The sequence below is a fragment of the Haliotis rufescens genome, unplaced genomic scaffold (genome assembly GCF_023055435.1).
Source record: "Haliotis rufescens isolate VD_foot unplaced genomic scaffold, xgHalRufe1.0.p SCAF_2, whole genome shotgun sequence".
Taxonomy (NCBI): domain Eukaryota; kingdom Metazoa; phylum Mollusca; class Gastropoda; order Lepetellida; family Haliotidae; genus Haliotis; species Haliotis rufescens.
This window is the reverse complement of record NW_025963890.1, coordinates 62,598,180-62,670,268: the sequence shown is the minus strand read 5'-3', so window position 1 is coordinate 62,670,268 and position 72,089 is coordinate 62,598,180. Positions and strand designations below refer to the sequence as shown.

The following is a 72,089-nucleotide window of genomic DNA, read 5'->3' as shown; positions in this document are numbered from 1 at the left end:
TCAGTTGTGCACCGGCCACACAGGCAATAACAACCTTTAACGCTCAGCGTAACATATAGTTTAAAAACCTGTTTCACATCCACCGTCCAAATAAGCTGGGGCTTGAAAGGAATGGCATATTCTATCCAACAGAAGGATAAAGAAAAGTAAAAAAATGTGTTTGCAAGATATTTAAAGAAACGGTTGTTTTTCGTTGTATAGAACTATGCGTAACATACTTCTAAGAGATCCAGATGGTGCATGTACAGGCCCATTAGCATAACGTTGACATCAATAACATTGTGAAAAAATCTACATGTACATCAGACTTTCAAACAAAACATGCCTCTGTTCTCCAAGCAGTGAATGGGTAACCGGAAGGATGGGATGTTAATGTGACTGTAAAATCTGTAACTCTTGAAAGGGCGGCTTAAATTGCTTTGTATATTCCCCAGGAGACTGAGATTGAGTGCACCCTTATCGAAAGACCGGGGATGATTATTATTATGATGATGATGATGATGATGATGATTATGATGATGATGAGAATAATAATAATAATAATAATAATAATAATAATAATATGTAATTGTTGTTGTTGTTGTGTATTTGTTTGTTGGTTTTATTGTTATTGACATTGATATTGTTATTGTTGTTGTTGCTGCTGCTGCTATTATAATTGATACTAGCACATGAAGTCGATAATTATTCTGCCGGAACCATAACGTTTCATGATCTCACACTACATACATCGAACCCCCGAAAATCAGGACGGAGCTGATCCAGGTGAAATCATTTGGTGTCGAACCCTAGGTATAGGACAAGGTTTGGCTGTTTGCTCAGATCGCTGTGCTGGGTACATGTAGACACCACAACGGGTCACCAGATAGATATGTATACTACACACAAAAAGTTAAAGATCATCCAAAGTGTTCGTGACTATAGTTAAGCTGTCATGTCATGTCGTTTGAGCAGTACCTATACATGCTGTGGGAAGAGATCAACCCTGTTCCCTAAGTGACCACAGTTTCTCCTTGTGAGGATGCAGCAACACTCAATGTGAGACGGCTGGTAGCCTGGCGGTTGAAAGTTCGTCCATCCGTCTCAACACTCCCAGGCTCGAGTATTTGCAAGCCGTGGTTTTAATAGTGCTGACTGCGGCGTGAAACAACTTTTGCTTACCAATTGTATTACCCGGAATACCAGGTATTTGGTATAATGAGATCAAGACTAACGAGGTTTAACGAACTACTGACTTAAGTAGCGAATACCTGGAGTCTTACGCCATGGCTGTATCCTAGATCATACAAAACCGAGTCTAGTTTCTAGAAATGTTCTCATGGATTAAGAGTGTGTCTTCACAGATTTTCAGCGGTTCTCTGGCACTGACGTTCTATGTACTATGTATATAGATAGAACGTCAATACAAAGAGAGAGAACGTCAATGCCATAGAGTTGGTCATATGTATATATATATATAAATATATATATATATATATATATAACGTCAATGCCAGAGAGTTGGTCATATGTGTGTGTATATATATATATATATATATATATATATATATATATATATATATATATATATACACACACACACATATATATATATATATATATATATATATATAGAACGTCAATGCTTGAGAGTTGGTCATATGTATATATGTATATATAACGTCAATGCCAGAGAGTTGGTCATATGTATGTATGTATATATATATATATATATATATATATATATATAACGAACGTCAATGCCAGAGAGTTGGCCATATGTATATATGTATATATAACGTCAATGCCAGAGAGTTGGTCATATGTATGTATGTATATATATATATATATATATATATATATATATATAACGAACGTCAATGCCAGAGAGTTGGTCATATGTATATATGTATATATAACGTCAATGCCAGAGAGTTGGTCATATGTATGTATGTATATATATATATATATATATATATATATAACGAACGTCAATGCCAGAGAGTTGGCCATATGTATATATGTATATATAACGTCAATGCCAGAGAGTTGGTCATATGTGTGTATATATATATATATATATATATATATAGAGAGAGAGAGAGAGAGAGAGAGAGAGAGAGAGAGAGAGAGAGAGAGAGAGAGAGAGAGAGAGAGAGAGAGAGAACGTCAATGCCAGAGAGTTGGTCATATGTATATATATATATATAGAACGTCAATGCCAGAGAGTTGGTCATATGTATATATGTATCTATAACGTCAATGCCAGAGAGTTGGTCATATATATATATGTCTATAGAACGTCAATGCCAGAGAGTTGGTCATATGTATATATATATAGAACGTCAATGCCAGAGAGTTGGTCATATGTATGTATATATATATATATATATATATATATATATATATATAGAACGTCAATGCCAGAGAGTTGGTCATATATATATATATATATATATATATATATATATATATATATATATATATATATATATAGAACGTCAATGCCAGAGAGTTGGTCATATGTATATATGTATATAGAACGTCAATGCCAGAGAGTTGGTCATATGTATATATGTCTATAGAACGTCAATGCCAGAGAGTTGGTCATATGTATATATATATATATATATATATATATATATATATATATATATATATATATAGAACGTCAATGCCAGAGAGTTGGTCATATGTATATATGTATATAGAACGTCAATGCCAGAGAGTTGGTCATATGTATATATGTATATAGAACGTCAATGCCAGAGCGTTGGTCATATGTATATATATAGAGAGAGAGAACGTCAATGCCAGAGAGTTGGTCATATGTATATATATATAGAGAGAGATAGTCAATGCCAGATAGTTGGTCATATGTATATATATATAGAACGTCAATGCCAGAGAGTTGGTCATATGTATATATGTACATAGAACGTCAATGCCAAAGAGTTGGTCATATGTATATATGTATATAGAACTTCAATGCCAGAGCGTTGGTCATATGTATATATATATAGAGAGAGAACGTCAATGCCAGAGAGTTGGTCATATGTATATATATATAGAGAGAGAACGTCAATGCCAGAGAGTTGGTCATATGTATATATATATATATATATATTAACGTCAATGCCAGAGAGTTGGTCATATGTATATATGTCTATAGAACGTCAATGCCAGAGAGTTGGTCATATGTATATATATATATATATATATATATATATATATATATATATATAGAGAGAGAGAGAGAGAGAGAGAGAGAGAGAGAGAGAGAGAGAGAGAGAGAGAGAACGTCAATGCCAGAGAGTTGGTCATATGTATATGTGTATATAGAACGTCAATGCCAGAGAGTTGGTCATATATATATATATATATATATATATATATATATATATATATATATATATATATATATATAGAACGTCAATGCCAGAGATTTGGTCATATGTATATATATATATATATATATATAGAACGTCAATGCCAGAGAGTTGGTCATATGTATATATGTATATAGAACGTCAATGCCAGAGAGTTGGTCATATGTATATATGTACATAGAACGTCAATGCCAGAGAGTTGGTCATATGTATATATGTATATAGAACGTCAATGCCAGAGCGTTGGTCATATGTATATATATAGAGAGAGAGAGAACGTCAATGCCAGAGAGTTGGTCATATGTATATATATAGAGAGAGAGAACGTCAATGCCAGAGAGTTGGTCATATGTATATATATATATATAACGTCAATGCCAGAGAGTTGGTCATATGTATATATATATAGAACGTCAATGCCAGAGAGTTGGTCATATGTATATATATATAGAACGTCAATGCCAGAGAGTTGGTCATATGTATATATATATATAGAACGTCAATGCCAGAGAGTTGGTCATATGTATATATATATATATATATAGAACGTCAATGCCAGAGAGTTGGTCATATGTATATATGTATATAGAACGTCAATGCCAGAGCGTTGGTCATATGTATATATATATAGAGAGAGAACGTCAATGTCAGAGAGTTGGTCATATGTATATATATATAGAGAGAGAACGTCAATGCCAGAGAGTTGGTCGTATATATATATATATAACGTCAATGCCAGAGAGTTGGTCATATGTATATATATATAGAACGTCAATGCCAGAGAGTTGGTCATATGTATATATATATATAGAACGTCAATGCCAGAGAGTTGGTCATATATATATATGTATATAGAACGTCAATGCCAGAGCGTTGGTCATATGTATATATATAGAGAGAGAGAGATGGATGGATTAAGAGTGTGTCTTCACAGATTTTCAGCGGTTCTCTGGCACTGACGTTCTATGTACTATGTATATAGATAGAACGTCAATACAAAGAGAGAGAACGTCAATGTCATAGAGTTGGTCATATGTATATATATATATAAATATATATATATATATAACGTCAATGCCAGAGAGTTGGTCATATGTGTGTGTATATATATATATATATATATATATATATATATATATATAGAGAGAGAGAGAGAGAGAGAGAGAGAGAGAGAGAGAGAGAACGTCAATGCCAGAGAGTTGGTCATATGTATATATATATATATAGAACGTCAATGCCAGAGAGTTGGTCATATGTATATATGTATCTATAACGTCAATGCCAGAGAGTTGGTCATATATAAATATGTCTATAGAACGTCAATGCCAGAGAGTTGGTCATATGTATATATATATAGAACGTCAATGCCAGAGAGTTGGTCATATGTATATATATATATATATATATATATATATATATATATATATAGAACGTCAATGCCAGAGAGTTGGTCATATATATATATATATATATATATATATATATATATATATATATATATATATATATATATATATAGAACGTCAATGCCAGAGAGTTGGTCATATGTATATATGTATATAGAACGTCAATGCCAGAGAGTTGGTCATATGTATATATGTCTATAGAACGTCAATGCCAGAGAGTTGGTCATATGTATATATATAGAGAGAGAGAGAACGTCAATGCCAGAGAGTTGGTCATATGTATATATATATAGAACGTCAATGCCAGAGAGTTGGTCATATGTATATATATATAGAACGTCAATGCCAGAGAGTTGGTCATATGTATATATATATAGAACGTCAATGCCAGAGAGTTGGTCATATGTATATATATATATATATATATATATATATATAGAACGTCAATGCCAGAGAGTTGGTCATATGTATATATATATATAGAACGTCAATGCCAGAGAGTTGGTCATATGTATATATGTCTATAGAACGTCAATGCCAGAGAGTTGGTCATATGTATATATATATATATAGAACGTCAATGCCAGAGAGTTGGTCATATGTATATATGTATCTATAACGTCAATGCCAGAGAGTTGGTCATATATATATATATATATATATATATATATATATATATATATATATAGAACCTCAATGCCAGAGAGTTGGTCATATGTATATATGTCTATAGAACGTCAATGCAAGAGAGTTGTTCATATGTGTATATATATATATATATATATATATATATATATATATATATATATATATATATATATATAGAACGTCAATGCCAGAGAGTTGGTCATATGTATATATGTATATAGAACGTCAATGCCAGAGAGTTGGTCATATGTATATATGTATATAGAACGTCAATGCCAGAGCGTTGGTCATATGTATATATATATAGAGAAAGAACGTCAATGCCAGAGAGTTGGTCATATGTATATATATATAGAGAGAGAACGTCAATGCCAGAGAGTTGGTCATATGTATATATATATATATATAACGTCAATGCCAGAGAGATGGTCATATGTATATATATATGGAACGTCAATGCCAGAGAGTTGGTCTAATATATATATATATACACACACACACACATATGTGTATATTTATATAGAACGTCAATGCCAGAGATTTGGTCTAATATATATATATATATATATATATATATATACACACACACACACACACACACACACACACACATATGTGTATATGTATATAGAACGTCAATGCCAGAGAGTTGGTCTAATATATATATATATATATATATATATATATATATATATATATGTAGAACGTCAATGCCAGAGAGTTTGTCATATGTATATAGAACATCAATACCAGAGAGTTGGTCATATTTTTTATACACATCCTCTCTGGCATGGACGTACTATACATATATACAGTCCTTCATTGTCCATATGCGTGGGAGAGACATACAGCTTCGCCGTACACAACATAATAATCATAGTCATCTATGACCTTCAAATAAATAATCCATGGTTACACGATTGTAAATGTGAAAACATGGATATGTTGACAGTAGCTACAGAACTACAGAACCGGTTTATAAAAAAAACTGGCGTATATTTGCACAATTCTTGAAATATTCAAGGTTATAAATACAACACGTCAACTTGCCACACATGTCAAACCAGGAAAAATACTCAGAACAAGTTGCATTTAGTCCAATTACGAGTAATTAACACACGGAAATAGCAACTAAAGCCAGACAGTTGTCCGTGAAAACACCGCTGCCATGCAATATTGTTGATGATAACTTTAGCTGACGGCATCGTGGGACCCTAGAGACAGGATGTTGTTCACGGGGAACCGCATGTCATCTAGGGTGTCTGTAGTGCTCCTATTACGCATTAATCAGCTGACAGTATTTCCGTATGGAATAACGAGGGCCCCTAGGTTATGTAACTAAGGACAGGGCGAGGACAAGTGCACGAAACAACATAACGACGTGAAAAGACAACCTTGTCTCTGGAATTAACATGGAGTCAATGCCGTTGATTGTCTGGGAATGTCATTCCAGCTCCTATTAAGTTCCTTCAAATACGTCTGTTGTTACTGCCAGTCCTCCTCGTCTAAGACAGAGACTACTACACTTGTACCCGTGTTTTATGTTCAGCAGAGTAACTGCAAATTATTTTTGCAGAATTCTCTGGGGCAGATTTTGTTTAAATTTCATTTTCGACTTTCTTTTCTCTTTTAAGGTCGACCAATCCCGACCACGTCATACCAAAGACGTCAAAAGAATGTACTTGTTGTTACCGTGCTTGGCGCTCGGCATAAGGGAATAAAACAATTACTGATCGGCTTGGAGTCAGTACACTGTGACTAAATGGGGTATCCATGTTAAACTGCGGCATGGTATCTCCGTGGGCTAGATCTGCCACACTGCGGCTAGTACACACACACACACACACACACACACGCACGCACGCACACACGCACGCACGCACGCACGCACGCACGCACGCACGCACACACACTCACACTGAACCATTGCCATGCTGAGAAAGTTTTATATTGACATGTATATTTGGATAAGATATTTCTACCTTTAAACGGATAAACGTTTGTGACTATGATAGGTTTAGTATCAAGATGCCAGCCGAAGGGACGATAGCGGCAATTGCAATGGTTCAACAAGGTGATCTTAGTGCTAAGAGAAAAGAGCTTTTCAATTAAGGTTACGCCGTCAAAAACCTAATTAAGTCATTTCGGAAACTTACAGTAAACATTCAGAGGAATTTACAAAATGATTCCCGATGCTATCCCATACTGTGGCCTTAATATTGAATATTTCACACACCCTTACTCACTAGCACTTACCTTTCTTAATGTAAATTGTGTGAGAGACGGGTGCTACTGGCAGAGTTGGACTTGCTTATCCTTTGGCGAACACCTGTTGTCATCACTGATTTTCAGTGATCCATTCATATAATTTTCAACGCTATTTCGCCTGTGACGCCAAATGGAATCTGTTTCGCCGAATAACCGAGACTGGTTATTCTCTGGCGTTGACGTTTTAAATCAGATCTTTAACATGGCTTTTTGAAAGTCTTGCTGCTACGATAGTTTGTGGGCCTGGCTTCAAGACAATGGCATAATGATTTTTTCCGTTCAGTGAAAATCCCTACGTATACGAAGATTGGAGAATATAACGGGAAAATAACTACATATTATCAGATTCCGATACATTTCTCAGTGTTTACAGTCAAACCACAGTAGAGCAGCCACGTGTCCCTTCCGAACGACAGGTCGATCCACACTGTAACCTCAAAAGACAGTCACTCTACTCAATCTATGATGTCAACGCAATCCAAAGGTTTTTTTCGTCGAGACATGTAAACAAACATTTTCAGCATAAATGAACCTTGACCTTACGTGCCACGGAGTTGCATCAAACCTCAGCGTTGGGTATGTCCTCCGTGACCTTAGTCCTCACAAGGGGTCACCGTCTAATTCGTTTACCTTGTGGATTTATAGATTTACTTAATCAAAGCATGGTAATCCGTCTTGTTGAGCCGATTAGGCATTGTTTATAATTCCGTCTGGGTTTATTTGCATGTAACTTTATGTTTTTTATGAATTGGTTACTTGGCGGTAAAATGAAATTTGGTTATGTGTCTTTCCTGTTAGACTCACAACGAGTCAAGGCTATACAAGGTCATTTTAATTATATCAAGCTGAAATCCGCATAAAACACGTGGATACATCTTGATGGCACTTACCCAGAAGACAGTGGCATCTGTGTCTGGCATGGTTGCAGGTTGGGTCATGTATCCTGTAATTGTAACATTGGCATTAGATCAAGGAAATACAATAAACCATTGGAAATGAACTCAGACCTGTCTTGTATAGTAAAATTGAAATTGCACAATTTTAAAAATATTAACTTAATGCAAATAAAACAGATATTTACGTTATATGATGACTTAACCTTTCTCATTTGTTTTTTTATGATTTATTTTTTTGTAATCTCACTTGAATGAACTCGAAAACCATCCTGAAATCATGCGACGTTTTACTTTCAAATGAGAATAATCAACGATGTAAAATGTTTCCTTGTCTGACGCGCACTCTTAAGCATCTAGACATGTAGGCTGTGCCAAAACAACCCACCAGACCACGTGCTGAAAGACTACTCCTCAGTCTAACGTCACGTGGCTTCGGATCCCGCGTTCTTCACTATAAAAAAAGGTAATACTATTCGCAAAGAACAGTTTATTTGATGTGGTTGATCTGCGAATATAGAATCTCTGTAATTTCCGGCAGTGCAGACAGAGGCTGTTGTGAATTAATGAAGCGCAGGAGCTGAGTGAACTATGCCGAAATATTGACACGGCATTGACATCAAAGCCTTGCTTGTGCCACTCGTCAAATTTATTTCCAAATTTCTGTTCATTTTATTGCCAATTCACAAATATAGTGGGAAATCGGGGATTATGGAATTGCGAAAATTAAGACAATTCGTCAGGTTTGATTGATCTCCTGGCCTAGACTCGGACACAAGATTGATTGGTGCTGTACATCACCCTAACAGAAATGTTTCAAATATGAACAATACAGACAGAGTAATGTGTGGCTGATGTTGAAGCTATTAACATCTCTAGCGGTCTGAATTGTTCATTCCGAAGAATATTTATGGCAAAATAGCAACCGGCGCCATTGTATCAAGATGGCAACATTCTGAACTGTTCAACATCAATAGTTGTTTGATTGGATAATGTGTCCACAGTTACATCAAGTGTCTTGCTTTACTGGATGAAGAAGGCAAGTGTTAATGAACTATTTTAAAAGGGAAAACATTATTTTGACGTGACGGCTATTTTCCAATTGTTATTATCGCCGTCCTAGAACTCCGTTTTCACATTAAACTCTGGGCAATTACTATATACACACGCATATATAAATATGAAAAAAGGAACTTGAAATTCGAGTGTATACGTACCGTCGAACATATTAAAAATTTAAAACAAAATACGTTGCTGAAAACGTTCTAAATATATATGGGACATTGGTATGGTGAGATTCGTTACATCCGGAATATCTCACATCTCTACATAAATGATATGTTTATGTCATTGATAATTCTCTCAAACCAAAAACGTTCAGGAGTATGATAATGAAAATAATTATGGGATTATTTTTTACATGTTCTCTAATGTATAAATAGTAAAACATGGTTCTTACGATCTCCAAGGTCCTCTTGAAATGTGTTCGTTATAACCGTAGTTCGTTACAAGCGAAAAAATGTCCGACATTTTGAATTCCCAAATATTCACATAGTCCAGTGTCAGGTTTAAAAGTCAACGCCGTGATGTTTAAAATGGTCTACACACATATAACCACGACGTCACCAAGCAACATCAGTGATGCCGTCGCGCTATGTGCGGCCTAGCGGAAGAGAGACCGTCAGCTGTGAAGGTCAAGGTCAACTGTCTGACGTTGGCCGCATTCGGGTCAACTCGGTTTAATCCGTTACGGTCGGAATACATCTGGAAGCAATGTATGACTTACATTGCATGGTACAACTGTTATTCGTGTAACGACGGATTAACATTATGGTTAATGGTGGTTAGGTATACAATGTGATGTGGAAAATCAATTATAGATAAGGGTCACGTGTAAGGTGATAGTCACGTAAACATGCTCCAAAATGGCTTCCTGCCAGTGTTTCCCCGAGATAAACTGTGGTATTGGCGCTGACCGTAAATAAATCTCAAACAGCATCAACGTCAACAGATTATTTTCATTTTTTTAGTTGTTAATTCGTTTTATTGTAGCAAGACACGCCCCGCCAAGTAAATGTATTTCTTCAATAAATATGTTTATGCAGATATCCATTTATACTGGTATATATCCTTGACATACACCGTAATCGGATTACGGTAAACGATGCTTAAATGCATATAACGATATACACAGCCAACCTCACACTGAGGCTATGCTGATAAATATCCTCGGTACATGTCCCTATCTTTACACAGCAGCCCCAAACCAGCATTTTCATAACATTGAGTGTTTGTATCGATTAATGGGGTGGAAGTCAACAACAACAGATTAGCCTTCATGGCTCCAGTTAATCTTGCAATCCCCATCCCACGTGGCCTATCTCGATTCCCCCGTGACACAGTTGGCACTCTCGGGTCATGAGTGTTAGGTCACGAGATTTTATGAGACTGTGAAATTTCACATTGCTAAAAAAACGAAAAAAGGGAGGGATTGTTTCTTTATTTAGCCAATTTATATGTCAGAAAAACTAGGTCAGACTGGTATGATGCCAATTGCCCTGTTTAACGTCTTTGAATGCGAAGAACAAAAACAGCCCTTCATTGCAAAATTTGTCCTTTTAGAAGCTAGTACCATATTGTTAATAGCGTATTTTTAAAGAAATATAAATATAGAAACATGGCTCGAAGAGAATAGGTACAATTTTAGCCAACGATTATACGGTTTAAGGTAATTAGCTTTGAATTGATAAACTAAATATAAAGTTACGTGAAGAAACTTTCTATTCAAAGATAGGAACATTCGAATACATGTACTTCTAACCAAGGAAGCAGATTCCCAAATAGGAGTTAGGAAATCTCTTAGAATACGAATATAATAAACATCAAACATGTATCTAAAACAGTATATCTTTTACATAAATTCCATTTCAAATATTAAAATATGAACTGTAATATACATAAATTTAATACACATGTAAAATAAAATCGATTCCCTGGAACTGCTACGAAAATGTATTTCACAAACTTTAAACCTAAACATATATGCATAAGTAGTATATATAATTACACCATGACCGAGTTCGAATGTTGCCGAATCACCAAAATGTCCAGGTGTTTTCCAAATCAACATATCACTTCTAACAGGTGCTCGTCTTTCGTTGACCAGTGGTCAAGGCTATTCCTTGATTGATGTAGCAGTGGTCAAGTGAGCGCCAGCGATCAGTAAGTAGAGCGGGTGATAGATACAGGTAGCAAGTATTCGCTTACGCTCATACATTATAGTACACGCACTGTGTCACATGCATAAATCATCGAAGGGTTTAGATTTCACAAAACACGTGATAGGATTGATTGATATTCAGGCTGGTGTTTACATGTTCCTACATTCCAACCACGACCAAAGTTCATATACCGTGAAGCTGGAATGTCCAAGGTAAACTGCGCAAGAGTAAACATGCAGAAAGTAGTTCCCGCCCCAACGAACCTACCTCTTTCCAAGGTAATTTCGAATAACCTGACACGGTTTTGAACTATGTAAATGTAGTCTTATAAGAACACATACATCAAGTTATGCATCAAATATTAGTATATCAGTAATACACACCAAAATACGTTCAAAACAAGGTTATTTGGCCAAGAAGTTAACTTAAGCTTCAAGTATATCGATAGCTTCTTATATCGTTCAAAAACCATCAAAAAACCAATTCCCTTCCACTGATTTACCCAACTGAACTGGAAATAAAGGAGACCAGTGGCACCTCATCTGTTTCATATTAAGATCTATGCATACAGATTCAGGATGACAAAATACTCATCAACAGACCATATGACAAGAGGGATGACTTCAACTTTACAATAGTCAACTTTCCCTTCAAGTCGATATTCCTCAAGCTCCAGCCCTTGGTGTCTACATTTCACAAGGTACAATCGAGCATGGTCTTTCTACCAAGATATGAAAGCGCGCCATACAACTCTTGCTCAGAAGTTGTTTGATAAAGGTTACAACATCCAAGGCCTCAGTAAATCTTTCAACAAGTTTTATGGTAGACATGTACATGTGGGGGTCATTTCCAAATTTGACGCATCAGTGACAAAACTGATGTCCAATGCAATTCCCTGTTTTAACTTGTACCATACGTTCACGTGTTTTTTTTACAGGTGAACAACTGACTTTCCTTTGCATGTGTTTGTGACGGATGCCACCAGTGGGGCAGGATAAGCTCACCTTTTTTTTGCGAAATCCACTATTTGATAGTGATTCATAAACACATGCTCATGACATAGTCGGGATCGTACTTATATCAAGTCTGTTTTTGCAGAGATTTCTATTGGATATGGAAAGGGTTTTGTCTTTTTTATTTACTTCACTAGAAGCATTCCATGTCATGAAATTATTTGGTGAAAAGTACAGTTTTGGTGTCCCTAGCCGTCATATTGCTGGGATGTTGCTAAATTCCGTGTAAAACCATATTCATTTTCTCACTTTGGTGTAAAATAAGAATAACTGATTGATTAAACAAAGGAGATAATAATAATAATAATAATACTAATAATAATAATGATAATGATAATGATGATGATGATGATGATAATATAAAATGATGATGATGATGATGATGATGATGACGACGACGACGACGATGACGATGATGATGATATAAAATGACGATGATGTATATATCATATTTAGATAACAAAGATGTTAATGATGGTGACAACGGCGACAACAATCATGATTTTGATGGAGATGAAGTTATGTGTATCCAGAAATAAGGAGAACTACCCATTGCTTCATATGAATCTTCTCATTCGGGCAGGTGTTCTTGTCACCTTAACCAGAACAACAACCTAATTCAGACGCCCCCTGCATATCATTCCTCGCTCTACAACATAGCGAGTCCCTGACATACGAATATATTCTAGCTAATTGCAGTTTAAGAGTATAAAAGTTTATGTGTCAGTTTGAAGGAGACCCAGGGAGACTTAATAGTCTCCTCGTACAGTTTAACAACCAGTTAATGGCCGACGAGAATGTGCATCTGGATACAGTGGGGTCAGAGATGGACACTTGACCATTATGAGCCTGTTTGTTCACTGGAGGAGCTGTCTGGTCAGTATCGTCATCATATATCAAAATAATAATTTCGCGAAATACAGTACATCAAAATTAATGTTTTTTATCTCGCCTTCTGATAACTACAAGGATGGTGGCGTAACGTTGTGTTTAAAGTGGTCGCTTGTCACGCCGAGGGCCCGGGTTTATTTCCCCAAATGGGTACAGTGTGTGAAGCCCATTTCTGATGACCCCCGCTGTGATATTGCTTGAATATTGCTAAAAGCGGCGTTAAACCATACTCACTCATTCTGTCAACTACAACCAAATGCGATTTTTTATAGTGTTGTATGTAGAAGTTTCCGAATGTGTAGGTTGTTTGATGACTTACCGTGGTTTAGTGGTCTTGGCATTGTTAAGCATATACTCACTGCCAAAAAATAAGGGAACGCGGAAATATTGAAGATCACATGGATCACAAACATAAGTTGGCGAATGCAGTGTCTGTACCTGGTGTGTTCACGGCATTGCCAAACAATTTCTGGTTAATTTACATACAACATTTCATGCAAAACACAAGGTCAATGTACAGCTCGTATTCTTCATTGTTTTATCAGCATGCGTCCAACCTACACCAAGGCCTCCTGCAGGGTATTGCCTTACCTTAGCGGACCGAGTATACACTACAACAAACAGGTACGTACTATCCGTGTTCGGCATTCATTTTGCCCATACAATAACACTTTGGCCTGCCAGTTTTAATTCTGATCTCTGACAGAAAATGTTTTTCGATCCTACACATAAACCTCGTTCTGTAACATAAAGAGTTTGAAGAGCTTAATATGGTTATATCTATACATATCTAAACAAGTTGAGAACCTTTTCTAAAATCTAAACATATCTAGGGTCCTAACAATTGTTCTGTTCAGGGTCTAACACAATCCTAAACACGTTTAGATCTAATCATGTCATATAACTTGACACGTTCTAAAAGTGGAGATGACCAGTAAGTGAAGTTTTACGCCGCATTTCCAGCACAAATTGTTAGATCTCATGATAAATGAAGGAAGACAAATGTCCACTGAAAAGTCGAAGAGGCTGTGCCAATTATGTCATTCAGCTGTAGAAAATGAAATTATTTTACCTTATGTCCTTATTATTGTGACCTAAGAAGAAAGTTTATACCAGAACGCTGTCAAATTATCCTTACCTGCTTTTATTTCTCTGTCATATTAAAACTGGCTATACTGTATATGTTAAAAAAGCAATTTCCCTCAGAAACAAATTGTTAAACATGACTATATATCCAAATGTGTAAACTACTTATTTGTAACTCTCTTGTATAAGGGCTGGAGGCCTTCCATGCAATAAATATCTTTGACTTGACAACTAAAATATATCCTCATGTACATATATATTGATACGGTGGAAACTGGAAAATAAAATGGAAACTATTGTCTTTCATATCACAAGGTTTTTAAACAAAATATATAGCTGAACGATATAAATCGAGCATCACTATCGACTGTCACGTAGCTTGCTCTGCTGTAACATTTGGTACTCTCATACTAATAGTGAGTGGTGACATGAGTGAGAAGCTGGTTATGTAAATGTTGCAGTTGCTGTTAATCCCCTGCTTTCATCATTGACATATCAACATAAGGAGATCCTGGAGATGACGCTGATGTGGAGGAAATGCTGAGACAGCGATATATGACAAGAGTTGTCCCAGCTGTCAGTCAGACTCGTTACTACTTTCACGCGCACAGTATAACATTACATGCGGTGTTATTCACTAGCTGCTTGATTACATAACGTCATACAACACCTGACGGCAATCATATTGCAGGAAAGTGTATCAGGATAGATACATACCATTAATTATAGTCTCCAGCATCAGGGGGCAATGTCCGATGAAATAAGGAAATGGAAAGAGAGAGGGGAGAAGAGAAGAGAAATAAGAGGAGATGAAGAGAAGAGAAATGGGAGGAATAGAGAAGGGGAGAGTGGATGAAATAAGGAAATGGAAAGAAAGAGTGGGGGATGAAGAGAAGAAAGGGGAAAAGAAAACGAGTTGGGAGGAATAGAGAAGGGAGAGTGGATGAAATAAGTAAATGGAAAGAGGGGGATGAAGAGAAGAAAGGAGGAAAGGAAAAGAGTTGGGAGGAATAGAGAAGGGAGAGTGGATGAAATAAGGAAATGGAAAGACAGGGGATGAAGAGAAGAAAGGAGGAAAGGAAAAGAGTTGGGAGGAATAGAGAAGGGAGAGTGGATGAAATAAGGAAATGGAAAGAGGGGGATGAAGAGAAGAAAGGGAGGAAGAGAAGAGAATTGGGAGGAATAGAGAAGGGAGGGTGGGTGAAATAAAGAAATGGAAAGAGTGAGTGAGTGAGTGAGTATGTTTTTACGCCGCTTTTAGCATTATTCCAGCAATATCACGGCGGGGGACACCAGAAATGGGCTTCACACATTGTGCCCTTGTCGGGAAGCGAACCCGGGTCTTCGGCGTGACGAGCTAACGCTTAAATCACTAGGCTACCCGACCGCCCCGAAATGGAAAGAGAGGGAATGAAGAGAAAAAGGGAGGAAGAGAAGAGAATTGGGAGGAATAGAGAAGGGAGGGTGGGTGAAATAAGGAAATGGAAAGAAAGAGGGGGATGAAGAGAAGAAAGGGGTAAGAGAAGAGAGTTGGGAGGAATAGAGAAGGGAGGGTGGGTGAAAAAAAGGAGAGGGAAAGAGGGGGTGAAGGGAAGAAAGGGAGGAAGAGAAGAGAATTGGGAGAAATAGAGAAGAGAGAGTGGGTGAAATAAGGAGAAGGAAAGAGGGAGATGAAGAGATACAAAGAGGGGAGGAAGAGAGAGGAGAGGGAAGAAGCGATGAGAGAGGGAGAAATGTGCGTACGAGAAGCGGAAATGGGTGGGGGTGGGTGGGTGGGGGTGATGTCTCACGTTCTCACCCCCTTTCTCTCTACACGTCATTTATCCACTCTCCCTTCTACCTCCCAACTCTCTTACCCATGTCTCTTCTCTTCCTCTAATTCAGTAAATCAATGATAACTTTTGTAATTCATTTTCTTGTAAAGAAATGACATCGTGCTTTACAAAAAAGGTAATTAATGACAATTTCCACGACCAGACGCCAACAAGGCCAACAACCCCGCACGTCCCGGCTCCATCATGTATACACAAACACGCCGAAATGGGCGCGGACTGACCGTTGATCTTGACCTTTCTTGTTTCTGTATATAAGAGATGCTTAAGGGGTCCACGTGTAACTTTCCATACACAGATCGGTTGCCTATAACGTAAGCCGTGGGAGCCGCGTTGCCTGTGATTGTAACACTGCAGATAACCCGTGTGCCCTTGTTTAACATGAACGGGCATGATAATGTTGTTTCAACCATTCTCTTGTTTCTGTAAACAGTATCGCAATCATCATTGAAATTTATCACACTGGAGTGAATGTATCTGGCGCCACTGCGGTTTCAGCGCGTTTTATGATGAATTAAATTGACCTATATCAAGAAAATGGAGATTGAAATAGACTTTAAGCTGATACGGAAGCTAAATTTGATTTAGACTGCTCAATGCATTCTTTGTACAGTCCTCCAAATGCGTACTTCCGTGATGCGTTAGGATAATGATCAGGAGTTAGGGGTCACCACGTAATGAATCGGTTTAATTTAAATTTAAAATAAAATTGTATATATGAATATGCCACAATTACAAGTACTGTGTATGTGTTTAACACAAATAAATTTTGACACATACATTACTGTCATAAATAAAAGTTTCACGATATTGTTTTATGCATTAACAATAAATGGTTATGATAATACATCTCACGTATAATCATAATCAGTGACGGTTTAATTTGGTTAGCTGTACGATTTCACATAATTCTACGTTTTTCAAATACCAAAAAACCCACATTCCTTTTCATATAAAAAAAATAAAATCGCACGTGAGTGTGACGTTAACGCAGGATCAGCATGTAATTCTTAACTATATTTGACAAACCTAATCCAATTAAACAATTCAAAGCATATTTCGTTGAAATTCCAGTATGCTTTTATGAAAAACCCTCTGAGTAATCCCTAGCGTTCAGGCCCACGTGTACATCGCCTTCGTCACAATTCTCGATGCAACAACTACAGTCGCTCTCATTCTCACCTGGGCGACAGGTGTTAACAGACTCCATCTCGCAAAGAAGAATAAGGAAACAGAAAACAGAAATAAAAGATGAAGTAAACAGTGAAAAGAGATAGCGATACACGTGTTAGCCCGACCAGGTCTTAGATACCGTTCACAATTGAGCACAAAGATTTGGCATTGTAAAACGTGACAGATACCTGGTCGACCCAGTCAATCGCGCCTTTCTCCAGGTCGCGTCCTTGTCTTGGCAACTTGTCCAGATTAATACACTTTTCCTAATCCTATGTTGTCTTATTTCCTTTCAGTATTTTCATAATCAACTCGCGCCTAATCTATTGTTATTCTTTTAAGCGTTGCTAATCATCGTATTCTGTATTAACAGGTGTTTTCATGCGTGTTTCGTGAAAGAAGACAATGCAGCTAAACTCATATTACCTGGCGAAGGTTTTCCGACTTAAACTTACTTGGATTGCGACCAGACTAACGATCTGAAAATTCACATAACCTTCCCATACCCTCCCTGTTGCAAGTTATGTGGTGTTACATAGATTTTAACTTGGGTGGTGTTATTTTTTTTATCTGCCGTGTTTTAAAAACATGTCGCATCTTGTTGTTCAATTAGCCAATAGCTGCTGATGGCACGACGCCTCGTGGTGATATTGTAAAGCTGCCGGTAGGTGGGAATACTTGGCGCCAACTTGCTGAAGGTCCCGCCTTTAAGACCAGTTTTGTCACAACGGGAAGAAACTTTTAAAAAAAGACACAAAGGACAATGTTCCCGATATAATGCTTACGTACGCAGTGTTTTATATTTTTTTTAACTGTTTTAAAATTAGAAGTAAAAATATTTTACATTTTCTGTGAAATATTTTAACATCAATGTTCAAACTTTGAGTTTGACATCTGAAAATATCAAAAAACATTATTTACTTTTTGCACACCACGGTCTTCAGCATGCTAGTGTTATACACTCAAAATCAGGAAATACCAGGATTTCTTTGGATATCGCGTTTTGGGCGAGGGAAGTTGCCATAATTGCAATAATATCAGCGTCTACTGTCAACTTTTAAAGCTAACAAATGTTATATTTTGGATAACACTTTCTGAGTAAAGTACAGATTCTCGTACTTTTTTGGGTTGAGTCCCGTCCGGGATTCGAACTACCAGTTGTCGGACTTTCATTTTTGTGGAAGCTTCGGTGGCTGAGTGGGTTAGATCGCTGACTTTGTGTGCTGGCGATGAGGTGCCTCACTCTGGCAATGTGGGTTCAAATTCCGGACGGGACTCAACCCCAAAAAGTACGCGAATCTGTACTTTATTCAGAAACTGTCACCCCAAATATAACATTTGCCACATTTGACCACTTTCTAAATGGCATTGTGTGTTCATAACTTTTAAAGGGGTTAGAATTTTGTTGCTACAAACTTTATTACGTCATGGTTGTTAGCACTTACAAGTATTAAGGAAGCCTGGTCGTGTGCATCTTTCCGCGGCAAAGGCGTTACCTGACTTTATAAAAAGTCAGTTAACACATATGCCGAAGGAAGATTGGTCGTGTGTACTGACGATGGGTTTCATCAAGTTATAGAAATGAAACACGTGTTGCACTGTCCTGTGGCCCAATACGTTCAGATGTGATTACCTTAACGAAGTTTTGGAATACATGGAATCATGGATTCATATCAAAATCAATGTATCTTACCGACCAGGTGGCCCAGTCGTCTAAGTCGCCGCGATTCGCTGTGCGAATTTGCGTCCCTTGGGCACGCCAGAAACCTATGAGTGGGGGTTCGAATCCCGGTTCGACCCGATTATGTTTCTAGGTTTGTCAGCACCATACCCGTGCTCATGGGTTTCAACGAAGTGGTAAATGTCTGAGACCTGCATCACTTCGGGCTTTCCTCCCACATTAAGCTGACACGCCGTGATGTAACTGGAATACTGGTAAAAGCGGCGTTAAACCCAACTCACTCACTCACTCACTCACTCACTTACCGTCCACCGTCCATTGTTGTTTTATACACTAGACGTGTCAAGTCTTATAACATACACAGGGGCGGTCGAGTAGCCTAGTGGTTAAAGCGTTCGCTCGTCACGCCGAAGACCCGGGTTCGATTCCCGACATTGGGTACAATGTGTGAAGCCCATTTCTGTCCCCCGCCATGATATTGCTGGAATATTGCTAAAAGAGGCGTAAAACCATACTCACTCACTCACTTCTAACATGCACAACATGTATTTGATCCAGAACTAACTTTGAATTCTCATACATGTTTTCATAGCGATTGCCCCACGTTCTTACGATTTTTCAGACAACAACTTCAACAAAGCAGTCTATTTTTTTATTGCATCTTCTTTAAAAGCTGCCCATGTTTGTGTTTATGAATGCCAAAATCACTTGTGGTATTGAAATATCTGACTTGGGGGCACCGACCCGACAATGAGGGAGCTGTTGTGAGCGGCCGAAACCAACATATCTCCAACAAAAATAACGTGAACGACCTCTACATTCCCCAACGTCCGACGTTCATTAACAAAACATTCCTGGTTGTCTACTAACAGTTGTCAATGACCCACTGATACCAAGGACTATAAAACCCCTTCCTTGTTTGTAGAGGCCCAGCGTTGTCTTCTTGTTTACTGGACACACAATCAAGAGTTAAGATTCTCCAACGATTTGAAAAAACACTAAACAAAACCGCCAGCCTGTTCATTAACCTCGTGTCCTCATCAAGATAACACTGTATACGATGAGTCACACGAGGACGCGGTAAGAATGTGCATGACAATAATAATAAAGTGAAACAGAGAGACTTTTTGTTTGCTGCTCGGGACCAGTCACTTCCCACTCGAAACCGTCAATGTGTGATTTTGCATCAAAATGTAAATATGAAATGTAGATTATGTAATGAATTTAATGAGACTGTCCAACACATTGTCAGTGGATGCCCAGCTTTGGCACAGACACAGTATCTTAAACGACATGACGATGTGGCTCGATCATTTTATTACTGTCTTCGCCATGCTTGTGGTTTTGACACAGAGGTCCACCCATGGTACGTCCCGGAATATGTAGAGGGCGTCATTGAAAATGATAAATACAAAATTCTTTGGAATAGGCCCGTTTACTGCCTCAGACGTATCCAGGCCAACAAACCTGATCTTGTCCTTTTTGATAAATCCAATGAAATCATTTATATCATTGACTTTATCTGTCCCTTTTGACACAAATGTGATTGACAAGATGCAGGAAAATATGCGGACCTCGCTTTCGAAATGTCACGCTTGCATCCCAAGTACCAAATTGTTCGACTCCCCATTGTTCTCGGTGCCTTAGGTTTGGTACCTCCCAATCTGTTGACTGACATTTGGAGAGTACCCGGGTTTGCTACCAGGAATACAGCCCTTCTGACAATCTGGTTAATGTAGAAGGCTGCAGTGTTGAGAGTCTTCACATTCTCCGAAAAGTTCTGGGTGGGTTTGACAAGGCAGCGCTTCCTGGGAGAAGTCCCATTTGCTGTCTGGGCTGCGTGTAGAGGGGGCAAGGGCCCTGAGCTGATGATGAGCCTAACCAGCCTGACTGTGCCAGGATTACCCAAACCCTCTTTCGTGCATTTTGTATTTTAATCTGTAAATAATAATAAAAATAATGATGATGAAGATGATGATGATATGATATGATATGATATGATATGATATGATATGATATGATATGATATGATATGATATGATGATGATGATGAATAAGAAAACTGAATAAGAATTCTTTACATTCTGTTGTATTGGTCTTTGGTATGAAATTATTTCAAAGAATTTTCCAAATTTAGCTTTGGGATGTCAGTATTGGGGGCTCCCACATTTCACCCCCGCGGTGTTACAGCGGCGACTTAGGCGGCTTGTAGTCGATAACGTCGCTGGCGCACACGTCCAGGTGTGTCCATTCTTGCAAATACTTCTTTACTTTTGACAACTTTTCGTTATTTTTTAACTGGCTTTCGTGTTTGTTTATTTTTCTAGTTGGGATGTTATTTGGCACTGGTAGCCTTGTAAACACACATATACACACGGTATTCCATTCTCCCACCCTCCGGTGTAGGCTTGGCGGAAGAACGTAGTATAATATCAAGTATATAAGAGTCATGCTATATTTTACATATTGGTAGCCACTGCAAACATATATTTACACACGGTATTCCATACTCCCACCCTCCGGTGTAGGCTTGGCGGATGAACGTAGTATAATATCAAGTGTATAAAAGTCATGCTTTATATTATATATTGGTAGCCACTGCAAACATATATATATATATATATATATATATATATATATATATATATATATATATATATATATATATACACGGTATTCCATACTCCCGCCCTCCGGTGTAGGTTTGACGGATGAATGAAGTATAATATCAAGTATATGGAAGTCATGCTTTATTTCATATACCGGTAGCCACTGCAAACATACATATACACACGGTATTCCATAGTATCCCTCCTGTGAAGGTTTGACGGATGAATGAAGTATAATATCAATTATATAAAAGTCATGCTTTATTTTACATACCGGTAGCCATTGCAAACATACATACACACATGGTATTCCACAGCATCCCTCCCGTGAAGGTTTGACGGATGAAGGGAGTATAATATCAAGTATATGGAAGTCATGCTTTATTTCATACACCGGTAGCCACTGCAAACATACATATACACACGGTATTTCATACTCCCACCCTCCGGTGTAGGTTTGAAGGATGAACGTAGCATAATACCAAGTATATAAAAGTCATGCATTATTTTACATACCGGTAGCCACTGCAAACATACATATACACACGGTATTCCACAGTATCCCCCCCGTGAAGGTTTGACGGATGAATGAAGTATAATATCAAGTATATAAAAGTCATGCACTATTTTACATACCGGTAGCCACTGCAAACATACATATACACACGGTATTCCACAGTATCCCTCCCGTGAAGGTTTGACGGATGAAGGGAGTATAATATCAAGTATATGGAAGTCATGCTTTATTTCATACACCGGTAGCCACTGCAAACATACATATACACACGGTATTTCATACTCCCACCCTCCGGTGTAGGTTTGAAGGATGAACGTAGCATAATACCAAGTATATAAAAGTCATGCATTATTTTACATACCGGTAGCCACTGCAAACATACATATACACACGGTATTCCACAGTATCCCCCCCGTGAAGGTTTGACGGATGAATGAAGTATAATATCAAGTATATAAAAGTCATGCACTATTTTACATACCGGTAGCCACTGCAAACATACATATACACACGGTATTCCACAGTATCCCTCCCGTGAAGGTTTGACGGATGAAGGGAGTATAATATCAAGTATATGGAAGTCATGCTTTATTTCATATACTGGCTGCCACTGTAAACATACATATACACACGGTATTCCATAGGTTTGACAGAAATATGCAGTATAATATCATGCTTTTTTTCATATAACGTGAGTTATACACAAAACAGGAAATGAGAGGAGCAATTTCGGCTGTTACAAGAGTGCAGTCTCGAAACGAACCCACCACACAGACAGCCAGAGGCAGACATACATACACACAGACAGACAGAGGCAGACATACAGACAGACAGGGGCAATCAGACAGACATAGGCAGACATACAGACAGACAGACAGACAGAGGCAGACATACAGACAGAGGCAGACAGACAGACAGACAGACAGACAGAGGCAGATAGATAGATAGATAGATAGATAGATAGGCAGACAGACAGAGGCAGATAGATAGATAGATAGATAGATAGATAGATAGATAGATAGATAGATTGAAAGAAAGAAAGAACGACTGAAGATGTTCATTAACTGTTTTGTATGACTAGTACCGTCAAGGCCGCTGACCTACCGATGTGTCTGTCAACGTCTATTTGTCATTTTTATTTTTTTTGTGGTTTGTATATATAATGAAAACAAATCTCCCTCTCCTGTTTCATATCGTCGATACTCTGGAATATTTCCCCATACTCTGAAACTGAAACCAAGAACAAGGCAATGCGCCTGCAACCTACACTGAACTCGTTAAGTGTGGGTTTAACACTGAAGTCGTTTAGTGTGGGTTTAACACTGAAGTCGTTTAGTGTGGGTTTAACACTGAACTCGTTAAGTGTGGGTTTAACACTGAACTCGTTAAGTGTGGGTTTAACACTGAACTCGTTAAGTGTGGGTTTAACACTGAACTCGTTAAGTGTGGGTTTAACACTGAACTCGTTAAGTGTGGGTTTAACACTGAACTCGTTAAGTGTGGGTTTAACACTGAACTCGTTAAGTGTGGGTTTAACACTGAACTCGTTAAGTGTGGGTTTAACACTGAACTCGTTAAGTGTGGGTTTAACACTGAACTCGTTAAGTGTGGGTTTAACACGGAAGTCGTTTAGTGTGGGTTTATAGGCAAAGGGAGGTAACTCTAATCGAAACGTCTTAGTAGAAGAAACGCTAGTAAAATACGTGTTTCTGTGTTAGCTGTTCGATTACATGTTTTTTGACGCATTGATAAGCAACACATGTACCAGGTTTACAATGTATTCCAGCTATATGACCTGTAATTAATCTAGTCTGGAACAAACAAACCCGTGACTGATATTATGAGCAACGTCCCAAACCATTGGATACGTGACACGCAATCAACGAAGACACCGAGCGTGACGTATGGATAAATTTTGTCGCCTCTTGCAATATTTATTCGAACCCGGGGTCAGAAGACGTAAGACAAGAGATAACATACAAAATATATCTCTACAATGTATGCATGCTACAGGCCTCTTCACAATACTTTGGGGCCCTAAACGAGTATTTTTTGTCGCTTGGACATTTTGAGAATGTGCTGACGGGGATTATTTCAAACACAGCCCTGAACAAGGATATACATGTTTTTCCTATTTTCTTGAAATTTTCTCATTGAAATGCTATGCCATGGGTGCATATATCCAGATCTAGCGCCCCCAATGCCGCTTATCCATAACGTGAGCAGCATAATACGCCATCATCGGAGGTATGTGTACATGTCTTACACTACAAACAAACGCCGTCCTGTAGTCCAGTGTGGTAGGGAAAGTACCCCGACATGAAGCAGTTTCTGGATGGCGAGCACAAGGGCTGGACATAGGAGGAGTTGAGGAAGACTCCAGCACGGGCCAGTCTGTCCAGGTTTGGGGCGATTGTGTCCAAGGTAGCTCCAGCTGTTGTCGCCAGCGACGATGAATGCGATGTTAGGGTGGGTGCATGTCACTAATTATTATATAATTAGTTGGAAAACGAGATTTATGTTATCTTGTCAATTTTTCAATATTTTGGTACTGACAATCCTCCGTTTCAGTTTGCAAGGCGTGATATTCCGTTTGTCAGGGCGAGGCATTTGTTTACTTGTTTACCTTGACTCTGGTCCGATAACTTCTTTATCAAACTATTTTATTGCATAAACACTCAGGCAACAGCCATGGCCATATGATAGCATTACAATCTGTCTAAACGCTAAAGGCCGTGGTATTAAAGTTCCTACACGCTTCTCCCACAGAAGACTGAGTGAGTGAGTGACTATTGCTTTATGCTATTCGTGGTGTTGTAAATTTTAAGTATGCATTGCCTAAATATTAATACAATATTTTCAAAACTCGGCTTGGGATAGGTAATTCTTATATCATTACTTGTCACTATATCAACAATGCCACTGGCTGTTCATGAGTATATCATGCACCAGTAGTAATGTCATGTGCAAGCCTAAGACACTAGTTTATCGTTGCCAGATCATTCACTAGTTCTATGTATTCATAAAATAACGTGTATCAAATATGCGTTGTTCTTTAGAAGGACCATTAAGGAAAAACGTCATCAAACCAAAACTAAATCAGTACACAAACACGAGAATAAGATTATTTTTATTTAAAATATCATCAATACATTTCTACATAACGACAATGGGTAAAGGTGTTTAAGATAGTTACATGCGGAGTAGGTGCTCGCTAGCGACATAATCTTTCACAATGTTTCATGTTTCACTCATGCGAATCTGTAAATAATCATAAGTCGGAAAAAGGCAGCATCAGCTGTTTCGTCTTCAACACCACCCAGGACTCCAGGCTCCATTGAAATATTTGGGATTAGAAGCTGGATCTGGTGCTGGGTCAAGTGCGGGAACACGACTCTTCTTGTACTCATCTAACTTTTCTATCATCACTGCAGCTAGTTCTGGATACTTAGCTATAATGTCTTCGTGTTCTGTAGGATCCGCTGTGATGTTGAACATCATGTATGGCGGAAACGGTCTATCGTCTGCTTCATACACACTCATGTCCATTCCCAACTTTGGCAGTGGAGCCCAGTTGTTATAGTTTCCAGGACTCCCTTGAATGAGCTTCAGATCTCCATATCGGATAGCTGACGAATTTGTCATGTCGTATATATTGTAGACAAACCCATTTCTCTTGCTCTTTCCACCATTGATGAGCATGTCGTACTGACTGACTCCGTCCATGTTGGGGTCCGTGTTCTCTCCACCAGCCAGCTCCACCAAGGTCGGGTACCAGTCCACAGCATGCATCATTCCAGTGTTAACATAGCCCGTCTTCTTCAGCAGAGTCTTACTGTAGACGAAAGCAGCTCCTTTCGTTCCCCCTTCCCACAACGTGGACTTAGCTCCCCGTAGAGGCAGATTATTTGCTGCATCAAAGTAAGGTCCTCCATTGTCTGATGTGAAGACCAGAAGCAAATTGTCCATAAACCCCTCTTCGTCAAGACTCTGCACAACCTTTCCAACAGCCTCGTCCAGGGCAGTTACCATCCCACAATAGATCCTCCGGTTAATGGTCTCAATGTTCTTGTACATGTCCTCAAACCTCTTGGGTACTTCCAACGGTGCATGCACAGACTGAAAGGGCAGGTAAAGGTACAATGGCTTGGATTTATCGTGTGTCTTGATGATTTCAATGGCTCGTTCAGTGTACACATCTGCTGAATACCTTCCCTTGTCCTCTCTGTCCACGTCTTTATTCTTCCTGAAGTCTACACCGGTCATGTTCATTTCCGACCTCGTGTGATTGTAGTAGCCCTCTTTACCCGAATAATAACCAACGAAAGAATCAAAGCCCCTTTCAGTTGGCGTGTACTTCCAGTTGCAGAATCCAAGATGCCATTTTCCAACAATATGAGTTGCGTAGCCCAACGATTTCAATCTTTGAGGTATGAGGGTGAAATTGATCGGCAGGTACTTAGGTTCCACCACGAACACCACTTGGTCCTGTAGTCCAGTGTGATAGGGGTAGTATCCCGACATGAAGCAGTTTCTGGAGGGCGAGCACAGAGGCTGTACGTAAGAAGAGTTGAGGATGACTCCAGCTTTGGCCAACTTGTCCAGGTTAGGGGTGATCATGTTTGGGTTGTGCCATCCAACGTCGTTCCAGCCGAGGTCGTCAGCGACGATGAATACAACGTGAGGCTTGCTACATTTTACTAATGTTAATGCCATTAGTTGGTAAATGACAGTGGAAATCATTTCGTATATCCTCACTCACACCGTTTTTCAGAGTAACAAATGTTAAGCAAAGGACCTCACACCCATCCGATAAGGCCGAATTTAAATCTGAATCTAAAATATGTATCGCAATACGCATGGACACATTTAAGTCAACGTTATTTAGGATTTTGACCCGTCAGATAAGGAAGGTATTTGTGAAACTGATTTACACTCCCACGTCACAGAGATAAGGCTCATGGTGTGACTCAAAATCAAGGTCAGCCCTGTGCGGATATATATAGGACTAGGTCACGGCACACTGACAATATACATCCGAAGGAAATCACCTGGTGTTCAATATATACATTAGACTGGTCCATACGTGCTAGAATAAGTTCACACCAATATAAACTATCAGTCACCAAGTTTTATTCGATTTGCAGTTGGATCTCATACTGGGCTTTGTACGCATGTCCAAATGTTCTGTTGGATGAGCTAGGTCTTGGGTGCTTGACAATATGGCCGCATATTCTATTGGATGAGCTAGGTCTTGGTGCTTGACAATATGTCCACATGTTCTGTTGGATGAGCTAGGTCTTGGTGCTTGACAATATGGCCGCATATTCTGTTGGATGAGCTAGGTCTTGGTGCTTGACAATATGTCCACATATTCTGTTGGATGAGCTAGGTCTTGGTGCTTGACAATATGCCCACATGTTCTGTTGGATGTGCTAGGTCTTGGTGCTTGACAATATGCCCACATGTTCTGTTGGATGAGCTAGGTCTTGGTGCTTGACAATATGCCCACATGTTCTGTTGGATGAGCTAGGTCTTGGTGCTTGACAATATGGCCGCATATTCTGTTGGATGAGCTAGGTCTTGGTGCTTGACAATATGTCAACATATTCTGTTGGATGAGCTAGGTCATGGTGCTTGACAATATGCCCACATGTTCTGTTGGATGAGCTAGGTAGGTCTTTGTGCTTGACAATATGACCGCATGTTCTGTTGGATGAGCTAGGTCTTGGTGCTTGACAATATGCCCACATGTTCTTTTGGATGAGCTAGGTCATGGTGCTTGACAATATGCCCACATGTTCTGTTGGGTGAGCTACGTAGGTCTTTGTGCTTGACAACATGGCCGCATGTTCTGTTGGATGAGCTAGGTCTTGGTACTTGACAATATAGCCGCATGTTCTGTTGGATGAGCAAGGTCTTGGTGCTTGGCATTATGGATTACTTTGTGGAATGGAGCCAAGGTGGTGGTTCTAATACACGCTGATTACTGATTAAACGTCTCTTGCACTAACGAGTAAAAACTTTGAAATGTATAAATCAGTTCCAGATGTAAAATGGTGTAGCAAGTTAAAATGTTCACAAATCACTCGGTGAAGGATTCAGCAGGTTTGTAATGCAAGGGAAGTAAGTCTATACCTGATAGCTTTTGAAGCGTACATACAATCCTCAGAAATGCAAACAATACTGCATCAACAGCCGGTCATGTCATTAACATTCGCGTTCACAACTGCGTTGGAAGCTTTATTTGGCCCTAATTCGAATATTTGAAGACACCAACAAACTCACCAACTCATCAGTTCACCAACTCATCTGCTTCCATGATTATTGACGATGACCTTAACGGCTTTGCAAGTTCATATATGTATACATGATAACAAATTGCAAACAAATTTAAGATTTTGTTTTTGTTAACCGTTGTCACACCTTAACTGAAGAAATAAGTGAACGTTTCAATTATTCCATTATTTCAAAACTTTGTGTTTTCATTTTTTCATAATGAATAGGAAATCTAAAATTTACAGGCAACACGTATGTTCATCAGCAGTCCTATTTATATTGCAATCTCCTGTACATGTAGCAATTGTCAAACAGATAGATTTTTAAGTCTCTCTCTCTCTCTGTCTAAACACAGGGGCGGGCGGGTAGCCTAGTGGTTAAAGCGTTCGCTCGTCACGCAGATTCCCGACATGGGTACAATGTGCGAAGCCCATTTCACTCACTCACTCACTCTAAACACAGAAACAGGCGTATTTTACTGGCGCGTGTTCTAATAAGACTCTTCGATTAGAGTTACCTCTTTTTGCCTATTATTCAAAACTGAACCACTTCTAAGTTAAACAACGTCTGCGTTAAAAACAAACATACAAATAAAGAAATGTCAGGTCACTTTTGGAAAGATAAACTGACATAACTCCACCAGTCACAACATTGTGTAACAGCTTACATGTGGGAAGACAATCTAAAGTGCAGTGTCAAAACATTGTGAAAAAGTATGCAGCAGTCAACATTATTTTGCAATAATGAAGTTTGTCCCCTTATTCGCAATATTGCGTAAGAGGCGACTATGCTTGTCATTAAAAGTGACTAACGGGATCGGGTGATTAGGTTGATGCATGTCATTGTATCCCAGTTGCGTGGATCGAAGCTCATGATGTCAATCACTGGATTGTCTGGTCCAGATTCGATTATTTACAGACCGCCGTCACATAGCTGGAATATTGCTGAGTGCCGCGTTAAACAACAAACATTATGTGTGACTACAGCATAAGCATATATTTTTACATTACTATCTACTAATGATGACACAAAAGGTTCGCGAAAAGTTTAGTGTATCCTGCCCTATCGGAAGCATCCGATACAAACACATGCAAAGGCAAGTCAAATTTTCAACTGAAACAATACCTGATGTCTTCCATATGTCTACCATAAAACCTTTTGAAATTTGTTACGAATGTTGTAACACGGATGAAACAACTTTTGAGCAAGAGTCGTTTGACGCTCTTTAAACTCTTGGAGGAAAAGTCATGCTCGACTGTATCTAAAGAGTTGTGAAATGTATGGACACCAAAGGCTTGATGCTGGAATATTGTCCGCACAGATAATCACAGAATTCCAGGACACTTGTCTCATTCTACAGCAGATAATATCCCACAACATAACAGACATTGATAACACATATAACATTCAGTCCTACTCTTTTAACATCTATCAAACTGTACAAGAAACGGTTAAATTAATTAAAGGTAGCCATCGAGTGTTCATCCCAATCACTGCTTAATGCCCAAACTAGGCTTACATCATTGTATCAATTTTTAGCGTCACGGGGTTCCCCATTACGTCACATATGTCCTTGTTTTGCGAGATACGTTCAGTAACAAGTTGTAGTAGACGCTATAACACCGAAGTCGTGTGCAAAATGGAAATTCCATTGTGATGTATTTAGTGAGTGAGTATGGTTTTACGCCGCTTTTAGCAATATTCCAGCAATATCAGGGCGGGGGACACCAGAAATGGGCTTCACACATTGTACCCATGTCGGTAATCGAAGCCTGGTCTTCGGCGTGACGAGCGAACGTTTTAACCAATAGGCTACCCGACCGCCCCGTGGTGTATTTAGTCCACGTTTTCCTTTGGGGTCTTCCAGACTTTCGATATGAAACATAAAGATGTGGTATAAACATAATTTTGATAAGCATCGGTACAAAGCGTACACATACAACCATGTTTTATCCTCCAGATATCTACTTAGGTGAGTGAGTGAGTGAGTGAGTTAAGATTTAACGTCACATCGGCAGTATTTCAGCCATATCGTGACGAGAAGTACATTAATAATACATAAATGTATACAACATAAAAAGCTGTCAACGATGGACAGTAAAATTACTAGAATATCACAGATTAATATTTAAAACTAGCATACAACTATAAAAGATATCACTATATATAACAGTACAATATAAAAAATTAAAGGGCTATAGATCGCCAGCAGCTGAAGGTAGATCACCATGCTAGGGTCCATGGGGACTTACAGTACTTTTGCTACCTGCATGGACCCCAGCCGGATTTACATCATCCCTTCCGCTGTTGGCGATTAATGACAAATCTAGCCAGAATAAATGAACATATATACTACGTCTAAAAACGAGCAGAAATAAACATACTTTGAAAGACGTGGTCTTACATACCCTCTCAGGGGGACAATAATTTTACACTACTTTAACCCCCTTCGAGGATATAGCCACTAACGATCTCAGTTACTGAATAATTCTACCAATTATAAAAGTTATTTATTTAATTACACACTATAACAATCAAAATTTATGCAGTAATTCGATTTCCTTTAAAAAACCAATAATTAAATGACTACTTACCTGATAAAAAAGATCCCTGATACATGATACCTTGAAATATTTATCCCTTGTGATGGAAAAATCAATGCAGTCAAGCAGGACATGCTTGACCGTGATTCTTTCATCACAAGTGACGCAGAATGGAGGATCTTCACCTTTTAAAATATATTCATGAGTATAACGTGAATGGCCAATACGACATCGTCTTAAAATGACCTCTTCAAATCTGGACTGACAACCCAAGTAGGTATAACCGATATTCGCTTTTATTGCATGTAATTTATTTATACCAACTTGGGTGTCCCACTTCTTCTGCATTAGATCTCTGATGTAAGATCTAATGACAGGTTTATAATCACTGTATGGTAAAAGAAGTGGTGTCACAGATTTGTTGAGTGCTGCTTTTGCGGCAGCATCAGCCAGTGTGTTACCAACAATCCCAACATGGCTTGGTAACCAACAAAAAACGATGTCATATTGGCCAGTCGCAAGATCATTAAATAACTCAAGAATTTCAATTAAAAATGGATGTTTACATGACATATTTTTAATAGCCTGAAGGCACGAAAGTGAATCTGAAAAAATAATGAAGTCTTTATATTTTGATTTCTTCTTGATATATTGTAGTGCTGTTAAAATTGCGTGCGCTTCTGCTGTGAATATGGAACTATTATCGGGTAAACGTGAAGATACTGTTCTGGATCCAATGACGGTGGCACTAGCAACTGCGCCACCATCCTTGGATCCATCTGTAAATATAGATTTATATGTGTCATAAGTGTTTCGTAATTGATTGTATTCTTGTTTATAAATAAGTGGATTTGTATCAGATTTCTTAAGTTTTGTTAATGTGAGGTCTACAGTTGGTCTTACCATCTGCCAAGGAGGCGATGAAAAAAGTTTTGTGGGAGCTATATCCTGAAAGGTAATGTTCGCAGCAGAAACGACTGATTTAATTCTTATTCCTAGTGGTGGAACAAGAGCTGTTTTCTTATTGTAAATATCTTCGTAAAGAGGATTAAATACGCAATTAAAGGCTGGATTTGACTGATTAGAATATAATTTAGTGATGTATTGTAATGATAGTTTCAGACGGCGTTGTTTAAGAGAAGGCTCATCCGCCTCAACAGACAGACTTGGAATAGGAGAAGTGCGAAAGGCTCCAAGGCAAAGCCTCAGTCCTTGGTGATGGATAGTATCAAGTTTTTTTAAATTACTTTTGCAGGCTCCACCATAGACGATGGAGCCGTAATCAAGTTTTGAACGGATCAGTGACCTGTATAAGTGTAGGAGGGTTGTCTGATCCCCTCCCCACTTGGAATTGGATACAACTTTCAATAAATCAAGCGCCTTCAGGCATTTAGCTTTAAGTGATTGAATGTGTGGTAAGAAAGTTAAATGGCTATCAAAGATGAGTCCCAAGAATTTGGCCTCCTTTACAACTTTGATAGGGGTGCCATTCAAAAATAATTCAGGGTCTATATGCGGCTTATATTTTCTGCAGAAGTGTATACAGTTAGTTTTAGACATAGAAAATTTGAACCCGTTTTCGAGAGACCACTTATGAATTTTATTGAGACAGATTTGTAACTGCCTCTCTATGGTATGCATATTTTTACCACAACAAGATGCATTAAAATCATCCACGAACAGTGATCCATCCACTGAATCACTTAAAACCTTGGACAGACTATTAATTTTAATACTAAACAATGTGACAGACAAAATACTGCCTTGTGGGACACCCTGATCCTGATTATAATGGTCAGACAGGGTGGAACCCACTCGGACTTGAAATTGTCTGTCTGATAAAAATTGCGATATAAAATGAGGCAAACGGCCTCTCAAACCAAAATCATGTAAATCCTTTAGAATGCCATGCTTCCAAGTAGTATCGTAGGCTTTCTCAAGATCAAAAAAAAAATTGATACTACGTGTTGTTTGTTTACAATAGCATTTTTCACAAAGGATTCTAATCGTACTAAATGGTCGATAGTACTTCTATTTTGACGGAAACCACATTGGATATTTGTAATTAGATTATTGGTTTCCAGATACCAAATTAATCTATTATTAACCATTCGTTCCATGGTTTTACATACGCAGCTTGTTAAGGATATAGGTCGATAGTTAGAGGGATCTGTATGATCCCGGCCAGGCTTCGGTATTGGGACTACAATGGCATTATGCCATGAAGTAGGAAAATTCCCTGATGTCCATATTTGATCAAATATGTCTAAAAGTGTCTCCAGACAAGAATCTGGTAAATGTTTTAAAAGCTGGTAATGAATGTTATCAGCTCCTGTTGCTGTGTCATGAGCTTGCCGAAGGGCGGTATGTAGCTCATGTAATGAGTAGACTTCATTATAGTCTTCACCATTATCAGAAGTGAAATTAACTTTGATCTTTTCCTGTTGTTACTTAAATTTTTGAAACTCCGGGACATAATTAGAAGTTGAAGAATGTTTCGCTAACGTTTCTCCAAGTTTATTGGCAATATCTGTTTTATCCGTTAATAACGTGTCACCTTCCTTAAGATGGTGAACAGACGATCTTGAACCTTTGCCTTTTATTTTCTGCACCATATTCCACACCTTGGATATGGGCGTGCGGGAATTTATTTTGGAGACATAGTTCCTCCAAGACATACGCTTATTTTGTTTAAAAGCACGTCGTGCATTGGCATTTGTAATTTTGACTCGATCTAGATTATGGACTGTAGGATGGCGGCGGAAATACTTTTCCGCTTTCTTCCTATATTTTCGTGCCTGTTTGCATTCGTTGTTAAACCATGGTTTACGAATATGAGGAATTGCAGAGGACTGTGGAATTGCTTCATCAGCAATTTCATTCAGCAAGTCCGAAAACAACTGTATCGGATCTTGAACATGTTGAAAAATGTCAGGTGTTAATTTTTCAGTGGATAATAATTCATATAAAGACCAATCAGCCTTTGTAAAATTCCACCGAGTTGTTGGTGGACGATCAGTAGGGTTAACAGTTTTAAGGATGGTAGGGAAATGGTCACTCCCACAAAGGTCATCATGAACTGACCATCCAAATTCGTTGTAAAGATCTGAATCTGTGATGGAGAGATCCAGTGCTGAATATGTTCCTGTAGCAGGATGTAAATAAGTGTTTGAATCGTCATTAAAAAGGCAGAGATTGTTGTCCGAAATAAAGTCTTCGAGCACTTTTCCCTTTCTGTTTGTATTTGGACTTCCCCATAGAGGGTTATGCCCATTTAGATCGCCCATGATGATACAGGGCTTTGGTAATTGATCATAAAGATTCTGAAGATCAGCCTGCTGAAGAGTAGTCGAAGGAGGAATATATTTAAGGAGCACAAAGTAAGTGCAATGTGCAAGGTAAGTCGGACAGCTACAGCTTGAAGATTTGTATTGAGGGGAACAGTGCTATGGATGATACCTTGCCTGATCAATAAAGTAGAGCCTCCAGTAGCTTTATCACCAGGAGGTGAAAACGAATGATAGCAATTATATTGCCGTAAATCAAATATATCGGTGTGCTTAAGATAAGTCTCTTGGAGACACACTGCTGATGGTGTAAAGTCCTGAATGAGCAATTGTATCTCATTAAAATTTTTCCTGAGTCCTCTGCAATTCCACTGAATCAAATGAGGCGTTTGAGTCATGGCGGCTCAATGGGTGACCTCACACGCGAGCGTGAAGAACTCCTAACACTGGCCTCTGAAGACGGAGTTACCTCCATATCCAAAGGTCCAAAGGAGTTATGGACAGGCACCTCTGAAGGAGAGGGTGTCCTAAGATGTTGTCTGTTAAGTTTTTTTCTTTCTGTCTTTGAAATGTGAACATTTCCTGGTTTTTCAATTTCTGGTAAACATTGTGAATCAGTCTGTGATTCTGAAGATGATGTAGTGGGCTGACAATCTGATTTCTTGGGCTGAATGACAGATGTTGTTTCTACTGGTTGATCAGAGTGAACCCAGGTCAACGCAGTCTGACATTCAATTGATGAAGTGGAAACAGAGCGTGACACTACAGCAGAGTAAGTTGTAGTTGAAGTTAACTGGTTATTGACTTGGTTACTGACTTGCTTCTTGGCTTCCAGATATGAAATATTGTTGGTGTGTTTCAGTTTCAATATCTGTGACTCAGTTTTCCATACAGGACAGGACTTTGACCAAGCTTCATGTTGGCCACCACAGTTGATACACTTGGCATCTGCCCTACATTCTGTGCTGTCATGTTTACCACCACAACGCTGGCAAACATGAGGTCGATCACAAGACTTGGAACCATGGCCAAACCTTTGGCAAGTATAACATCGGAGTGGATTGGGGACATACACCTCCACCCCGATGTTAACATAACCAGCTTTAATTGAACGAGGAATGGTTGTTCGATCAAAAGTGAACAGATAGGTGTTCAGGGGAGTGATAACACCATTGATTTTTTTTGTAAAACGTTTTACAGCTGTCACTGCTTGATCCTTCAACTCTGTGACGATATCTTGTTCTGACATGTCAGAAAGGCATCGAGCTCTGTCACGAACAATGCCTCGACTGGAGTTTAAAGTCTTATGTGCTGAAACAGCAACCTCAACATTAGCAAACTGACTGATGGACAATAGATTCAGAGATTGCTGCTTCTTCACACATTCAACAAGAATGGAACCACTACGGAGTCGCGTTACATTTTTTACTTCTCCACAATGTCCGTTAATAGCTTTTGAGATAGCGAATGGGTTGAGTTTTATAGGTTGTTTGTCAGCAGCCTCGATCACCAGGAATCGGGCGCATGAATCATATTTGTTGGGAATGTTCCCAGAATCATCATCTTCAAGACGTCGTTTTTTGTCATTGCGAATAGAACCAGGTTGTTGGGTAGACATAGTGAAAGAAAGGTGTTTCAGCATACCTGCTCCCCACCCACCATGGAGTGTCAACAAGGACAGTGTTGTAGCGCATCGGATGTCCAGCATGCAAACACCAGGGATACAGGGATGTAATACTCCAGCAAATATGACTTGAATAGCTATATTTATCTACCAGATGTAGTGCCAGGCAGGTTCAGTCCATGACAAGAAACTGGAGACATACAGAATACAGAGGTCAACATCACCAGATTGGCCCATGAGCCACCGCCTTCTGGCGTAAGACTCTAGGCAATTTATTCCATCAAAAATTGGTAATTCATACAAAGTATGCATGGCCAAGTCCAAAATATACATTATAATAACAACACAGGAGTGCATACACAATATTACGCACAGGGCCTGGCATGACCAGCCGATTGATAAGACCGGGCCCATCTTACCACCCGTCTAGGCGAAGTAAGGGTCGAAGTAGTGTGTTGGGCAAAGGAACACAGTTCCAGGAACCAGTGCCCTCAACTACCAGACTCCCGTCCTCCGCCGACACAGGGACGCAACCCACGGCAAACAGGTTGCCCATTTTGGTCGCCTCATACGACCAGCAATGGGAGGCTGTGGAAATATTCTGCCCCGGTTCCACACGGGGGAAGAGCTATTAGCGTTACCCAGCACCCACCACGAGGAGGTTGCTCTTCACGAGTGCCTATCTACTTAGGAGTCATGAATGAGTGAGTATGGTTTTACGCCGCCTTTAGCAATATTCCAGTAATATCACGGCGGGGGACACCAGAAATGGATTTCACACATTGTACCCATTTCGGGAATCGAAGCCGGGTCTTCGGCGTGACGAGCGAACGCTTTAACCAGTAGGCTACCCGACCGCCCCTCGGAGTCATGAACATATCACTAATGACGAATGTGAAGGCACGTCTATTACCTAAAGTTGCCTACTGGTATGTAACATTTAAAGTCTTTTGTTCTTTTTTTATACCTCAGAGGTCTGGAAATAATCGGGTGTGGACAAAAAACCAACAACCAGGCATATTCCTGAACTCTTTTCTTGACATCCAGACACATACCACAAGTCGAAAACATTGGAAGTATTGTCAGTCATCACAAAACTGTAACATGCAACGTCGTTACACACACCGACTGTCCCGGTGCATATTTTGAGATAACCAAAGTATGTGACATTGAAAGCTTCATAACTTTTAAGAAATTCATGCTAAGGTATGTCACACCATGTATCTGCTGTAAGATCTTGAAAGAATTCATATGAACGCCGATCCCACACGAGATCCCAAATGTATCTCTTAAACAGCCCACCCCAGAAATATGAAATGGTCTGTCAGATTTTGTATGTAGACTGGATATTTTTTCAGCTGAATCTGCGAAACTCAAATTCTTGGGTTAACCTTATCTGCTAGTCAGTGTCATATTTCTAATGCATGATTACTTTTTTTCTAAAAATCTTGAACTTGAACATACTGTCCTTTATCTTCCTGGGAGGAATGCAAGATCTAGGTTAGTCACGATGTATGTTATCTATTACAAATCCTTAAATAGCAGCACATTCTACTCATTTGGCAGATGCAAAATGAATCTTGCAGTGCTTCTTGTTCTGACCCTTTTCACTTGTGCTTATGCAGAGAAACCTCACATTGTATTTATAGTCGCTGATGACCTGGGCTGGAATGATGTCGGATTTCGGAACCCTCAAATGATCACTCCCAACCTGGACAGGCTGGCGAAAGCTGGAGTCATCCTCAACTCTTCATACGTTCAGCCTTTGTGCTCTCCCTCCAGAAACTGCTTCATGTCGGGATATTTCCCCTATCACACTGGACTACAGGACAGCGTTGTTGGGATAACCGCAGCAAAACACCTGCCGGCCAATCTAATAACAATACCACAGAAACTGAAACAGCTTGGCTATGATACTCACATGGTTGGAAAGTGGCATCTTGGATTCTGTAACTGGAAATATACACCCACAGAGAGAGGCTTTGACTCCTATGTTGGATACTACTCTGGAATGGAGGAGTATTTTAATCACACGTCACATGATCCAAAAGGTGACGTGGGGTTGGATTTTCGCTTCAACAAGACTGTCTATAGAGACGCTAATGGGATCTATTCTGCGAATGTGTATGCTAACAGGGCTGTTGAAATAATTGAGAACCACGATAACAGTAAGCCACTTTATCTATACCTTCCATTCCAGTCTGTACATACACCTCTTGAAGTTCCACCTAAATATGAAAACATGTACAAGAACATAGAAACCAAAGGCAGAAGGGTCTATTGTGGAATGGTGAGTGCCTTAGACGAAGCTGTTGGGAATATCACAAAGGCTTTAGAAGACAAAGGTCTCATGGACAATCTTTTGTTAGTCTTCACAACCGATAATGGTGGTCCTTCATTTGTTGCTGCCAATAACTTGCCTTTACGAGGAGCCAAAGATACTCTGTGGGAAGGGGGGACGAAAGGTACAGGATTCATCTACAGTAAAACACTTCTCAAGAAGACGGGCTACCTCAACACAGGAATGATGCATGCTGTGGACTGGTACCCGACATTTGTGGAGCTGGCTGATGGAGAGAACACAGACCCCAACATGGACGGGATCAGTCAGTACGACATGCTCTTCAATGGTGGACCCTCCAAACGGAATGAGTTCGTCTACAACATCTATGACGAGCGTGAGGCAGCTGCCATAAGGTACGGAGATCTCAAACTCATGCAAGGAAGTCCGGGAATTCACAATGGTTGGGCTCCTTTGCCACATCTGGGAATTGACGAAAGTGTCTATGAAGCTGATAACCAAACATTCCCTCCCTTCATGCTGTACAACATTACGGCAGATCCAACTGAACATTTCGACCTCTCAGCAACGTACCCTGAGCTATTGGACATGATGAAGAAGAGGCTGGAGAACTGGAAGAAAACCCGTGTCCCGGCACAGGATCCTACTCCAGTACCTAGAGCGAAACCTAAATACTACGGCGGTGTATGGAGTCCAGGCTGGTGTTAATGTCTCTTTCAAGCAGACACTTCATCTTAAACAAATAAGTTTATACTACATTCAAAATACGAACTGTCACACTAACTTGTCTTAACTGCATGAACTATTAACTATTGAATATACCGTTGTTAATTTACATGACCAAAGAAACATCACATCTTGTCAAGACATCCACATTAAATAAATGGCAATTAAATGGGCCAGGATGAGATTACGTTATGAACATTCTCCTGATAGTATTCAGGTCTACTATGTTTAGGATGAAGCAATGTAGGTGTTTATTATCTTGTCACTTACCCTAATGTGCTACTATCTTCACCAGCAGCACAGACAGAGACGCACTGGACTACTTTTCGACTTTTAAATTTTCGATTAAAAGGCCGGTTAATAATATTTTTTTATATTCATCACATACTATGCAAATTAATAAGTAAATAAATGTAACAAAAAACATTTCCATTGTTGGATTCCGTCTGTATCATAAGAACGTGTTTACGAATCACTATCTAGTAGTGACAATACTAGGTTTTCGTTAAAAGGAGAGCGTATCCTACCCTACCGGTGGCATCAACAACAGCCACATGTAACTACAAAACATCAACTTCAGAGAATAACCAGTCCCATGTATCCCCTGAAACAGATTTTATCGGGCGTAAAAGGCAAATTAGATGTGAATGGATCAGTGATGACACGAGGTATTCGGAAAAAAGGTTAAGCATGGTCTGCCCTACTGTTAGCACCCGCTACTCACAATTTGTATAAAAAACACAAATGTTTCTTTGACCAGCATTGGTGTTGCAATGCGACGGCGGACTTAAATCTAGTGATGCACCGGCCATTCCAAGGACACGATAGCGCATTCACTGTTATGTTCACTTTTATAACGCCTGAAGTGAAGAGCTTCTGCTCCTTAGAGTGAGTGAGTGATGATGGTTTTACGCCGCTTTTAGCAATATTCCAGCAATATCACGGCGGGGGTCACCAGAAATAGCTTCACACATTGTACCAATGGCGGGAATCGAACCGGGTCTTCGGCGTGACAATCGAACGATTTAACCACTTGGCTACCAGACGGCCCCTCTGCTACTTAGAAGTAAGACCAACGTTTAAAGGCATATCAGTTGTTTACCTGAAAATGCACAGGGATATATAGTACAAGTCAAAATAGGGAATTGCATCAGAGATAATTTTTGTCAGTGATGCGTCAAATTTTGATATGTCATCCATAAAACTTGTGAAAGCGTTACTAATGTTGTAACCCTGAACAAACCAACTTTTGATCAAGAGTCACATCACGCTCCTTGAAATCTTCATGGAAAGACCATGCTCGATAATGCCCTAAAAGTAGTGAAACATAGACACCAAGTGCCGGAGATGTTGAAATAGTGCTCACACAGATGACCACAGCATTCCACGACACATCTGACATTAATAATTCCTTTATAAATTTATATTTATATCTTACTACAGATAATAGCCCTGGCGCTCAGGTCTATAACATGTACCCACAACACTGGACCATTCCTTGATAACACAGGTATTCAGTCCCAGTCCTTTAACATCTCTCAAACTGTACAAGAGACGGTTAAATAAACTAAAGGTAGCCATCGAGTGTTCATCCCAACCTCTGCTTAATGCCATCACGAGGCTTATTGTATCAATTTTAACGTCACGGTATTATCCATTACGTCACACACACAAAGTGTATCCCAATACCCATGTTTTATCATCTAGATATATACCACGGACCTTGAACATATCATTACTGGCTAATGTGAAGGCACGTGTATTACCCTAAGATTTGTACTGGTCAAAAGAATTCTATGTCTTTTTTTAGTTGTTTACCGCTGCAATAATCCATGTTATATGACGGCGACCAGGAAATGAACGAGTGTGGACCAGACAATCCAGTGACTGGTTCATATCATAAGCAACGATCCTGACTGGGTACGATGACACGCAACCAACCAAGTCTCCGAGCCTGTCCACACGATCCATTAAGTCACATCGTACGACAAACATATGTTATTGGGGACCAATTATAAAAATCAAATACAAAGATGTGAAACAATTATCATCTTTTATAGCATCATGGTGGCAAAAGGGATATTCATATACCACTTGACATCCAGACATATGCCGTAAGTCGAAAACATTGAAAGTATTATCATCCAGAAGACATTATCTAACTGTGACATGCAACGTGGTTAAAAGATTGACTCACCAAGAAAATATTTGGAGATAACCAAAGAATGTGACATTGATAACCTGACACCGAGTAAGGAATTCATGTCAAGGTAAATCACACCACGTGATATTTTATCTGCTGTAAGATCTTTTCATTTCAATCCCAAACTAACACGATTCACCCCACCACGTCATTTGATATGTTTACGGCAAGGGAGCGACCAAAAACATTCCGGTTGGGGATTGATTGTATGTCCTAGAACAATAGGCTGTGTGCAGATGCTTAAAGATTGCACCTCCTTTAGAGAAAGAAATGTAAGTCTTCAAGAGTCTCACACAAAAACACAAGCCTCCGCGCTCATCAGGAATATCAAATGATCTGCCACTTACATCGAATCATACCAACCAATTATTTATTATTTAATTATTTGATTACATACTTTTGTATATTTTGAAAATCTTCGGATTTTTTTGGAGTAAATGAGGACATTCTACGGGGATAATGTTTATATTTGGTGAAGATACAGACAAAATAATTTGTACTCCGATTTACAACAAAAATGATTGTTCTCTCTAAAACTGTTGGCGTCCTGAAGCAAATGAGAGGTGTAAAAAGAAAGCAAATTCTTGGTTTGTCCTTTCAAATAAAAAAGTGTATGTCTTGAAGCAGTGAATACAAAAATATTAAATAGTCGGAGCCTAGGCCCCCACGTCCTTTGGGTTATGTCGTCTTAAACAAGATATCCAGTAGTGGAATAGTGGAGTACACATTGAAAATGGAACAACAGGCATTGCAGTACACCTAAGACGAGCGGAGCTGATTAACGAAGCTGGGATTAAGATGGATAAGAAATGACTTCAACATGTTCAATGTTTATATATAGCAGAGACCATACATAAGCTACAAGCATGTAGTATTCACAAAGGTCAAGAGGTAGCATTGGCTGATTGAGATATTCTTATTCGTTGAAAATATGTTCTCTATTGAATGTAATGTGTGTATCTGTCTCACAAATAATGTGAATGCATATTTCTCAAATGAACGTGGATAAAGTGGTCTAGAACTCGGACTTGAAGACTATATAGTCGTTTTATCTTACGGGAAGGAATGCAAGATCGGGGTTGGTCACGATGAATGTTATCTATTACAAACATCTGTTCCTTGGTCTGATTTATTTTTCGCCTTTGCGTATGGAGAGAAACCTTAAGTCATATACAATGTCGCTGATGACCTTTGCTGGAATGATGTTGGATTTCGGAACCCTCAAATGATCACCCCTAACCTGGACAGACTGACCAAAGCTGGAGTCATCCTCCAGTTTTTGTGTTCGCCATCCCGAAACTGCTTCATTTCGGGATATTTCCCCTACCACACTGGACGACAAGATGGAAGTCATAATGGTCAACACAAAAAAGCACATGCCGGCCAATCTAACAACTGCAGCTGTACACCCACAGAGAGAGGCTTTGACTCATATGGGGGGCATGGGGGGCCCAGTCGTCTAAGGCGCCGCGATTCTCTGCGCAGATATGCGTCCCTTGGGCACGCCAGAAACCTATGAGTGGGGTTCGCCCCGATTATGTTTCTAGGTTTGTCAGCACCATGCCCGTGCTCGTGGGTTTAACCGAAGGGGTAAACGTCTGAGACCTGCATCACTTCGGGCTTTCCTCCCACATTAAGCTGACACGCCGAGATTTAACTGGAATACTGTTAACAGCGGCGTTCAAACCAACTCGCTCACTCACCTTGACTCCTATCTTGGATATTACTCTGGTACAGAAGACTATTTTACCCACGGGAAAAAGGCAGGCAAAAACTGGATTTTAGCCTCCAAAGGATTGTCTACACAAAAGTCAGTGGGACCTGAAATTTTTTTGCTAGCAAGGCAGTTGAAATAATTGAAAACCACGACATAGTTAAACACTTTATCTACACCTTAAATCTGTTCATGAACCACATGAGCCAAATTTAAAAATATGTACAAAAAACTAAGAGCAGAAGGGTTTATTGTGGAATGATGAGTGATTTGGATAAAGCTATGGGAAACATTACGAATGCTTTAGAAGACAAAGGTCTCATGGACAATCTTTTGTTAGTCTTCTCACAAAGACGGCCTTAAAGCCTCGTCCTTTCAACAGCAGATTCACCACATCAAAAGTTATACGTGTGTCTGTTATTTTTGTGTCGTTTACTGAACGACCAGATAGTTGAGATTCAGATAGGGGCTGGGAATTTTTTTAATGAACAGTACCAGGAAATACTGGAGCAAAATAGTTTTTCCATACGTTTCATACACATAATAAATGCTCAAAGGTCTTGCTGGATGTCCTAAAAATGCAGCAAGAAACATATTCCGTCTCCTACCAAACTCAGAATGTATCAACCTCACCATAATCAACCAAATGAGTCAGTAATTGAGGGGATGTCGTATAAAGCACGGATAAGCTTCATCAGACAAATTGATGACTGTAAGTGTGATTTCCAAATTGAAAACCAGAGGGTTCCCACAAAACGTACTTGTGAAATCAGTCGATTACCACACAAGATCAATGAATATACAATAAATTATATTTAAACACACAGTTTTCGGTTTACAATGAAAGGGCAATAAAGTGGTTCAAATAAGTCCAAGCAACACTAAGTAACAGACCCTGGAATTAATGTCAGTGCACTCACAAATGTTCGGAATATTGTAACTGCTGAATGTCATGAAAGAGGGTTTTTAATCCAATATTTTTCTGAAAGCTGGCGGGAATTTGGTGTTTCAGGCATCTAAACCGCACTTGGCAAGTAGATTAGAAATTAGTCACGTCAAAAAGGCCTGAAATCACCCTCCTGTTGCTGTTATAACGTCAAGAATGCCATGTTGATGCATACACCAAGGGCAGATAACTCTAAATCCAGTAAAAAGCCATTCTGGAAAGCTCAATGAACTGCCATTAACCGCTGCACTTTTGCCGAAAGACAAGTTGCAGAAGATCTTACACACTTCCTCTTCGTTTAAAATAGTAAAATATGTGTTACGCCATGTGGCAAAATAGAATGTTACAGTAATTTCATGTGCAATCATTTTAAAATGCATATTTTTTTTCTAAATATCTTGTACATACCCTTTGTTTTAATGTACTCTGACCCGGTACGTTTCTTAGTAATGCATACGTAAAGATACGTAGCCCAAAACATGACAACAGTCCACGCAACACCAATTACATCAATAAATGTTCATTCCAAACTAATATATTTCAGAGCTTAACAAAACATCAATACCTTGTGATCGACACCAATGACGCTCAACAGAAAGATGAGCAGCATAAATAGTGTTACATGCACACTTTACAGATATAGAACGTTTTGTAGACTCCGTTTATATGCACAATTTAAAATTTGCACCTGTTGGATTGCTTGTACATGTGTTGTGTATTTGGGTCAAATGAATGCACAGTAACATTTGATGTACTAGCTTTGCATGTTAACGATTGTATGTTAACGATTGTATGTCAAACTAAAAAATAAATATGGTGATGTATGTATGCATGTTGTTCAACTCCATGCTCAGGAGCAATGAAAATCCTAAGTTTTTCGATTTTGTGACAAGAATGTCATGTATTATAGGACATATGGTTACACTTACAGGCTTTGTGAAAAAAGTTGCACTGATTATGTAGTGTATATCTTGACAAGGAGACTATCCAGCTGGTAATCACACAGAAAGAATTCGTCCTGGGCTTGTCACGACGTCCGTTATCTATTGGAAACCTTTAAATAGAAGCACACTGTACCACATTGTGCAGAAGCAAAATGAGTCTCCAAAGAGCTGTATTTATTGTTCTGACTATTGTTATCTGTGAGTGTGCAGAGAAACCTCACATTGTATTTATAGTCGCTGATGACCTCGGCTGGAATGATGTTGGATTTCGGAACCCTCAAATGATCACCCCTAACCTGGACAAGTTGGCCAAAGCTGGAGTCATCCTCAACTCTACTTACGTCCAGCCTATGTGCTCGCCCTCAAGAAACTGCTTCATGTCGGGGTATTTCCCCTACCACACTGGACTACAAGATAACGTTATTAAGATAACTTCAGCAAAAGTCTTGCCAGCCAATCTTACAACAATACCACAGAAACTGAAACAACTTGGTTATGACACTCACATGGTTGGAAAATGGCATCTTGGCTTCTGTAACTGGAAATATACACCCACAGAGAGAGGCTTTGACTCCTATGTAGGATACTACTCTGGAATGGAACAGTACTTTACTCACATGTCAAAGGATCCCCAAGGTGGCAGAGGATTGGATTTTCGCTTCAACAAGACAGCATATAGAGACGCCAATGGGACCTATTCTGCAAATGTGTTTGCTAACAGGGCTGTTGAAATAATTGAGAACCATGACAACAGTAAGCCACTCTATCTCTATCTTCCATTCCAATCTGTTCATACACCTCTTCAAGTTCCACCTAAATATGAAAACATGTACAAGAACATAGAAAACCAAAACAGAAGGGTCTATTGTGGAATGGTAAGTGCGCTAGACGAAGCTGTTGGGAATATCACTAAGGCTTTAGAAGACAAAGGTCTCATGGACAATCTGTTGTTGGTCTTTACAACTGATAATGGTGGTCCAACTAATGTTGTTGCCAATAACTTGCCTTTACGAGGATCCAAAAATACACTGTGGGAAGGGGGAACGAAAGGCACGGGGTTCATCTACAGTAAAACCCTCCTGAAGAAGACAGGCTACCTCAATACTGGAATGATGCATGCTGTGGACTGGTACCCGACTTTGGTGGAGCTGGCTGGTGGAGCGAACACAGACCCCAACATGGATGGGATCAGTCAGTACGACATGCTCATCAATGGCGGACCCACCAAACGGAATGAGTTCGTCTACAACATCTATGACGAGCGGGAAGCAGCTGCCATAAGGTACGGAGATCTCAAACTCATGCAAGGGAGTCCAGGAGCAAACAATGGTTGGGCACCTTTGCCACATCTGGGAATTGATGAACGTGTTTATCAAGCTGATAACCAAACCTTCCCTCCCTTCATGCTATACAACATTACTGCAGATCCAACGGAACACTTCGACCTCTCAGCCACGTACCCTGAGTTAGTGGACATGATGAAGAAGAGGCTGGAGAACTGGAAGAAGTCCCGTGTTCCGGCCCAGGACCCTTCTCCTGTTCCTGCAGCGAACCCTAAAAACTACGGAGGTGTATGGAGTCCAGGCTGGTGTTAATGTCAAATAAAGTCAAATATAGTAGAACATGTTGTATGAATATAGAAACATTATACAAGTTGATAGAAACTATGAAATATCTGTCGAATGTGTGAGTGATTATAGTTTTAAGTCGCTTTTAGTAATGTTCCAACCAAATCATGGTGGGGGACACATTGTACCAATGCAGAGTATCGAACCTGTGTCTTCAAGCGTGACGTGCGAACGCTTTAACCACAGGGCTACCCCAACGCCTTAATGTTTTGCTGAGCTTAATTGGTTTCATATCTCCTCATAAATTCCTCTTAATTTGTGACACAAGATGTTCTGGAATGAGTGAGTGAGTGAGTGAATATGGTTTTACACCACTTTTCCAATATTCCAGCAATATCACGGCGGAGAACACCAGAAATGGGCTTCACACATTGTGCCCTGGTCGGGAATCGAACCTGGGTCTTCGGCGTGACGAGCTAACGCTTTAACCACTAGGCTACCCGTTATGGAATGAGATACAGTCCTTTGAAGGTGAAACCTAGATTGAAAAAGACCAAAATGCCTCTTTTCATGAGTGAGTGAGTGAGTGAGTGAAAATTATCGTCACATCGGCAGTATTTCAGCCATATCGCGACAAAACAGTTATAATAATCACATTTTGAATTAATAAAAGGCAGTCAACGATCGACAGTAAGATTACTAGAATATCACAGGTTCAATTGTAAAACTAGTTGATAACAGTTAAAACAATACATTTATAATCAACAAGACAATATAAAAATGGGCTATAGATCACCAGCAACCAAAGTTAGGCCACCTAACAAGGGACCGAGGGGACTTACATTACTTTTGCTACCTGCACGCCTCCCAAGTAGGATTTACACCAACCCTTCAGCTGCTGGTAATGGTATGCAATTTTAGCCAACCATTAAAAGAAACAAATATACTACGTTTTAAAACCGAGGTAAGAATAAATGTACTTTGAATGATGTGGTCTTACATAACCTCTCAGGGGGACAATAATTTTACGCTACTTCAACCCCCTTTGAGGATATCGCCACTGACAATCTAAGTTACAAATTATACATTACCGATATAAAATATAGCTATGTACACAATTCAAAATTTATCAAAAAGTTCAATTTCTTTTAAAAAACCTATGATTAAATGAGAATTGATTCTATTAAAAAGATCCTTAATTGATGATGATGTAAAATATTTATCCCTTGTGATGGAAAAATCAACACAGTCAAGCAGGACATGCTTGACGGTGATTCTTTCATCACAAGGGATACAAAATGGAGGATCCTCACCTTTCAACAAATAATCGTTTGTATACCTGCTATGGCCAATACGACATCGTCGTATTATGACCTCCTCAAATCTGGACTGACAGCCCAAGTAGGTGTAGCCGATAGTTGGTTTAAGTTCATGTAATTTATTTATACCTACTTGAGTGTCCCACTTCCTTTGCATTAGATCAGTGATGTAAGATCTAATTATGGGTTTATAATCAGTGTATGGCAGAAGAAGTGGTGTCACAGATTTGGTGAGTGCTGCTTTTGCAGCAGCATCGGCCATTGTATTACCAATGATACCAACATGGCTTGGTAATCAACAAAAGACGATGTCGTACTGACCAGTAGCAAGATCATTTTGTAGTTCAATGATTTCACGTAAAAGTGGATGATGACAAGATATATTATTAATTGCCTGAAGACAGGAAAGTGAATCAGAGAAGATAATGAACCGTTTATGTTTAGATTGGGTATGTATATATTTAAGAGCAGTTAATATTGCCTGCGATTCCGCTGTAAAAATAGAACTGTCATTCGGTAATCTAGATGATATGGTCCTGGATCCAATGACAGTGGTGCTTGCAACAGCGGCACCATCCTTGGATCCATCTGTAAATATGGATTTGTAAGTATTATATGTGTTCCTTAATTCATTATATTGTTGTTGATAAATTAGTTGATTTGTGTCAGATTTCTTCAGTTTAGCTAAAGTTAGATCCACCTCTGGATGTACTAACTGCCATGGTGGAGAAGAGAAAAGCTGAGTGGGGGCTATATTACCAAGGTTAATGTTAGCAGCAGAAATATCTGCTTGTAGTCGTATTCCTAGTGGTGGAATAAGAGAAGATTTTGTTTGGAATAGATTACCGTAAAGGGGATTGAAAACACAGTCATATGCTGGATTGGAGTTATTGGAACGTAATTTAGAGATATATTGGAGAGCTAATTAAATGCGACGGTGTTTTAGGGAAGGCTCGTTAGCTTCCACATACAAACTATGAACAGGTGAAGTTCTGAAGGCTCCCAGGCAAAGCCTCAGGCCCTGATGATGAATGGTGTCAAGTAATTTTAAATTGCTCTTACAGGCTCCACCATATATGATGGAGCCATAATCAAGTTTCGAGCAGATAAGTGTTCGATATAGTTGGAGGAGGGTTTTTTGATCCCCTCCCCACTTACAATTTGAGACAACGTTTGATAAATCTAGGGCCTTCAAGCACTTATTCTTTAAGTATTTAATGTGGGGCAGAAAGGTCAAATGATGATCGAATATTAGACCTAAGAATTTGGCTTCCTTTACAACTTTAACGGGAGTGTTATCTAAAATTATTTCTGGATCTTTATGGGGTTTATATTTTCTACAAAAATGTATACAGTTGGTTTTAGATTTTGAAAATTTAAAACCATTTTCGAGACACCATTTCTGGATTTTATTTAAACAGAGCTGTAGTTGCCTTTCAATAGTATGCATGTTTTTGCCACGACAAGAAATATTAAAATCATCCACGAAGAGCGATCCATCAATCGAATCATTTAAAACTTTAGACAAACTATTTATCTTAATACTAAACAATGTGACAGACAAGATGCTTCCTTGTGGGACACCCTGATCCTGATTATAATGATCAGACAGGGTAGATCCCACGCGGACCTGAAATTGCCTGTCAGTTAAAAATGCGGATATAAATTGAGGCAAACGGCCTCGTAATCCAAAATCATGTAAATCTTTTAAAATACCATGTTTCCATGTAGTGTCATATGCTTTTTCTAGATCGAAAAAGATAGACACTGCATGTTGTTTATTTATTATGGCATTTTTAACAAATGATTCCAAGCTAACCAAATGGTCGATGGTACTCCTGTTTTTCCGGAAACCACATTGTATATTAGTAATAAGATTATTGGATTCCAGGTACCAAACGAGACGATTGTTTATCATGCGTTCCATGGTTTTGCAAACGCAGCTTGTCAATGATATTGGTCGGTAATTTGATGGGTCAGTATGATCTCGACCGGGCTTGGGGAGCGGGACAACTATAGCATCACGCCACGAAGGAGGGAACTTCCCTGAGGTCCAAATGACATCAAAAATATTCAAAAGTGTTTCTAAGGATGATTCTGGTAAGTGCTTCAGGAGTTGATAATGTATGTGATCAGCTCCTGTAGCAGTATCGTGAGCTTGTCCAAGGGCAGTGTGGAGTTCATGAATAGAGAATAGTTCATTATAATCTTCCCGATTATCTGAATTAAAATTTATAGGTTTCTTTTCTTGCTGTTTTTGATACTTTTGGAATTGAGGTACATAGTTAGATGAGGAAGAGTGTTTCGACAAAGTTTCGCCAAGTTTATTAGCAATATCTGATTTATGAGTTAGTAGTTGGTCCCCATTTTTAAGATGATGAATACTAGCTTTAGTGCCCTTACCTTTGATTTTTTGGACCATGTTCCATACCTTGGACATGGGCGTCCTTGAATTTATTTTTGACACATAATTTCGCCAAGATTGGCGTTTACTTTCTTTAAATGTACGCTGGCTTTTGCGTTTAAGATTTTAAATTTATTTAAGTTATGAACCATAGGATGGCGGCGGAAATAATGCTCCGCCTTTTTCCTCACCTTCCTAGCTCGCTTGCAGTCATCAGTAAACCATGGTTTACGTATGTGTGGAATTCCAGAGGACTTGGGAACACAATCTTCAGCTATTTTGATGAGTTCATCAGAAAAGCATGTTATCGGGTCAGGAATGTCAGTAAAGCGATCAGGTGTTAACTTTGCTGTACATAGAAGGTCATACAGAGGCCAGTTAGCTTTGGTAAAGTTCCATCTAGAGGACGGAGGAACATCAGATGGGGTAATAGGGTGTAGAATGGTTGGAAAGTGATCACTTCCACAGAGGTCATCGTGGACTGACCACTCAAATTCATTTAGCAGGTTGGAATCTGTAACAGACAAATCCAGAGAAGAGTATGTGCCTGTACCAGGATGTAAATATGTGTTTGAATTATCATTAAAAAGGCACAGAGTATTGTTTGAAATAAAATCTTCTAAATGCTTGCCTTTACCGTTGGTATGATCTCTACCCCAAAGTGGATTATGTCCGTTCATATCGCCCATTATAATACAGGGCTTAGGAAGCTGGTCATAGAGAGCTTGAAGATCTGATTGCTAAAGAGAGACAGATGGAGGAATGTAAAGAGAGCACAGAGTAAAAACAATGTGCATAGTGATACGAACTGCAATAGCTTGTAGAGGTGTATTCAGAGGAACAGGGCTATGAATAATACCTTGCCTCACCAGGATTGAAGCTCCTCCAGTTGCTTTAGCTCCTGGAGGTGAAAGGAAATGATAAGAATCATATTGTCTGATGTTGAGTTGATCTGTATTTTTAAAATATGTTTCCTGTAGACAAAAGGCAGTTGGCTTGAAATCCTGTGTTAATAGCTGTAAATCATTAAAATTGTTTTTTAGTCCTCTGCAATTCCATTGTATTATCGGGTTAGAACAGGTCATGGTGGTTCTACTGGGGATCTGGACCGAGAGGGAGGTCCACTCCCATGGTCTGTTGGAGATGGAGTGATCTTCATCGCCAAAGGTTCAAATTGATTTTGAACCTTAACAGGTGTCGGCTGAGAAGAAGGCACCTCCAAGTGTTGGAGGGCCCTAGCCTTTTTTTCAGTTTCTTTTTTTCCGTTTTTGATAAATGGAGGTCTCCATGAATTGGAGATGATTCTGGTTCTACTATTTTTTGTTGATTTCACTAGCTCCGTCTGTGAAGCTGATGTTACTCTTGTTGTGACACTGTGAGATGATTTGGCTGACTTGTCTTCTAGCATCTGCTGAGTACCAACCCAAGAGATGGTCGTTTGGCATCCTACAGAAACTGTGGCGGCCTTGACAACAGGAGTGACAGTTACTGCTGCTGAGTAAGATTTTGTTGAGTTATTTGGAGATTGTGACTGAACTAGCTTCTTATCATCATGAAAAGAGATATTGTTAGTGCGTTTAATTTTTAATATTTGAGATTGACGGATAAAGTGTGGACAAAATTTGGATGAGGCCAAGTGGTCCCCATCGCAATTTGCACACTTTGTGGCATCAGTGCACTCAGTGCTCTCATGAGAGCCACTGCAGCGCACACAAACTACGCTGAGAGTGCAGGTCTTGGCACCGTGTCCAAAATGTTGACATTTGTAACATCGGAGTGGGTTTGGTACATAAACTTCCACTCCGATATTAAAGTACCCAGCTTTTATAGATTTAGGAATTTTGGTAAGGGAAAAAGTAAAGAGATAGGTGTTGGTTTTGATGATGTTATTATCCTGTTTTCTGGTGAAACGCTTGACAGCTGTAACACCTTGATTTGTTAGTTCGGTCACAATCTCATCTTCACTCATGTCAGCTAAACATCGGGCTCTGTCTCTCACAATGCCTCGACACGAGTTCAAAGTCCTATGTGCCGAGACAGCAATCTCTACATTTGCAAATTGGCTGATTGATAACAGATTAAGAGATTGCTGTTTCCTGGCACATTCCACAAGTATGGAGCCATTACGGAGGCGGGTAACATTGTTAACTGTTCCACAACAACCATTGATGGCCTTAGAAATAGTGAACGGGTTCAATTTCAAAGGTTGATGATCAGAAGCCTCAGAGGAGCTAGCATCTAGGTGTTTTCTTTTCGAACCAGAGTGTTGTGTCGACATAATGAAAGGAAGTGGTTCTGCACCCCTGCTCCCCACCCACCATCAAGTGTCAACAAGGACAGTGTTTCATTGCATTGGATATCCAAAATGCAAAACACCAGGGCTACAGGGGTGTTATACTCCAGCAAATATGACTTGAATAGCTATATTTATCTACCAGATGTAGTGCCAGGCAGGTTCAGTCCATGACAAGAAACTGGAGATATACAGAATACAGAGGTCAACATCACCAGATTGGCCCATGAGCCACCGCCTTCTGGCGTAAGACTCTAGGCAATTTATTCCATCAAAAATTGGTAATTCATACAAAGTATGCATGGCCAAGACCAAAATATACATTATAATACAACACAGGAGTGCATATACAATATTACGCACAGGGCCAGTCACGACGTGCGTTATCTATTGCAAACCTTTAAATAGAAGCACAATGTACCACACCGAGCAGAAGCAAAATGGGTCTCCAAAAAGCTGTATGTATTATTCTTTTATGACTTTTGTTATCTGTGAATGTATGGAGAAACCTAATATTGTATTTATTGTCGCTGATGACCTCGGCTGGAACGATGTTGGATATAGGAACCCTCAAATGATCACCCCTAACCTGGACAGACTGGCCAAAGCTGGAGTCATCCTCAACTCTTCTTACGTCCAGCCTTTGTGTTCGCCCTCCCGAAACTGTTTTATGTCGTGTTATTTCCCCTATCACACCGGGCTTCAAGATGGCGTTATTCAGACAGACGCAGCAAAATTCCTGCCAGCCAACCTGACAACACTACCACAGAAACTGAAACAACTTGGCTATGATGCTCACATGGTTGGGAAATGGCACCTTGGCTTCTGTAACTGGAAATATACACCCACAGAGAGAGGCTTTGACACCTATCTTGGTCATTACTCTGGTGCAGAGGACTATTTTACTCACATGTTAAAGGATCCCCAAGGTGAAGTCGGATTGGATTTTCACTTAAACAAGATTGCCTATAGAGAGGCCAATGGGACCTACTCTGCGTATGTGTTTGCTAACAGGGCTGTTGAATTCATTGAGGGCCACAACAACAGTAAGCCACTTTATCTATACCTTCCATTCCAGTCTGTACATGAACCTCTGGAAGTTCCACCTAAATATGAAAACATGTACAAGAACATAGAAACCAAACGCAGAAGGGTCTATTGTGGAATGGTGAGTGCGTTAGACGAAGCTGTTGGGAATATCACTAAGGCATTAGAAGACAAAGGTCTCATGGACAACCTATTGTTGGTCTTTACAACCGATAATGGTGGTCCTACGTATAAAGCTTCTAATAACTTGCCTTGACGAGGAGCTAAAGCTACTCTCTGGGAAGGGGGAACGAAGGGAACTGGGTTCATCTACAGTAAAACCCTTCTGAAGAAGACGGGCTACCTTAACATTGGAATGATGCATGCTGTGGACTGGAACCCGACTTTGGTGGAGCTAGCTGGTGGAGAGAACACAGACCCCAACATGGACGGAGTCAGTCAGTACGACATGCTCATCAATGGCGGACCCACCAAACGGAATGAGTTCGTCTACAACATCTATGACGAGGAGGAAGCAGCTGCAATACGGTACGGAGATCTCAAACTCATACAAGGAAGTCCGGGAGATCACAATGGTTGGGCTCCTTTGCCACATCTGGGAATTGATGAACGTGTTTATCAAGCTGATAACCAGAAGTTCCCTCCCTTCATGCTATACAACATAACTGCAGATCCAACTGAACATTTCGACCTCTCAGCCACGTACCCTGAGTTAGTGGATATGATGAAGAAGAGACTGGAGAACTGGAAGAAGTCCCGTGTTCCGGCGCAGAACAATGCTAGTATTCCTGCAGCGAACCCAAAATACTACGGCGGTGTATGGAGTCCAGGCTGGTGTTAATGACTATTTCAAACAGACACTCCCTCACAAATAAATACGTTTATTACCCACGTGGTGAAGATAGAGATGGTTACACATTAAATCCGTACGTCACACGTGTGTCGTACACGGTTGTCCTCGTTTTATTCCTTTTGATTGGATAACCGTGACCTCTGTCACACCGGAACTACTTTTTTCATTCATAAAAAAAACACGAGACGTCATTCACTTGTTTAACTACAAGGCAGAACTGAAGGAATCTCATGAAAGCGACAGACATTTACACACTCTTTATCAAACCAAACAAGGTACACGCATCAACTCGCTTTGCATTCAATATTAGTCATGCATAGAACTACTGCAGACATTATATAATCGAGCTGTATCCATATGCAATGTACGTCTTCCGATATATCTTTATCAAGGGTCCCTATCGAGCGTGACGCACCCGATTACTTTCGCGACTTCAATTTGATTTAACGTGTTAATGTTAAGCGTGGTGACATGAAGTCAGCTAAACTATCTGGACAGATATCTTTGACTTACGTTGGATGCTCCGGTTGTGTCATCAGTGTCCTCATTCGAAGCGTATTTTGTGACATTGCTTCCGAAATCGTTAGTTCATGAATGAACGTTCATCTCTAGCGCAAAAACGCCGCTGTGAGATTTACACATGCCCAACCAGATTTACAACCGGTTTCAGTTTGGTCTGTTAACGTAAGAAAGTCGTTATGTATCTACACTTAAATACATATTTTAATATATACACATATATTTAGGTAATAAATAAGATACCACACTCATTCTCGTTAGATAGCAATCTTTCGAATCTCGTGCACTTTCTATGGTATCTGACCTCGCTATCGAGAATAAGTGTAGTATTCTCTATTAACACTACATTGATGTTCAAAATACGGGTTGTCACACCTACTTGTCAAATTGAGTCCTTACCGCATCAACCTCATTTGTCTTCAAATAGGGAAAACTATTTATTTTAAAATCAAATCGAACCAGACACAGACGCATTGGGTTACAAGTTTTGTGAAACATATACATTCAACAGTGAACAAACACAAAGGACAAGGTATGACAAAGCTTCCCTTTGATGTAATAACCTTACCTGAAACGTATACTGAATCGCAAAAGAAACGTCACCATGGATAGATATATGAGAAACCTTATTTTGCCAAACACTGTAAACATACTTTGAGACATATTAAAAAGATGCAACTTGGCAAAACTGATCATCAATGTGGAAATTAAAGTGCCAAATGTTCTTAACGTGAAACACAACACTAGTCTCTGAGAAAATGGCATCACAAGTGAGTATCTCGTGTGTCTGCCATGTGCATTGATGACTGCCGTGCAACGTCGATACATGGAATGGAAGAGGCGGTTGATGAAGGCCATAGGCATTTGAGCCATCACTCTGAGGAACGCCTGACGCAGTTCAGCTGCAGTTGTCGGACTTGGTCGGACGTCATTCAGCCGTTTTTGAATCTCGTCCCACAGGTGCTCAATGGGATTTAAATCAGGACTGAGGGCAGGCCACGACATGGTTCTGATTCCATTCTGCTGGAGTAAGTCTCTTGTTTCTCTCGCAGTGTGGGCATGGGCGTTATCATGCTAAAACTCGTGGTTGCGGTATGTGGTCTCAAGACTGGATCTATGTACCGAGCTGCTGTGACACCATGGCCTCTCCCTGGGCCACAGGGCCAACCCTCTGTGCAAGACCAATTCCATCCCACACCATGATGCTCGGACCACCCCACGAGTCTCTCTCAACAGCACAAGCATCCGAATAACTTTCCCCACGGCGTGGCCAGTTTCTCTCTCTCTCTCTCTCTCTCTCTCTCTCTCTCTCTCTCTCTCTCTCTCTCTCTCTCTCTCGCTCTCTCTCTCTCTCTGCTGTTGAGATACAGTAACGGCTCTCGTCTGAGAAGAGGACTCTTCTCCACTGCTGGTGGCGCCAATGCTGGTGCTGTGTTGCCCAATGGAGACGGTCCCGACGATATCGTGGTGTCAGAATGGGTCCTCGGTGTGGCCTGTGACAGTGGAGGTCTGCTCGTCAATCGTCGACGCACGGTGTCCGCACTAATGTGTCGCTGGTGCGTCCCCATGGTCTGTCGAGCAGTTTCCGCAGCAGTAACAAAGGGATCTTGAAAATGCTGTCGTAAAATCTGACGATCCTGACGTCGGTTGGTGACCCTTGGTCTTTCACTACGGAGTCGGTCATCTTTAGTGTTGGTTGTCTGGTACCGTTGATGGAGTTTGTATATGGTCCTTACCTGGACTTGCAATGCATTGGCTTCTTGCCGGGCGGTTTGTCCAGCTTGAAATCGTCCAAGTCTCGCTGATTTCTTGTCAATCTTGGCATGTGGTAGCAATTCAATAACGAATGAATGTTATCCGATCTGGGTGGATTTTTATAGGGCAAGAAATGGGGGAACGCATGTGCATTTCAATTTGCACAGAACTCACGTGCAACAGGTTACGATGGCCGTTGCCGTGATGCGTTTGGGCGATCGGTTTTATTGTCACCTGCTTTGTTTTTTTAATCATCAAATTTCATTTAACCGGACCAGGTAATGTTAGATTTTAGAAACTTTGAAAAAAATATTTCAAATGACAACTTTTCATGCAATGTCACTTGGGGTGACGTTTCTTTTGCGGTTCAGTATTTTAGGACATTAACTGAAACGGTTTCACATGACCGATAGCTAGGTGTTTTTTTGTTGTTGTTTTTGTGTGTGTGTTTTGTGCTTTCGGCTATTGAACTTTTGGATTAAAATATGTGATATAGGCCGGATTAATATATTTTTGATATTCATCACATACTGTTTAAATAAGTAAATAATGAAAAGCGACCAAAAAAACCCATTTCCATACCAAAAGAGGAGTCACTTGTATGACTATGTGATGAATGATTACCTAATAGCGATAATACCAGGTGTTCCCCTAATGGTCAACTTATTCTGCCCCACCGGTGGCATCCGTCATAGTCACACATATAAAACGTCAACGCCAGAGAATGGTCAGACTCGATTATCACCGAAAACAGATTCCATTTGGAGTAAAAGACAAAATGACTGTGGAAATTATATGAATGGATCAGTGAAAATCAGTGATACAACTAGGTGTTCGAGAAATGGTTTAGCATATCCAGCCCTACTGGTACCACCTGCAACTCACATAATTTGCAAAAAGGTAAAAACAGTAAACTGCGGTTATAAAGAACACGCTTATAACGAACTTACTTTTTGGTCCCGACTAGTTGCTGTAGTTATGCTGTATATATGCTTATAACGAACTACGGTTATAACGAACTAAAAATAGTAGTCCCTTTGAGTTCGTTATAACCGTACTTTACTGTATTTCTTTGTTCCCTGACGCCGCACAGATGTGATCCTGCCATGCGTACGCGGTCTGTAAACGAACCAGACAATCAAGTGATGTACCAGACAATCTAGTAACACGATAGCGCATTCACTGATTTTTTTAAAACTAAATGATATGTTCATATTACGCCTGCTGTGTACAGGTGAAGAGCCTCTGCTGCTTATAAGTGAAGAAAAACGTTCACGGCAAGTCAACTGTTCATCTGATAATACACAGGGACATATGGTACAAGTCAAAATAGGGATTTCCATCAGACATTTTTTTTGTCACTGATGCGACAAATTTGGAAATGTCATCCACATGTCTACCGTGAAATGTTTTGAATGCTTTGCTAAGGCCAGAATGTTGAAACCTATGTGAATTCACTATCATGCTGACGAAAGGAACATTCCTATACCCAATTTTATATATCCAAACCTATCCCACAAGTCGAAAACATTTTAAATAGTATCAGACATGCAAACACCGACTGACCAAGCGCATATTTGTAGATAAGCACAGAAAGTGAAATTGATAGCCTCATTCCTCTAAAGGAAATTATGTCAAGGTAACTCGAGGCATTTTATCTGCTGTGAGATCTTGAGCATATTTTAATATGTAAATTATATAAAGTCGGCATTATCATATACACCGTCCTTCGACAGTGCATTCACAAGATGCAACGCCATATGACAAATGTGTTTGTTATTCGTATTTCGGAATCAAGGAGTTGCTGTATAATCAGATAGGTTTGATTAAGAAATGGTCTGGGATATTTACAAGTGAAATTGTACTAGAAAATACGGCAAGAAATAATTTTGCTTTAAGCTTCAAACAAACACAAACATCCCCAATGTCCTGAATGTCTTGAAGCAAATGACATTGAACGCTTAATCAGGATAAAAATATAAACGACAAAAACATTCTGGCTTATGGATAACCAGATATTTCACATGCAGATATGGTCTGGGATAATAAAAAATTCAATATTTTTATCTCAGTTTTAAAACACAAACTTGTTCGCCTGACGTTCTGGATATCCAGAAACAATGAGATTTAATCCGTCTGTAAAACAAATCTTCTCTGAAGCATCAACGTAGATATATGAGTGAAATGAGAGAGTGATTGAGAAAAGGCTCTTTAACCCAGTCAGAAATATTCCTGCTTCATAACTCAGGGAGGGGGCACGGGCATAATGCATACAGTCAAACATTTAAAGAGTGTTTATTAAAATATAAATGAAATACATATGCCTACACATATGTTGTTCAGCCACTTGTCTGAAAAGGGAATTTTTCATTTCCTCCGATTTTGTCAAACCATGCTAGCTTAATAATGCTTCATCACAGGTCTGTAAATATGTGAATATGGAGCAGCCAAATCAGTGAGCATGAAGAAGGATCCAGGCCATCCCGATACGATGACACGCAATAAGGAAAGTAATGGAGCCTCACCGCACGATCCAATTAAGCAGTGAAAACGTGCGGGGGACATAATATGCGTACAATCAGGTAACATATCAAAATATCTCAGTATGCGGCTTAATGAAAAGGAAATTTTGATATAACAGGATATACATCTTTCATCATTTTGAAATGCAGAATTCATTTCACAATTTATCAACCATCGCATTCTGAGAAATGAACACACATAACTGAAATAGTAATACAAAGGCATTCATTTATTTATTTATTTATTTATTTAGCTACATCTCTTATTACTTTTGAACTACTTATTTATATCATGGTCACATGACACATGGACAAACAGTGAGAACAATGCATAGAGTCAAACATTTCAAGATTTTATACAGCTGTGCAATAAAAGGCTCGTGTACGCAAAGGAGTGTTTGTTAAAATATAAATGAAATACATATAATTACACATATGTTGTTTAGCCACTTGTCTGAAAGGGGCATTTTGTAATTCCTCCGATTTTGTCAAAACATGCTAGCTTAAATGATGCGATGTATTAGTGGATCAATGGTTTTACTTATAGGTATTGTGAATTCATTTATTTTCGCAACATTTGCACTGATTTTGTGGCATATATCTCGACAAAGGGACTATCTAGCTGGTAATCACACAGAAAGAATGCAAGCTTTGGGCTTGTCACGATGCGCGTTATCTATTGGAAACCTTTATAAAGAAGCACAATGTACGACATTGAGCAGAAGCAAAATGAGTCTCGGAGGAGCTGTCCTTATTGTTCTGACTTTTGTTATCTGTGAGTGTGCAGAGAAACCTCACATTATATTTATAGTCGCTGATGACCTCGGCTGGAACGATGTTGGATTTCGGAACCCTCAAATGATCACCCCTAACCTGGACAGACTGGCCAAAGCTGGAGTCGTCCTCAACTCTTCATACGTTCAGCCTATGTGCTCGCCCTCCAGAAGCTGCTTCATGTCAGGATATTTCCCCTATCACACTGGACTACAAGACAGCGGTATTCCGGTAGACGCAGCGAGATTCTTGCCAGCCAACCTAACAACTATACCACAAAGACTGAAACAACTCGGCTATGATGCTCACATGGTTGGGAAGTGGCATCTTGGCTTCTGTAACTGGAAATATACACCCACAGAGAGAGGCTTTGATACCTATCTTGGCTATTACTCCGGTGATGAAGAGTATTTTACTCACATGTCACAGGATCGAGGAGGTGACGTGGGCCTGGATTTTCACTTCAATAAGACTGTCTATGGCAACGCAAATGGAACCTATTCTGCAAATGTGTTTACGGACAGAGCTGTTGAAATCATCGAGAACCACGACAATAGTAAACCACTTTATCTATACCTTCCATTCCAGTCTGTACATATACCTCTAGAAGTTCCTTCAAAATATGAAAACCTGTACAAGAACATAGAAAATCTAAACAGAAGGGTCTATTGTGGAATGGCGAGTTCGTTAGACGAAGCTGTGGGAAACATTACGAAGGCTTTAGAAGACAAAGGCCTCATGGACAATCTATTGTTAGTCTTTACAACCGATAATGGCGGTCCTACATTTGTTGCTGCTAATAACTTGCCTTTACGAGGAGCCAAGAATACTCTGTGGGAAGGGGGAACGAAAGGCACGGCTTTCATCTACAGTAAAACACTTCTGAAGAAGACAGGCTACCTCAACACTGGAATGATGCATGCTGTGGACTGGTACCCGACTTTGGTGGAGCTGGCTGGTGGAGAGAACACAGATCCCAAAATGGACGGAGTTAGTCAGTATGACATGCTCATCAATGGCGGATCCACCAAACGGAATGAGTTCGTCTACAACATCTATGATGAGCGGGAAGCAGCTGCAATACGGTACGGAGATCTCAAACTCATGCAAGGAAATCCAGGAGATCACAATGGTTGGGCTCCTTTGCCACATCTGGGAATTGATGAAGGCGTCTCTCAAGCTGATAACCAAACATTCCCTCCCTTCATGCTATACAACATTACTTCAGATCCAACTGAACACTTCGACCTTTCAGCGAAGTACCCCGAGTTAGTGGACATGATGAAGAAGAGGTTGGAGAACTGGAAGAAGACACATGTCCCATCGCAGGACGGTTCTCCCGTTCCCAACGCAAACCCCAAATACTTTGGCGGCGCCTGGAGTCCAGGCTGGTGTTGATGTCTCTTACAAACAGACAATTTATCTTTATCAAAGATACGCTTATAATATATCAATTTTCAAAATACCAACTGTCACACGAACTTGTAAAACCGAGTCTTTACTGCATCAACTTCGTTTAATGAAGATGGAATGGTTACAATAATTGAGTTAAATAAATATATTGAATGTTCTGTGGATACTTTGCAGTCCAAAAGGAGACCAGGGAAATGCTAGACTTATCAATTCATTCTAGGTTGGGTTCATTTTGTAATTTATTATCTACGGTCTAAGAGACCGACTAGCATGGACTTAGAGACAACACATTTAGTGAACAATTTGTGTCCAGTATTTTATGAACAAATTAAATCCACATAAAAACAAACTGCAATTAAATGGTCCAGAATGATTAAGTTATCAACATTCTCCTGATAGTATTCAGTTCTGCTATCATTTTGTGTTGGTGTTTATCATCTTGTCGCTTACCTTAATGTGCTACCATCTTCACCAGCACCAAACAGACACAGATACACTTGATTATTTTTCACGGAAAATATACAAAGGACAAGGCATGATACAGCCTCAGATTGGTCTAATTACAATACCTGGACATTATTCGCACAATCATTGAAATTGTTTCACATGACCGACAGGTACGTTGTTATTTATTTTTATCTTATTTTTTAAATTTATTGCCTTTGACGTTGAACTCGTGGATGAAAATATGTAATATGTTATACAAGTTGTTAGCGAAAAGGTGAGCATTATCTGTCCCACGCCCGAAAACAGGTAACTTGTTGTTTTGTGGTTTTGGTTTTTATTTGGGTGCCTTTGACTTTGAACTTGTGGATGAAATGTGTGATATGTGATACCAGGCGTAAAACTCAGGCTCGGTGTATACGATCGAGACCTTCGGTTTTCGCCCACGTTTCCGAAATCGTTTTGAAGTTTTTATAGCTGTCCAAGAAATGATTAATTATTATCACATTCACGTCTTGTGTGTAAAAACTATGTATATTGTAGGTATAAGATCAATTAAACGTTTCGTCGTAATATTTAACAGCTATAGTTAGCTCAAGTGTTCGACTCAAATTGTCCTGCGATCTATCGGCGCTTACGTGATCAAAGGTGTGTAGTTCATTCCGAGATTGTTTCATGCTTTAAATCCGCTAAAGTAAAAATATATATTCCAAAATACTTACGTAAACACCTTCCTGGACATATTATTGGGTAGATTACATCCATCCTAAATTACTGTTACATCGTATATTTGGTGTTTAATCGCATTCTTCGATTCTCCCTTTTGGCGTCTTCTGCTACATGTATTTCCGGAAGTGACGTCACCATGATTATAATCTCGTTCCAAATAACAGACTTAACGTAAGTTGTAGTTTTTGGCCCAGCAAGTTTCGCGAGAGTAGACATTTTATAGACGTGTATAGACGTATTTTACTGTTTTTATAATAATTACCATGCAGCATTATTGACTCTGCCTTTGCACACAGTAATTATTCTTTTCAAGTAGATTAAATAAACAAAACCTACAGTTTGTAGAAATTAATTATCTAACGGTCAAAACTGACAAGCGTCAAAATAGAGTACGACTTGCAGTTAGTTCATGTATGTATTGAAATTGTAACTGCCATGAATCATAACAACAGCTAGAAGTAAAGATTTCAATTGACGTTTATTATTTGTTATAGTTTTCTTTTAAATCCGTTTTAACAATCTCTCTTTGAAACTGACGGTAGGGAAGGGACAGTAAACATCCTGACGACTACCTCCCCATCCCCAACCCGTTACGCTAGGTGTTAGCGAAAAGGAGAGCGTAATCTGTACAAACAGTGGCATCAGTCACAAACACATGCAAAGATACAACGTCAACCCTAGAAAATAATCACTATCGATCAGCTGCCGAAACAGATTCCATTGGGCGTAAAAGAAAAATAGCGGTGAAAATGATATGAATGGATCACTGAAACTGACACCAAGAGTTGGTGAAAAGAGTAGGCATATCCTGCACTATCGGCAGTACCCGCCATTCACAAATTGCATAAATCAACGTTTAATTGTCACCTGACGCCGCACATAGTGATTTCAGTGAAATGTGAAATGATCTGAAATTCGAATTATGTCTGTTGTGTAAAGAAATAAGCATCTGGTGTTTATAAGTAAAGAAAAGTGTTTCAATGCAAGATAATTGTTCACCTGAAAATACACAGGGATATATCGTACAAGTCCAAATAATGTATTGCATCATTTTTGTCACTCATGCGTCAAACGTCCTCCACATGTCTACCAGAAAACTTTTCGAAAGCTTTACTGAAGCCTTGTATGTTAAAACCCTGATCAAAAACCTTTGCGCAAGAGGCATAAGACTCTTTGAAATCGTCGTAGAAAGAGCATGCTCGATTGTACTTCAAAAAGTTGTTGGTTGGTTGGTGTTTTGTTTTACGCCGCACTCAGCAATATCCCAGCTATATCACGGCGGTCTGTAAATAATCGAGTCTAGACCAGACAATCCAGTGATTGATATCATGAGCATCGATCCACGCAATTGGGATCGATGACCTGCATCAACCAAGTCAGCGAGCCTGACCACCCGATCCCGTTAGTCGCCTTTTACGACAAGCATAGTTACCTTTTACGGCAAGCATGGGTTGCTGAAGACCTATTCTAACCCGGATCTTCACGGGTCTCAAAAGTTGTAATATACAGACTTTGGAGCTGGAGCTGCTGGGTTATTATTTTACATAAAAGGAAAGTTGACTATTGGAAAGTTGAAGTCATCTTGTGGACATCGTTTTGTCTTCCTAAATCTTTATGCATATATCTAAATGTGAAACAGATGAGATGTTTCTTGTGGTCATTGAACCCTAGGTTTAGCAGTTTACTGAGGTTGTTAAAACGGATAAGCTCATAATTAGTTTTCTCATAATCGATTGCCTTGTTATTATGAATCGTCAATGTTGATTGGAGTTCACAAATTTATTATGCAAAAACGTTTATCATCATTGAAGAGCTCAGAGCCATAAGGGCCAATGTCATGTTGGGTCTGTTTTGAGAAAAGTTATATAGCCATATCCTGTTATTGAATTTTTAATTCCTAGACATTAACGCATTCTGACAGCAGAGATATAAATGTTGTTATAAAACATTTAAAAAAGTGAGTGAGTGAGTATGGTTTTACGCCACTTTTAGCAATATTCCAGCGATATCACAGCGGGGGACACCAAAAAAGAAAAGAAACTTACGTTTTTAATTTTTGTGAGGGTCGAAAGTGACTTTGGCCGTTTCATAGAATTTTAAGTAGCTATCTTATAAACACGCATCTTTAAAAACATACAAAAATTGTCTACAGGTATACAAGAACTCATAGATATTATTTATGCAATAATATGCAAAGAGCGCCAAAGTGCATTTTGGTCCCTTTTAGCACTAAGATCTTCAATTCATAGTTTGTCACAAAGCTCATAAACCTCGTCAACAGCAGATTCACTGCATCCAACGTTATATGAGACATGCATCTGTTACTCTTATTACAGTTTACAGTGGGTTCCTGCATCACCAGATAGACGAGATTCAGACAGGGGCTGTGCTTTTTTAATGAATTGTTCCAGAAAATATGGGTAGAAAACAATTTTGCCTCACGTTAACGTTTCAACGCATATAGCTTTTCGCGGGTAATGCAGAATGTCTTGACATATTTTGAGACCAAAAGGATAGTTTGTCTCCTAACAAACTCAGAACGTATCAACGCAACACTAATCAAGGCACGATCCTCTGCCTCTGCTACCTCCGTCTCGCTTTCTAGTCGAGTTGGTAAGTCGCATCTTCTGGCATTAGTTGGTACTGTAGCGACCCCCACCACTGTAACCCTGGTAAACTGACGAGGGCCCTCTGTGAAAGGGCCGGTGTGTTTCATCTGTAAAACCCTCTAGCAGAGCTCTTGAAGCCATAGTGACTCTTGTTTTTCTAGTCTGAAAACTGTCTCTCAATATCTAATCCTCTCTGTCTGTCCTTGGACAGTTTTAACAATTAAAAATCTTTGCCAAACAAGGCCTTCTTGTCACTGAATCTTTTCTCATTCTTGGAGAAACATGTCTGAGCTTTCTTCTGACTTTTCATCAGCTTCGTTAGAATGTCCAGTCTTCTCTAAAAGGTAGTGGCAACGTTGGCTTGTCCCAACAAACAAACAGTATTTTCAACTAATTTCAGAAAGTCGTTCACATCAATCTCGTCACCACCTTTATCCACAGTCTGCCAAACCTGACCAAGTGGTCCCATCACATGAGTAGTCTTGATTGGATTTTACTTAACCCTACTTCAACAGATTTAGCTGCAGTAAACCTTTTCTCTTCTAGCATATCTGACCAGTTTTCATCAAACTCCATTGGCACAAATCCTTTTGGGGTTGGACAACTCTCTAATATGTTCTTGTTGATAACTTCATCTTTAATGTAGTGGTTGAAATGTTCATGTGGATAATCTAGCAGTTCGTCAGACAGTTCCTGTTCAGCCCTATTATCTGTGGGCTTAAACCGCTTATAAAGGTGATTGTGAGTACTATTATAACGATTATTGGTTTCACAATCGTCCGAAGCTGACGATTCTGACGAATTACTGTCACTACATGGATGAAGAGCTACCGGAAGGAGAACCTCTAGGGTTACTGTCACTTCTTTTGCGATGAGGGGGCACGGGTGGCCCAGTCGTCTGAGGCGCCGCGATTCGCTGTGCAGAGTTGCGTCCCTTGGGTACGCCAGAAACCTATGATTGTGGGTTCGAATCCCAGTTCGCCCCGATCATGTTTCTAGGTTTGTCAGCACCATACCCGTGCCCGTGGGTTTCACTGAAGTGGTGGACGTGAGGCACATGGCGTCCAAGCTTTTGGCTAGCCGGAATTCTGTCTTCACCATCGGAACCCGATGAACGATCTGGTCTCATGACGGTTTAAAACAGAAGAAAGGACGTATGCCAAAAATAGAAGTCACAAAAAGAGCAAGAATCAAGAAACACCATCGAAGATTGCTCACAATAAAAAAAAACATAAGGCGAGCACGAAGTATCAACGTTTGTGTCTTCGGAAGCCAGAGAATCAAGGACGAGATCTCGTTTTTTTCTCACATGACTTTGCAAGGCTTATGACTTCCGCCGAAAGCCAGGGATAATCACATTTAGACCTTATTTCAGTTTACGAAATATAATTCTAATTCCAATACACAGCCATTCTGGAAGGGTCCATTCACTGCCGATAACTGTGGTTCAAATGTGGCCAAATGACAGTAATTGATATACTTTTACTGGTAGTTCTATCAATATTGCAAAAGCATGAGCACTGTTTCGGGCCAAATGACAGTAATTGATATATTTTTACTGGTAGTTCTATCAATATTGCAAAAGCATGAGCACTGTTTCGGGCCACAAGGTACGATGACCAGTCATCAGACTGACCACCTGATCCAACTCTTGCGAGTGAAAAGGTGCGGAGAACCCGTCAGGTAAAACTTTAAAATAATTCAAAGAATGAGTTTTGCCATAATTGCATAATTAACAGGCAATTTGGATATTACAGGATATTCATCTTCACTCATTTTAAAATTAAGAATACATATTCTTTCTTCTGCAGGTTGCAGATGCCCAATGTCTCCTTTTACTCTCTTTCCCCGGTTTGATGTTAGATACGTACCACAACACAGGACAACCCACCCAACACTGTTCACAGTTATTCCAAACTACTGTATAGTCACTGATTGAAGACACGCGAATACTATACATGTTGGTTGTATATGAAGAATTACTCAGATTCAAGAGATCTTAGATTGGCTGGATGCACAAACGAACATACGGGTATGTTGTGTGAACTGTGGTTCGTGTGTCTTTTGGCGGTGAGTATATTTCAAGCTTATCAAAACATAAATACCGTGATAAAAGGCAATGACGCAGAAGGAAAGGAGGTGCAGCTATAAATGTGTGACATGAACACCTTGAGATGTAGAACTATTTTGTAGGCCTCGTTCATATGCACAATATACAATATGATAGGTGTGTAAAGTCAAGTCAAGAAAAAGTGTAATTATTTCTTCCACATATGTTTTTGGTGGTATTGTGTATTTGGGTTATATGCTCGCATAACAAAATAGACATATGTACAGTGAATTTTAAAGTAAATATGACATACAAGGATGTTTGAAAATGTAGTTTAGCCACATGTTCAATAGCAACAAGATTGTCAAGTTCTGCCAATATTGTTAAGAAGCTTAGCTTGAAGAATATCATGTATCATAGGTGCCATGGTTTCACTGATATGTATTGTGAAAAATTCATGTTTACAACATCTGCACATATTCTGTGGTATATATTTTGACACTATCTACCTGGTAATCACACGGACAAATTTGGCAAGATCTAGGCTTGTCACGATGCGCGTTATCTATTGGAAACCTTTAAAAAGAAGTAAAATGTACCACATCGAGCAGAAGCAAAATGAGTCTCCGAAAAGCTCTATGTATTGTTCTGACTTTTGTTTTCTGTGAATGTGCAGAGAAACCTCACATTATATTTATAGTCGCTGATGACCTCGGCTGGAACGATGTTGGATTTCGGAACCCTCAAATGATCACCCCCAACCTGGACAGACTGGCCAAAGCGGGAGTCATTCTCAACTCTTCTTACGTTCAGCCTTTGTGTTCGCCCTCCAGAAACTGCTTCATGTCGGGATATTTCCCCTATCACACTGGACTACAAGATGGCGTTGTTTCGTCAAATTCAGCGAAACACCTGCCAGCCAATCTAACAACAATACCACAGAAACTGAAACAACTCGGCTATGATGCTCACATGGTTGGGAAGTGGCATCTTGGCTTCTGTAACTGGAAATATACACCCACAGAGAGAGGCTTTGATTCCTATCTTGGATATTACACTGGTGCGGAGGAGTATTTTACTCACATGTCAGAGGGAAATAAAAATGAATTGGGGCTGGATTTTCGCTACAACAATACTGTGTACAGAGACGCAAATGGGACCTATTCTGCATATGTATTTGCGAGCCGGGCTGTTGAAATCATTGAGAACCACGACAACAGTAAGCCACTTTATCTGTACCTTCCATTTCAGTCTGTACATGCACCTCTTGAAGTTCCACCTAAATATGAAAACATGTACAAGAACATAGAAACCAAAAGCAGAAGGATTTATTGTGGAATGGTGAGTGCCTTAGACGAAGCTGTTGGGAATATCACCAAGGCATTAGAAGACAAAGGTCTCATGGACAATCTGTTGTTGGTCTTTACAACCGACAATGGTGGTCCTACGTATAGAGCTTCTAATAACTTGCCTTTACGAGGAGCTAAAAATACACTGTGGGAAGGGGGAACGAAAGGCACTGGATTCATCTACAGTAAAACCCTTCTGAAGAAGACGGGCTACCTCAATACTGGAATGATGCATGCTGTGGACTGGTATCCGACATTGGTGGAGTTGGCTGGTGGAGAGAGCACAGACCCCAACATGGACGGAGTCAGTCAGTACGACATGCTCATCAATGGCGGATCCACCAAACGGAATGAGTTCGTCTACAACATCTATGACGAGCGGGAAGCAGCTGCAATAAGGTACGGAGATCTCAAACTCATGCAAGGGAGTCCGGGAGATCACAATGGTTGGGCTCCATTGCCACATCTGGGAGTTGATGAACGTGTGTATGAAGCTGACAACCAAACGTTTCCTCCCTTCATGCTGTATAACATTACTGCAGATCCAACTGAACACTTCGACCTCTCAGCTAAGTACCCTGAGCTAGTGGACATGATGAAGAAGAGGCTGGAGAACTGGAAGAAAACCCGTGTCCCGGCCCAGGATCCTACTCATGTTCCCAGAGCGAACCCAAAATACTACGGCGATGTATGGAACCCTGGGTGGTGTTGACACAACCAATGTTTCACAAATGCAAAAACTAAATGATATAATTATAACACTATGCTGTGACGCTCCTCACTGAATTTCTATCTTGAATTGTGTAAACTGCATCAACTTTGAAATTCATGCGTTTTCAAATAAAAGTAATTCTCCTGTTCCTGGTTCAATTCTTTGACTTGTAAATAAGTTTGCAGAAATGAGCCTGGAACCGATTTTGTTAGTACAATAGACGTTTGTTAGACACATGTCTGGCGTCTAGACGTTGACGGTCAGAAAAGCCTCTCATAGTTGTGTATGGAACACAAAGTCTAGCGATACCTTATCCCTTTTGGCAAGTTGGTATAAGTGACTTTTTTTTAACTTGGTTAACCAAATTTACCGTTATATGGTAGTATGAATCAACCCCGACCACTAACATAGCTGTAATGGAAGGGATTGTAAAATCAAAACTGTTTGACTAAATGTATTGTGAATTTCCGGTTTTCAACATGCCGGTGGTCTGGTTCATCTTCTTAGTCATTGCATTGCTCTGGCAATCCAGATAATGTGTAACATTGACTGCAAGATAGCGTTATAATGGTCAATGCACCAAAGCACCTGCCGGGCAAATCAAACAGCATTACGTTGTAACGCTCGTCATTGAATTTTTCTTTTAGTGTAAACTGTATCATCTGTAAGTCCATTGGCTTTCACAATAAGAACAGGCAATTGTACCCTTCTGTTGTTCCAACTGCGAACCCCAAATACTATAGCGACGCATGAAGTTCTGGCTGGTGCTGATTCAGCTGTGTCAAGACACTTTCAAAATCAAAGATGTTTATGTATTTTCCGATTCGGATTCTGGAGTAAAGATATTGAAATAAATAGATAAATTGTCTGTGATATTAATCTGCAAATATATTAAGTATATCACCTTGTTTACATAAGTTATAAAAATACCCTTTATTGTTGTAATAAGTGATGTGAGGTGAAATAGGGTTTAATGCCGCCTCGAAGTTTAATGCACTTACACAGATACGTTATATAGCATGCACGTGTGTGTGTGTGAATGTGTGTTGTTGCTAGTACTAGTCCGTACTAATGTCGATTTTATAGTGCTAGCCCACTGAGATACCATGCCGAAGTTTAACATTACCCAATTCAGACACAGTAATATACTGACTCTGAACCGACCTGTTCTTATTTTGTTCCATTAATGCCCAGCGCATCAGTTTAACAATAAGTACAATCTTTTAACGTCTTTTGGTATGAAGAACCCGGGGATCAAACACCGGACCTTCCGCTCTCCGGGCGAACGCTCTACCACTAGACAACGGAGGTGGTGTGTTGTAATAGGAGAAGGTGTCCTATTATTATAGCCCTATTCCTAGATTTGTCTGTTGCCAAACGCCACACTCAGCAATATTCCAGCTATATTACGGCGGTCTGTAAATAATCGAGTTTGGAACAGACGGCCCAGTGATTGACATCATGAGCACTGATCTACGCAATTGGGATACGATAACATAGATCAACCCGATCCCGTTAGTCGCCTCTAACGACAAACATGGGTTGGTGAAGTCCAATTCTAACGCGGATCTTCACAGTGCAATATTCCTAGAAGTAGTGGCAGTAATGAAGTGATAGAGAGAACACAGTTAATGGGACCACTAGTAAAGTGAAGACAGTGTGAGTAGCCGCCATGTAATTCGTTTCTTTTAAGCTCAAATCGTTTAACACACATTCAAATATCATAGGAAGAAGTTTGAAGTGCTCATGACACTTTGTTGTTTGGCAACAAGACATCAATATGTCGTTTTCCAAACATTCCACCAAATGGAAAAAAACCCATAGGACGATTTATTAAATTAACATTAACATGATGACATCAGTTATCATGAAACATTACGCTTCAGATTGTCTCTGAAGGAAGATCATCTGATGATATATTATTGAATAGGTCACATTTGTTTAATATTTAATTACTTTTTGATTTCTGCCGAGCCTCAGAGGAAATATTTGACCTACACTTATCAGCAAGCAAATAATAGGGAGTGGCTAAATATGGTAACATATGGTTGATAAAAGATCAATACAAAGCAAACTTGAGAAAAGTGTTGGGGCTTAAACTGCAGCTGTACATCAGTTTTTATTCCACCAGAATGCCTGACAATACCCAGCATACGTGTGGTCGGCTCTTATAACAATCATTAAACAGTTAGCCCTGTGAACATCGGGGGTAGAATAGGTCTTCAGCAACCCATGTTAGTCGTGTAAGAGAAGATCTAAAACTCATACAAGGGAGTCCGGGGGATCATAATGGTTGGGCTCATTTGCCACATATGGGAGACGAAGATGTATATCAAACTGATAACCATATGTTCCCTCCCTTCATACTACTGCAGATCCAACTGAACACTTCGACCTCTCAGCGAAGTACCCTGAGTTAGTGGACATGATGAAGGAAAGGATGGAAACCTGGAAGAAGACCCGTGTTCCGGCACAGAGCAATTGTCCCGTTCCCAACGCGAACCCAAAATACTATGGTGGTGTATGGAGTCCTGGGTGGTGTTGACACAGAGTAT

General features: G+C 39.6%; 6 protein-coding genes across 6 annotated transcripts; 5 read left to right on the top strand and 1 right to left on the bottom strand.

The window, feature by feature from the left end:
• Positions 1 to 25,720: 25,720 nt before the first annotated feature.
• Positions 25,721 to 27,478, bottom strand: LOC124143862 (arylsulfatase B-like). The gene has a single exon (XM_046513015.2). The coding sequence runs from the start codon at positions 27,347 to 27,349 to the stop codon at positions 25,916 to 25,918; it is 1,434 nt and encodes a 477-aa protein (XP_046368971.2). The 5' UTR covers positions 27,350 to 27,478; the 3' UTR covers positions 25,721 to 25,915.
• Positions 27,479 to 37,912: 10,434 nt separating this feature from the next.
• On the top strand, positions 37,913 to 39,793 carry LOC124143452 (arylsulfatase B-like). Its single transcript, XM_046512431.2, has one exon. It carries the CDS (start codon positions 37,913 to 37,915, stop codon positions 39,347 to 39,349), a length of 1,437 nt encoding a protein of 478 aa, XP_046368387.2. The 3' UTR covers positions 39,350 to 39,793.
• Positions 39,794 to 45,326: 5,533 nt separating this feature from the next.
• Positions 45,327 to 46,796, top strand: LOC124143851 (arylsulfatase B-like). Its single transcript, XM_046513011.2, has one exon. It carries the CDS (start codon positions 45,327 to 45,329, stop codon positions 46,767 to 46,769), a length of 1,443 nt encoding a protein of 480 aa, XP_046368967.2. The 3' UTR covers positions 46,770 to 46,796.
• A 6,461-nt stretch (positions 46,797 to 53,257) lies between these two features.
• LOC124143441 (arylsulfatase J-like) lies at positions 53,258 to 54,646 on the top strand. The gene is made up of 2 exons (XM_048399396.1): positions 53,258 to 53,804; positions 54,069 to 54,646. The coding sequence occupies exons 1-2, from the start codon at positions 53,258 to 53,260 to the stop codon at positions 54,644 to 54,646; spliced, it is 1,125 nt and encodes a 374-aa protein (XP_048255353.1).
• Positions 54,647 to 60,183: 5,537 nt separating this feature from the next.
• LOC124143430 (arylsulfatase B-like) lies at positions 60,184 to 61,798 on the top strand. The gene has a single exon (XM_046512409.2). It carries the CDS (start codon positions 60,184 to 60,186, stop codon positions 61,624 to 61,626), a length of 1,443 nt encoding a protein of 480 aa, XP_046368365.2. The 3' UTR covers positions 61,627 to 61,798.
• A 6,275-nt stretch (positions 61,799 to 68,073) lies between these two features.
• Positions 68,074 to 69,696, top strand: LOC124143845 (arylsulfatase B-like). Its single transcript, XM_046512997.2, has one exon. It carries the CDS (start codon positions 68,092 to 68,094, stop codon positions 69,532 to 69,534), a length of 1,443 nt encoding a protein of 480 aa, XP_046368953.2. The 5' UTR covers positions 68,074 to 68,091; the 3' UTR covers positions 69,535 to 69,696.
• Positions 69,697 to 72,089: the final 2,393 nt, after the last annotated feature.

Excerpts from the sequence above, each read along its gene's own strand:
- LOC124143452 (XM_046512431.2), top strand. The coding sequence starts at position 37,913 with ATGAATCTTGCAGTGCTTCTTGTTCTGACCCTTTTCACTTGTGCTTAT.
- LOC124143441 (XM_048399396.1), top strand. The coding sequence starts at position 53,258 with ATGGAGAAACCTAATATTGTATTTATTGTCGCTGATGACCTCGGCTGG. Across the intron at positions 53,805-54,068 it reads CATTGAGGGCCACAACAACA|CTAAAGCTACTCTCTGGGAA; the intron begins GTAAGCCACTTT and ends CTTGACGAGGAG.
- LOC124143845 (XM_046512997.2), top strand. The coding sequence starts at position 68,092 with ATGAGTCTCCGAAAAGCTCTATGTATTGTTCTGACTTTTGTTTTCTGT.
- LOC124143862 (XM_046513015.2), bottom strand. The coding sequence starts at position 27,349 with ATGATTTCCACTGTCATTTACCAACTAATGGCATTAACATTAGTAAAA.
- LOC124143851 (XM_046513011.2), top strand. The coding sequence starts at position 45,327 with ATGAGTCTCCAAAGAGCTGTATTTATTGTTCTGACTATTGTTATCTGT.
- LOC124143430 (XM_046512409.2), top strand. The coding sequence starts at position 60,184 with ATGAGTCTCGGAGGAGCTGTCCTTATTGTTCTGACTTTTGTTATCTGT.